Below are 72,089 nucleotides of genomic sequence, written 5' to 3'. Positions count from 1 at the left end.
CACAAAAAATAAAAGTCAAACAAAGTCCAAAATTCATAACCAACTTCACGCTATAATAAACAACAATTAGTCTCAGGTATCCTTCATTTCCAAAGTCCAACAGAGAGATACTATACAAGAATACCCAATTCCAAACTTCACCACAATAACAGTATTAGCAGCACCCTCCTCAGATAAAACATAGAATCTAACACTGTTCAGAATAAACTAACTTTTCATCAAGCACCAACAACACAGTGATAATAATAGAGAAAGAAATTACAGTGTTACTGGAGCTTGGAGTTTGGAGCCATCTAACTGAATTCGCGAGATTAGATTGCTGACCCTGTCATTCCATTGCAAAAATAGAAAACAGCAACTCGCATAAGCAACAATCAAACACAAACAATGCTGTAAACAAAATAGTTAGTTACTGCTTTCTCAGTTACCACGCGAAACCGAAGCCGAGAAAGCGCAGAAACGCTTCTGAAGAACGCCATTTGCACTAGCGCAACAACAACCTGTACCAGCTCTTCAGTGTTAGCAACGCATAAACACTAAAAAGCATTCATAAAAAATGGGATGAAGAAAAAGCTACAAGGTGAGGGATCGTGAATCGGAACAGTTGAAGACGTTGAATAGTGAAAGAAAAAGGAAATGGAAAAGAAGTAGTTAGGGTTTGAATCGGAAGAAGAGCGCACCGGTAAAAAGTCAAAGAGAAAGGGAAGAAAGATCGCAGATCCAGAAAATTTGCGAACAGAATTGGTCTTTATAAAGACATTAATGCAATGAAGGGTGGTTTCTGAATGTAATATAAAGTGGTGCTGCGCTTGGCTCTTCCAAATGTTTTGGTATTAGTCAATGGTGATCACGACCAAGGCCAACATTTGTTCTTTTTTTTAATCATTTAATATTTTTTATTTAAATCATTAACTAATATTTTTTTTTATCTACATAGGTAAGTAAAAAGAGAAAACAAGATATTATCAATTTAAATAACATCTAGTTTTTTAAATAGAATAATAAAAAGAGAAGTCTCTTCAATTTTCAAATTCTTTTAATCTCTTTAATTTATTTGTATTATTATAACAACTTGATGTTTTTATTATATGGTGACGTAGTGGTGATAGATGAAGTAATAAAACTACAGTAATCTATATGTAAAGAAATATTTTATTATAATAATTTTTTATATAATTTTTTTAATTTTATTCTTATTTAATATATCTTATTTTATTATTACAAGTATTCTTCATTCATATGAATTACTTAAAAAATAAAATTAATTTTTAATTTTTTAAATTAATATTAATATACAGTTTTTATATGCAAATTAATTCTCTCATTTTTTTTCTTAATTCCTTATTTTAAGGTAACAACAGGAAGAAAGAGATAATATAACATCAAGTAAATCATAACCTCAAAACTACCAATGAAAGAAGAGAAAAAGTTTGAAGAATAAGAGAGACTTAAACTAGAGAAGAAAAAAAAAAGGTTGTTTAATCAATTCATCATTTTTCTTTTACATGTTAATTTTTGCTTTTTAATTTCAACTATCATCATGAAAATTGAGTAAAAGAAGAAAATGTGAATACATCGACACTCTATGTAGCACAGACACTGACACAGACACTGACACAGACACTGATACGACACGGACACGGAGATACGTAAAATCTCTAAAATTAGGACACGGGGACATGGATCTATATATTATATAATTATGAATTATATAAATTAACAATAAACATTTATGTGCACAAGTATGTTTCAGATTATTTTTTGGAGCAGAAAAATGTTTTTTCATGACTGGTTCACAAAAATTTGTTTCTTATTTTTATAATCATAATAACAATTTATACAATAAAGTTTGAATTTTTAGAAAAGTAATGTAATTTTCTTTTCTAAAATTATGTTAAAACCGTACTAGAACTGTCAGAAATCAAACAAATACTTTGTAAATTGAACCTTCACGAATACGTGTTCTATAGGTGAGGAGTGTCCGAGCTTCATAGCCAACATTCTATGTTTCCACTAGTACATATATAATTTAGTTTTAGAAAACTTTATGTTTCAATTTATAATATACTTAAATTAAAATTTTATAATTGATTATTTTGGTACTTAGTTTTAAAAAGATATTAACTAGTGAAGGTAAAAACTAATTATATATTAAAAACTATTAATCATTTAAGTTTATATTTTGAAAAAACTTGTCAAAAAAATGTGGCTGCAGTTTGTTTCTAGTTCTTACTTAGACCTCAATTTTCCTATTGAATAACATTATTAAAATGTTGGTAGTTTTAGAATTTAGAATTTTATTACGATTTTATGTTTTGAAAACTATCTTAAAAAAATAATATTTTTTAAATTACTTTTAAAATCGATTCCTAAATTCTGGAAGACTAGCGTAACTGGATTTGTTTTCTCTTTCATGTACTTGTTACACTTTTGAAATTGACTAAGACATCTAATCTTTTAAATGTATGACATATATCAATTTATTTTTTAAAAGAATAAAAAAACTAATTTAGTTTTTAAATATATAAAAATTTAAATAAGTTCTTCATATTATAGCTTAATGACAAAATAGTATTTAGTTTACAGTCAATTTCGAACTAAAATAAATATTTTTTCCCTTTTGAAAACTAAATAAGTTTTTAATATTATACATAAATATTTAATTTTCTGTCAAATTAATATTTTAAAAAATAACTAAATAGTTTCACAAAACTTAATAGGAAAACATATTACATCAATTTTAAATTTGGCTAAAAAAAGAGCCAGTTGATCTTTGTTTTGCGTATCAATTTTTTTAAAATTATGTACATGAAATTTTGATGTAATAAATATTTATTTATATTTTATTACATTGTTAGATTGAATCTTTTAATTAATTATAAATTATTTTTAGATTTATCTTTTAATTTTTAAATTATTTTTGTGATATAATAACGAATGTGTTTTTTTTCATTACATAATGACATATTTACTATAAAACTAACAAACTAAAACCAAAATGTTTGAGGTATCTAATACGAAAAAATTATTAAATACTTTAGGTTAAATTTTCAATCATAAAGTTTTAATGTTACTATGGTTGTTTAAATATTATATTCTGTCGTTAAAAAGTGAGAACAAAATTTGGCCATTCTTTATTAGCAGCATCTGATTCGTTGGTATATTGGTTCTCAATTTCGCTTATTGTGGCTTTACACTTTGCCATTCTTTTTATGAAAATAAATAAAAAGTAAAATAAAAATTAACAAAAGGTTATTTTGATTATGAAAATATACAAAAGAGTGAAAAATTAGATATGTCAACTATGTCAATGTTAGATCTTAAAACTATAAAAGAAAATTTAAAAACCAACAAAAGAGTGAAAATTCAATCCGTCAACTATGTCAATGTACAATGTCACACTCGAGTAATTTATTAAATAATAAAGGAATTAAATTAATGTTAAATATTTGAATTCAAAAAATTAAATTAATTAATTGAACATTTTGGTAGACTAATTTAAATATTCTCTAATAATTTCGTATCAATGATTACACTATTTTCTATTTAAAGAGTATATTTAGATTTAACTCAATTACACAAAATTGAAAATCTCATTATCACACATATATTACTTGATAAACTAAATTATTGTCTATTTATAATAGTGATGTTTGCGAAAGGTTTTTAAATTTATTAAAATCACAGTTCAACCCTTTTTTTTTGTATTTTTGATGTTTTCACAATGCAATTTGGTGGTTGCAACTTATGTTGTTAGAATAAAGTTAGATATAACTTTATGATGTAAAATCTAAACTTAATTGTTAAATTGATTATTAGAGAAAGAGATGTGATGAATAACTTAATGATGCTTTGTAAGTCATATGGACATAAAGTTTTTTTTTTACTCTTTATTATTATTTATTTGTATTTGCATTTATCATTATTACTATTCAACATTATCATGTCTTTGAGGTTAAACTTCAGGTGAATGTTAGTATTTGTTGGATTTGTAATTTGCGAGGTTGGAAAGTCATGCATATATAAATTGTTCATTTGATAATATTCGAATGAGGGAAGATGTATAATAATGGCAATAAAGAACAAGGATTTTTTAAATTCAAAAGCAAAATAGAAATGAAAGCTTAATTATGTTTTAATTTAAGTTTCTTAATTTTTATTATTTATATTTTTTAAACAATTGATGGATTTCTTAATCTTTTGATTATTTATAATTTTTATTTTATTTATAAAATTTTGTTATGCATCACTACTAGATCTTAGCATTGTAACTATGCAGGCACCTCAAGGCTGAACCATTATATGTCATCACATGCAATACCATAAAAGAGAAAAATAAGATATAAAAAATATAGGGGACCAAATCAAACATATCAAACATAAAATAATATTCTCCAATGATACAACCTATCGAAATCTAAAGTCCTAAAAGATATACCTATCACACATCTATTTCCTTCTCTAGAGATATTAGAAACTTTGAATTCAAAGGTCTTGCACTCTTTAATGCATTTAATCCATCTTCCCTTAAGAGACCAATGAACAAGTTGAATGTTGGAGAAGACTTAACAAACTAAAGAAGAATCACACTTGAACCAAATGTGTATGAATCCATGAGCTAGAGAAATATCAGACCATGTAGTATCTTGCTGCCTTTGCTTCATCTTATAAGAAAAAAAGCTTAATCAGACAGTATGAACATAGTCTTTAAGCTAACATTCTTCTTAAATATCTTATAGGTTTATCTATGTTTGCAGAGAATGTCTTCATCTCACAAGAAGATCACAAAAGCTCGTATCAACATCATACATATCTTGAAGATGAATCTAAAGTTGCTTTGTGCCAACATGCTTTTTGACACTTCTTATGTCAATCCTAGAAGGCTATTTCGTACAATCTCTTACCTATGTCTACCTAGTCGCACTAGTTTTTCAGACATTGCTTAGCATTCAATGTTGTTGGAAACACATTTAATGTTTCTCATCATTTGAACGCAGACAAATGATAGAAGAAAGAATATTATCTTTGAACACCCTCACAACGACTATAAAAGATGTGCAATGGATTTTTCTCCTCTCAAGCTCTATATATAGAATATTATTTTGAAGAAGGAAGATTGACAACGATAATAACAACGATGAAAAGTCTTGCTACAAGAACATGCACAAGATCTTAAGCTTCCAAGTTTAATAGTTGTGTTCACTAGCAAGAATACTTAGTTTTACCTAAGAATGGTGGAGTTCAAAAGAATACTCGATTTTAGCAAAGAGTGGTTGAGTTTCAAATGATACTTAGAGTTCTTATCCAAGAGTGATTGTGGTCCAAACAATACTCAAGATTTTTAGCCATAAATGATAAAGTGTATAATAAAACTTGGGTTATTTAGCCAAGAGTGGCCGAGGATAAAATAATACTCATTTTTTTACTTTGTAGCATTAGTTTGCTTAATGAAACGTGACCAGTTTGTCAAAAACTAGATGTAATATGCGTTCTCAGACGAATTAGTGTAAAAACACTGTGTAAATCTTTCTTGTCCCTTATCTCTTTAGATGCATGTTATTTATCTACAACTAATTTTAGAAGGGGAGTCTTTGCAAAAGAATATTTTGGAAGACCTTTTAGACAATGAAATGTTAAATTTGAAGTGGCATTTGACACATTCCATTAGACACAATCTTTGTAAAAAACCATTAACAAATCACTTGTTATACAAAATTATCGTTTGACTATGTATTATCATATGATATTTACAAAAAGTTTCAAAAAAAAAAATTAAAAATACAATTCAACCCTTTGTTCTTGTGTTTTACCTATTTTTCACAGTTGGTATTAAAACTCAATCTCTAAAGGTTTTAGTGCCTCCACATGTCTAAAAGGAAGATCCAACGACATGGCAAGGATGAAAAAGCAATTAATTGCAAAGGGAACATCTCTCTCTAGGTCGTTAGTGTTTCTAGGAGAAGATGACCCATATTGGAAGGACAAGATGGAGGTGTACAACAATTCCATGAACTATTGGTTATGGTCCATCATAACCATATTAATTCATATCGATTTCTCACATACAAAATTATTAAGAGAGTCTCCTAAATATCGATTCCTCACATATTTATAAAGCTCCTTATCATTACGAATAAATGTTATAAAGCAATTAACATTTCAAATCTATTCCTAGCATTCAAATATGTTAAGTATTATCATGTAGGTTAGATTCTTAGAAATACTTTCCAGTCAAATCTAAGGATCAAAATCATGAATAATTCAAGTTTTGAGAATAAAATGATAATATCAATCATCAATCAAGAACAAAAATATTATAGATAAATATCACCTAAATACATAAGAGTTTGAACAAATAACTCTCAATCCCAAAGGGAAGAATTAGCCACTCATGTTGTCCATTACAAGGATGGAAAGCAAGAAAAGAATATCCAAAATGTTTCTCCTTGATGGCTACCTCCTCTAGGGTTTTCTATCTCTTTCTATTCTCCAAAAAAAATTCTAGGGTTCATATTTAACCTAGTTAGGTTTGGGATAAGTGACTTCGCACTTAGGTGAGTTATTACTTGCTTTGGCGAGTTTAACGAGAAAAAGTCCAACTTCTCTAGAGTGAACTCGTCTGGGCGAGTTTTGAATGTTTCAACTTTCCCTTTCCATCTTGTTTATTCTCTTTTAGCCCTTTCATCTCTATTTTCCCATAGAATCATGAAATTAACACAATTTTGGGAATAAATTGTTCTTATTTATATTAAAATCACAAAATATGTAAAAAAAGTTTAAATCCATAAATTAGGGGTTGAATTATAGTTATTTTATCAATAAACATCTATAAGCACTACAAAAAAAAGTGTATATTGTGACGGTTATTTTCGTATAAACTGGCGGTTATAACCGCCACAATATACGCTTGTGGCGGTTTCCCAAACCGTCATAGAACTGGCCGCCACAAAGTTTAATGTGGCGGTTTTACTCTACCCGCCGCAACACCCGTCACTTTAAACATAGTGTAAATAGTGACAGTTTTTATATGTAAGTAGTGTCAGTTATAACTGTCGCAATTTACATTCATTGAAGAAGATTCTGACACTATAATATACGTAAGTAGTGTTAGTTATGACTGTCGCAATTTACATTCATTAAATAAGATTCTGGCGTCATAATATACATAAGTAGTGACGTTTTTAACTGACGTAATTTTAATTCTGAATAAATAAAATTTAACCACCACATTTTTATAATTTTTTTATAAGCTGTTTTATACAATTATAAAATTTAACTACCACTTTTTCATAATAAAATAAAATATTGTATAAAGTTATAATCATCTATTCATTTCATTAAAATTAAAACACACATAATAATGTTCAAAAGTTTATATGTAATTGAAAATTAAAACACATAAAAAGTTCATACATCCCTAATTAAGTTTAAAATTAAAACACACATCCCTAATCAGTTTTGCTTCCAGCACTTGATCCTATTACATGATTAGGTGATGGAGCACCATCTTCATAATTGATACCTGAAATAAATAATTTTTAGTTAATGAATTTGTATGTTTATAATTATCAAATAAAAGACACCAATAAATATTTAAATATATTAATAGCTCATAGTATACAAATAGTCAAAACAATCCAGATTTACAATTCACCAATTTCAACTTACAAAGAAAAATCAAATAGCAATTTTAACATAATTGTAGATGGTAAGACAGTACCTAAATGAATAATGACATGCACACTTGTATATTCTTAACCTATAATTTTTATTAATGTGAAACAAAATTCATATTTTCACTTAAAATTTCAATTTACAAATAGGCACTAAATAGTAATTTATGTGCAATAAAAACGTGGACCCTACATGTATTATTTCAAGATTGAGTGTCGCATCAAATCATCATAGACTGAAATGGAATTGTTCTAAACCAAAAAAAAACAAATGGCCCCATAAGTATTAAATTTGGCAAATATATAGAGAAAAATGAAAACCAATTCGACGGTGGACTCACTCACACCAAGAAATAACCATGCAATAATTCTAAATCGTGAATAATTGACTTCAGTCACAATGCCAAGGAGATTATTCTTTAAATTATATTATAATAGAAATTACAAAAAAAAAAAGAGAAAAACAATGAAACATTAATCTTGTAACTTAAACCTTGAGTAACACAAAATCAATTTATAAAATAAAATTTTATAATATATTATTATTTTATCATATTTTAATTGACTTAAGATTTTTACACTTTATCCTACTGAAAATATAACCTCTATGTAAAAAAGAAAAATAAATGATAGAGTGATAAGATAAGTTTAAGAAAAGTTGTGATTACATCTTAAGGTATATAGTGTACCGTTTATTTCTTTTTGTTTGATTATTCATCTTCGTCTTTGTATGCTACTGCTAAAGCTGAAATATTGCATGCTAATGTACTTGAAAAGTAGAAATATTTTTTAATGCTTTTAACATCTTAAATATTAAGAAAATTATTAAAATTGTTCCAAGAGTTTAATTTTGTCCCTCTTTAACATTTTTTAGAGTTATAGTACAAGCCCTTCATTATAAAAAAGTAGATGAAATAAAATTAATGAAACTGCTCATACAAGCAGCAAGATAGAGAAAAGTAAGTAACTTGGCTTTGAAGTGTAGAAGCAGACTGCATGTATATATCATCAACATCATCCATTCCATAGCTAACGGTTCATCTCCAATTCCCTTTTCACCTCTCTCAAGTTCTTCCAATAAATCTCAAACTCCTAGAAACTGCGTGCATAGAGCAGAAATTTAAAAGAGGAGTAAAATTATAAATCTACATTCTAGAACAAAATATTTTTAATCAAAGATAAACACAATCAATGATTAGTAATAAATTACATTTACAAGTTGGAAAAACGGATAACGTGCAAATCAATTCAATAACATTAAGTTGCAATCCACAATTCTACAGTATATGTTTGTCACTTCTGAATATCTCAGTTCACACATCTATAATTGATAAAAGGAGAATGAGTGCAGCAAGATACAATTAATATAGAGAGAATATGCTCCGTCGAAGCCATGCCCACACCACTCTTTGTTGTGCCATAGGCAGCTCCCATACCTTCCTCTATCATTTCAAACAACTCTTAGTAAGATAAATCAGAGAATGAAGAGCTAACAAAAATTCTCACAATCCCTCTTTCTATGTTTAAATACACAACTATTCAAGCTCTTCTGCCAAGCAATTTCAAGAATCAAAACAGAGTGAAGAAATTTCAACAAACTAATTTTGTCCATCGAAACCCAAACAAAGCAATGAATAACCAAAAACTATCCAGTATCAACATCAACCTATATCTATGAGAAACTAAATCTACGATTTGAAGTTACGCAATTGAATCCAACAAAACAATTGAACCACATAAACTACAAAAAAACAACTGAATCAACCAATCATAACATATATTGTTTACCTTTTTTCTCTTTCATGCAAGGATCAAATTAAGCATAGAACAACAAAAGTTCCTAAAAAATTGAAACTCGAAAGACATCATGTAACTATTCCAAACACAAATCTAATTGAGAAGTTAGGGATTGAATTACAAGAGAAGATGAGTGCAACTGCGGCTCCAATAAATTTAAACCCTCTCTGCAGTCCCTCGACGACGCCGATCCTGATGACCTCCTCCGCTACTTCGACAAGCCTAACATCCCTCTCAACAAACAAAAGCGTCTCGCCAACATTATCGTCGACGCCGTCCTCGATAGCGTCCATCGCCACCACCCACCGCAAAACCCTCCAGAAGGTCCGATGCAGATCTCCACCTACATCAAAATCAACGCATTAGAAATGAGACAGTTTGAGCGGGCTTTGATCGTTGTCGACAACAGGAGCTTTGTGAAGTATTTGGAAGGGTTCATTGCTCCATCTTATGACCGGAACCAGCATCACGCAACGATGAAGGAGTTCTGCCCTCTATAAACTAGCGTTGGAATAGGGTTTCAAAGGGTTTTAGAAAATTTTAGAGGATAGAACGAGAATTTGGAAAATCAAAATTTTAAATAAGCGGGGGAAATGAAAATGGAGGGAAATAAAGTAAATAGGATGGAGGGAATAAAAATGAAAAATCAAAACATTGTATATTTTATAAAATGACAGTTTTAAATGTCATATTTTGAATATGAAATATGACGGTTATTTAAGTGTCGTATTATATTGATAATTATGACAGTTTTTAATAACCGTCATATTAAAACTGTCGTTATTTATATGATTTTTTGTAGTGAAGTGTCTGCCTTTTAATATAAAATATTACTGAAATATGAAACTTATCATCTTCCTCTAAACATTCATCTTTGTATCTCTTTTGGTTATGATGGACCACAACCAATAGTTCATGGACTTGTTGTACACTTCCATCTTGTCCTTCCAATAGGGGTCATCTTCTCCTATAAACACTAATGACCTAGAGAAAGATGTTCCTTTTGCAATTAATTGCTTTTTCATCCTTGCCATTTCGTTGGATCTTCCTTTTAGACGCACCGAGGCACTAAAACCTTTAGAGGTTGAGTTTTGATACCAATTGTGAAAAATAGGTAAAACACAAGAACATAGGGTTGAATTGTATTTTAAAAACTTTTTGAAACTTTTTTTAAATATAACTTGATAATACATAGTCAAACGATAACTTTGTATGACAAGTGATTTGTTAATGGTTTTTTTACAAAGATTGTGTCTAATGGAATGCGCCAAACGCCACTTCAAATTTAACAGTTCATTGTCTAAAAGCTCTTCCAAAATATTCTTTTACAAAGACTCCCCTTCTAAATTAGTTGCAGATAAATAACATGCATCTAAAGAGATAAGAAACAAGAAGGATTTACACAGTGTTTTTACACTAATTTGTCTGAGAACGCATATTACATTTAGTTTTTGACAAACTGGTCACGTTTCATTAAGCAAACTAATGTTGCGAAGTAAAAAAAATGAGTATTACTTTATCCTCAGCCACTCTTGGCTAAATAACCCAAGTATTATTTCACACTCTATCACTTATGGCTAAAAATCTTGAGTATTGTTTGGACCACAATCACTCTTGGATAAGAACTCTAAGTATTATTTGAAACCCAACCACTCTTTGCTAAAATCAAGTATTCTTTTGAACTCAACCATTCTTAGGTAAAACTAAGTATCCTTGCTAGTGAACACAACTATTAAACTTGGAAGCTTAAGATCTTGTGCGTGTTTTTGTAGCAAGACTTTTCGTCGTTGTTATTATCGTTGTCAATCTTCCTTCTTCAAAATGATATTCTATATATAGAGCTTGAGAGGAAAAAACTCATTGCACATCTTTTATAGTCGTTGTGAGGGTGTTCAGAGATAATATTCTTTCTTCTATCATTTGTCCACATTCAAATGATGAGAAGCATTAAATGTGTTTCCAACAACATTGAATGTTAAGCAACGTCTAAAAAACTAGTGCGACTAGGTAGACATAGGTAAGAGATCATACAAAATAGCCTTCTAGGGTTGACATAAGAAGTGTTAAAATGCATGTTGGCATGGAGCAACTTTAGATGCATCTTCAAGATATTTATAATGTTGATATGAGCTTTTGTGATCTTTTTGTGAGATGAAGACATTCTTTGCAAACATAGATAAACCTATAGGATTTTTAAGAAGAATGTTAGCTTAAAGACCACGTTCATACTGTCTGATTAAGCTTTTTTTCTTATCAGATGAAGCAAAGGCAACAAGTTACTACGTGGTCTAATAAATGAAGCACTTTCATCTTATATGATTTGATGCTTAACAAGAAGCTTGCCTATGGCCGTCGAAACATATCATGTTTTGAACTTTTTTATTCAAGCATTTAATCAAAATATTTGATTTTTACTCTGACATTATTCTTATTATTGATATTTCTCTAGCTCATGGATTCAGACACATTTGGTTAAAGTGTGATTCTTCCTTAGTTTGTTAAGTCGTCTCCAACATTCAACTTGTTCATTGGTTTCTTAAGGGAATATGGATTAAATGCATTAAAGAGTGCAAGACCTTTGAATTCAAAGTTTCTAATATCTCTCGAGAAGGAAATTGATGGTTGATATCTTTGGTAATTTAGGTATTCAAAATGGACTTGAATTCTTTTGGTTTGATGATTTACATCTTACTTTGAGGCTAAACATATTCCATGATAGGTGTATCTTACAGGACTTTAGATTTCGATAGGTTGTATCATTGGAGAATGTTATTTTATGTCTGACATGTGTTTGGTTTGGTCCCCTATATTTTTTGTATCTTATTTTTGGTATTGCATGTGATGACATATAATGGTTGAGACTTGGGGTGCTTGCATAGTTACAATGCTAAGATCTAATAGTGATGCCTAACATAATTTATAAACAAAATAAAAATTATAAATAATCAAAAGATTAAGAAATCCATCAATTGTTTAAAAAATATAAATAATAAAAATTAAGAAACTTAAATTAAAACATAATTAAACTTTCATTTCTATTTTGCTATTGAATTTAAAAAATCCTTGTTCTTTATTGCCACCATTATACGTCTTCCCTCATTCGAATATCATTGTACCAGTCAGTACTGGACGAGACAAGGATCGACGATCAAGGTAAAATAACAACATAAAGTGCACAATAAATAACTATTTTTACTAGTTGTTACCGCTAGCATTGAATAGGTAACGGTTGCCATTAGTAGCTATGAAGTGTCATTAGTAAGAATCATTAGCATTAAATGAGTCAAGGAGAATATCCCCAACAGCAACCGAGGAAGGACACACTTGTATAAAGGGGGAAAGTAAGTTTTCATATCCCACTATAACACACTTGAAATAGAACACTGACTTGAACTGCAATCGAAGTACCCCTAGTCGATCGAGCGTCAACAATAATAAAGAAAGGAGATTGAAGTAAGGATACAAACACATCAACCACTCACCAACAAGCATAAGTACTATCTGGGCCTCTCAGAGTACTCACAGGTGTTGGGAAAAACGGGTAATTTCCCCACTAAAACAGAACCCTAACAGAGCTACCCGACAAATAATATTGAATAAACAGAGCGGAATAATAAAAGAGATAAAGAGGAAAAAACACACCAGAAAATTGTTAACGGAGTTCGGCCAATTTATCCTAATCTCCGAGCACAGCAAAAACAGCTCACTTTTATTATTATGGGAGAAGATATTACAAATTGGGATATATAACAGTGAAGGAGGAGCGTTTAATTTATAACCCTCAAACCTCCTTCCCAAACAATGAACCCATCGATGTGGGACTTGGGATTACGCCAAAATCAACAAATCTCCACCTTGGCTTAATTTCAAGTCCCACCTAAAACAAATCTTCTCAAAATATAACAAAAACAAACTTTGCAGTGCTTCAAATTTGCGCCTCCGGGCACCAACTTTAAATGTGCAAGATATTAACCAAGTCTAAACAGTGTTCAAACTTGGTCCTTGTAACCACCTTGGTGAGCATATCTGCAGGATTCTCCGTAGTATGAATCTTCTGGAGAACAACCTCCTCTTCTTCGAGAATCTCACGCACAAAGTGATAAAGAACATCAATGTGCTTCGTCCGTGCATGAAAGACTTGATTCTTTGCTAAATGAATAGCACTCTGACAGTCAGAATATAACTCAAGTTGTTTCTGACCAACTCCCAAGTCTTTAAGCAACTCATGAAGCCAAATTGCTTCCTTCACAGCCTCTGTAATCGCCATATACTCTGCCTCTGTCGTAGACAAAGCCATCGTAGACTGCAAGGTAGACTTCCAACTGACTGGCGCTTTTGCTAAAGTGAACAAATAGTCAGTTGTAGACCGTCGCTTATCCAAATCACCTGCATAATTAGAATCACAATATCCAACTATGCATTGACCAAGTGATTCATCTTGCTCAAATGTCAATCCAACATCTAAGGTATTTTAGAGGTACCGTAGAATCCATCTCACAGCTTGCTAATGACCCTTGCCCGGATCATGCATGTACCTGCTAACAACACTCACAGCCTGTGAAATATCTGGTCTCGTACACACCATTGCATACATCAAGCTTCCAACTGCATTTGCATATGGGACTTTCGCCATGTATTCTCGTTCTTCATCAGTTGTCGGAGATAAACGACTACTCAATTTCAAATGAGGAGCAAGTGGGGTACTTACAGGTTTTGTATCTTCGTGTATACCAAAACGTTGTAGTACCTTCTGCAAATACTGCTTCTGTGACAGCCAAAGTTTTCCCCTCTCTCTGTCCCTGTTTATCTCCATGCCGAGAATCTTCTTGGCTTCCCCCAAATCCTTCATCTCGAACTCTTTACTCAACTGAGCCTTTAACCTGTCAATCTCAACTTGGCTCTTTGTTGCTATCAGCATATCATCAACATATAAGAGTAAGTAAATGTAGGAACCATCTTCAAGTTTGCGCAAATACACACAGTAACCATATTTGCTGCTCTTGTACTTCTGATCCTTCATGAACTTATCAAATCGTTTGTACCACTGTCTCGGAGATTGTTTCAGTCCGTACAACGATTTGCTAAGTTTACAAACCCAATCTTCTTGACCAACAACCTTGTATCATTCTGGTTGAGTCATATAGATTTCCTCCTTCAAATCACCGTGTAGGAACGCGCTCTTTACATCAAGTTGAGCTAGCTCCAAATTCAACTGTGCTACCAAGGCCAACAAAATTCGAATGGAGGAATGTTTAACAACTGGAGAAAATACCTCATTATAATCAATTCCCTCCCTCTGAGCAAAGCCTTTAGCAACCAACCTTGCCTTGTAGCGAACATCTTCTTTATTAGGAAATCCTTCTTTCTTTGCAAATACCCATTTGCACCCAATTGCCTTCTTACCTTTTGGTAATTGTGCCAGCTTCCACGTCTTGTTCTTCTTCAAAGACTGTATCTCCTCTTCCATCGCACCTGCCCAATTACCACTCTCTGAACTCAGAATGGCTTCTGGGTAAGTGGATGGAATGTCATCAACAACTGGAAGGGCATAGGCAACCATATCCATGAAACGAGCAGGCTTCTGAATATCTCGTCTCTGTCTTCTAACTGCAATTGGCGCTGATTGCTGTTGAGATTCTTAGGTAGGAACCTCTTCCTCATCTGACTCTTCTTCTGCCATAGGAGAGTCACTTGTGATATTTCGTGTTGGGATCACCACTGTCGGCTCAAACTCCACCTGCTTCTGGGCACACTCCACTTGTTGTGGAGTACTATCAGCTCCTTCTGGATTTACCTTCTTTAACATGGCAGATTCATCAAAGGTAACATCTCTGCTGATAATCGTCTTCTTTGCCTCAAGACACCACAAACGATATCCCTTCACTCCAGGACTAAAGCCCATGAAAAGAGCCTTCTTTGCCCGTGGATCCAACTTTGATTCAATTACATGATAATATGCAATAGAACCAAAAACATGCAAAGAATCATAATCAGTTGCAGGTTTTCCAGACCATACCTCTAACGGGGTTTTGCCATCTATAGCAGATGATGGCAAACGATTGACGAGATGTTGAGCGTATGTCACAGCCTCAGCCCAAAACTCTCTGTCTAACTCAGCATTAGACAACATACAACGAACTTTCTCCACAAGTGTCTTGTTCATACGCTCCGACACCCCATTCTGCTGTGGTGTTTTTCTAACAGTGAAGTGCCGAACTATGCCACAATCTTGACATACCTTTAGGAACGGATCACTTTTGTATTCTCCTCCATTGTCTGTTCGAAGAACCTTAATCTTCCTTCCTGTCTGGTTTTCAACTTGAACTTTCCACTTAAGGAAAATTTCAAGAACATCATTTTTGTTCTTCATAGTAAACACCCAAACTCTCCTGGAAAAATCATCCACAAAAGTGACAAAATAATGCCTACCTCCGATTGACGAAGTCTTGGCAGGTCCCCACACATCTGAATGCACATAATCCAGAATACCCTTGGTATTGTGAATTGCAGTGCCAAACTTCACTCTTCGTTGTTTTCCCATAACACAATGCTCACAAAATTCAAGTTTGCAAGCCTTCGTACCTTTCAACAATCCCTGCTTGGTAAGAATTTGCAAGGATTTCTCTCCAGCATGTCCCAACCTCATATGCCACAACTTTGTTGCCTCAGCATCCTTCTTAGAGCTAGAAGTTGTTGTCGCTACTGTCCCCACCACTGTACTACCTTGATAGTAATACATATTGTTCTTCCTCACACCTTTCAACATCACCAGTGCTCTTGAAGTTGCTTTAAGAATTTCATCTCGCATCGTCACAACTAAGCCTTTAGATTCTAAAGCCCCCAATGAGATGAGATTCTTCTTCAACTTTGGCACGTACCGTACATCCCGCAAAATTCGGGTGGATCCATCATGATTTCGCAGCTTGATTGAACCTATCTCAGCTGTCTTACATGGATTATCATTACCCATGTAAACAACCCCGCCATCAAGTTCTTGAAATTCAAAGAACCAATCCCGAATGGGACACATATGATAGGTACAACCTGAATCCAATATCCACTCATCTGGATACGATGATGCTGAAAGCGAGACAATTAAAGAGATATCTGATTCCACATCACTTTTGCATTCTGCAACATTTGCATCTTGTGGAGCCTTCCCTTTCTTCTGCAGTTTTGGACAGTCTTTCTTCCAGTGTCCTTTCTCATGACAGAAAGCACACTCATCTTTGGCAATGGCTCGACCTTTAGACTTAGACCTCCCTCTTCTCCCATTTGTTTGGCTTTGCTGACGACCTCTTGCCACCAATTCTTCTTCTGATGTCGTTGATTTGGTTTTCATCTTATCCTGCTTTCTCAATTCATGGCTATATAAAGCAGAACAAACAGCATCTAACGACACATTCTCCTTCCCGTGAAGGAGCGTAGTCTCCAAATGTTCAAATTCATCAGGAAGAGATGATAACAACATCAAAGCCAAATGCTCATCCTCAAACTTCACATCTAAATTCAACAGGTCTGCTACTAATTGATTAAACATAGTGATGTGTGCATTCATAATAGTACCTTGTTGGTAGTCAAATTGGAACAACCTTTTCTTCATCAGGAGCTTGTTCTGACCACTCTTCTTCAGAAACTTGTCCTCCAATGCCTTCCACAGTTTATGTGCAGAAGTCTCGTTTTTTACAGCATACTTCTGCTCTCTGGACAGGCAGGATCGAATAGTTCTGCATGCCAACCGGTTGATGATGCTCCAATCTTTCTCCTCTACCTCTTTTGGTTTCTCTCCTTCAATAGCAATATCAAGACCCTGCTGAAAAAGAGAGTCCAAGACCTCTCCTTGCCACATGCCAAAATGTCTAGTGCCATCAAATATTTCCACCGCCAATTTCAAAGTGGACACCGGGAACCTCGACCATGATGACGAGGAGCCCGACACTCTGGATACATCCTTCGCTACTTCTTCTTGATTTGCCATTACAAACTCAAAATATAATATTCAATATTACAAATAATTTCAAACAACCCAAGGCGAACCTTCGACTCTTGATATCACTTGTTGGAAAAAACGAATAATTTCCCCACTAAAACAGAACCCTAACAGAGCTATCCGACAAATAATATTGAATAAACAGAGCGGAATAATAAAAGAGATAAAGAAGAAAAAACACACCAGAAAATTGTTAACGGAGTTCGGCCAATTTAGCCTAATCTCCGAGCACAGCAAAAACAACTCACTTTTATTATTATGGGAGAAGATATTACAAATTGGGATATATAACAGTGAAGGAGAAGCGTTTAATTTATAACCCTCAAACCTCCTTCCCAAACAATGAACCCACCGATGTGGGACTTGAGATTACGCCAAAATCAACAACAGGTACATCAAGTACATATGTGTGATAATGAGATTTTCAATTTTATGTAATTGAGTTAAATCTAAATATTTTCTTTAAATAGAAAATAATGTAATCATTTATACAAAATTAGATTATATTTAAATTAGTCTACCAAAATGTTCAATTAATTAATTTAAATTTTTAAATTCAAATGTTTAACATAATTTAATTCCTTTATAATTTAATAAATTACTCGAGTGTGACATTGTACATTGACATAGTTGACGGATTGAATTTTCACTCTTTTGTTGGTTTTTAATTTTTTCTTTTATAGTTTTAAGATCTAGCATTGACATAGTTGACAGATCTAATTTTTCACTCTTTTGTATATTTTCATAATAAAAAATAACCTTTTATTAAATTTTATTTTACTTTTTATTTATTTTCATAAAAAGAAGGGCAAAGTGTAAATCCACAGTAAGCAAAATTGAGAACCAATATACAAACGAATCAGATGCTGCTGACAGCCTAATAAAGAATGACCAAATTGTGTTCTCACTTTTTAACGACCGAATATAATATTTAAACAACCATAGTAACATTAAAACTTTATGATTGAAAATTTAACCTAAAGTATTCAATACTTTTTTCGTATTAGATACCTCATACATTTTGGTTTTAGTTTGTTAGTTTTATCGTAAATATCTCATTACGTAATGAAAAAAACACATTCGTTATTATATCACAAAAATAATTTAAAAATTAAAAGAAAAATCTAAAAATAATTTATAATTAATTAAAAGATCCAATCTAGCAATGTATTTATTGCATCAAATTCTCATGTACATAATTTTAAAAAAATTGATACGCAAAACAAAGATCAACTGGCTCTTTTTTTAGCCAAATTTAAAATTGATGTATTATGTTTTCCTATTAAGTTTTATGAAACTATTTAGTTATTTTTTAAAGATTAATTCGACAGAAAATTAAATATTTATTTATAATATTAAAAACTTATTTAGTTTTCAAAAGAAAAAATAAATTATTTTAGTTCGAAATTGACTGTAAACTAAATATTATTTTGTCATTAAGCTATAATATGAAAAACTTATTTAAATTTTTATATATTTAAAAACTTAATTAGTTATTTTATTCTTTTAAAAAATAAATTGACATATGTCATACATTTAAAAGATTAGATGTCTTAATCAATTTCAAAAGTGTAACAAGTACATAGAAGAGAAAACAAACTCAGTTACGCTAGTCTTCCAGAATTTAGGAATCGATATTAAAAGTAATTTAAAAATTTATTTTTTTAAGATAGTTTTCAAAACATAAAATCGTAATAAAATTATAAACTCTAAAATTACCAACATTTTAATAATGTTATTCAATAGAATTGGGTTTAAAACAAAATAAAAAAAATTGTATTATTTTTTATTAATTTCAAGGCACGTGTCTTTGAGGAGCCAACCATTTTAGACAGGTCAAAAACAAAACCCTTGAACAGCTTCGTATGACCTAACTAACCTTCTTATATTACTTGCCATCTTTTTGGAACTTTCAGTAAAATTGAGGTCTAAGTAAGAACTAGAAACAAACTGCAGCCACATTTTTTTGACAAGTTTTTAAAAAATATAAACTTAAATAATTAATAGTTTTTAATATATAATTAGTTTTTATCTTGACTAATTAATATCTTTTCAAAACTAAGTACCAAATTAATCAATTATAAAATTTTAATTTAAGTATATTATAAATGGGTATTCGTAATTTTTTTTCTTTTACTCAACTTTTACGATGATAAAAATTTAACATACATACCAAAATAATTTTGGATGAGTCAAAATTAAAAAACAAAAATTAACATGTAAAAAGAAAATTGATAAATTGATTAAACAACCTCTTTTCTTCTTCTCTGATTTAAGTCTTTCTTCTTCTTCAAACAGAGTTAGGAGGTGAGAGTATGAAATGACAAAATATTTCAGTATATTAATAAAATGAGATATATTAAATAATAGTAAAATTAGAAATTTTTTTTATAAAAAACAATTATAATAAGAAATCACTTTATATTTATATATATATAAGTATAGATTAAGTAAGTTTTATTACTTCATCTATCACCACTACGTCACCATATAATAAAAACATCAAATTGTTATAATAGTACAAATAAATTAAGAGAATAAAAGAATTTGAAAATTGGAGAGACTTCTCTTTTTATTATTCTATTTAAAAAACTAGATGTTATTTAATTTGATAATATCTTGTTTTCTCTTTTTACTTACTTATGGAGATAAAAAAAATATTAGTTAATGATTTAAATAAAAAAATATTAAATGGTTAAAAAAAGAACAAATGTTGGCCTTGGTCGTGATCATCATTGACTAATACCAAAAAATTTGGAAGAGCCAATTTTCGCGCAGCACCACTTTATATTACATTCAGAAACCACGCTTCATTGCATAAATGTCTTTATAAAGACCAATTCTGTTCGCAAATTTTCTGGATCTGCGATCTTTCTTCCCTTTCTCTTTGACTTTTTACCGGTACGCTCTTCTTCCGATTCAAACCCTAACTACTTCTTTTCCATTTCCTTTTTCTTTCACTATTCAACGTCGCCAACTGTTCCGATTCACGATCCCTCACCTTGTAGCTTTTTCTTCATCCCATTTTTTATGAATGATTTTTAGTGTTTATGCGTTCCTAACACTGAAGAGCTGGTGCAGGTTGTTGTTGCGCTACTGCAAATGGCGTTCTTCAGAAGCGTTTCTGCGCTTTCTCGGCTTCGGTCTCGCGTGGTAACTGAGAAAGCAGTAACTGACTATTTTGTTTACTGCATTCTTTGTGTTTGATTGTTGCTTATGCGAGTTGCTGTTTTTTATTTTTGCAATGGAATGACAGGGTCAGCAATCTAATCTCGCGAATTCAGTTAGATGGCTTCAAACTCCAAGCTCCAGTAACACTGTAATTTCTTTCTCTATTATTATCACTGTGTTGTTGGTGCTTGATGAAAAGTTAGTTTATTCTGAGCAGTGTTAGATTCTGTGTTTTATCTGAGGAGGGTGCTGCTAATACTGTTATTGTGGTGAAGTTTGGAATTGGGTATTCTAGTATAGTATCTCTTTGTTGGACTTTGGAAATGAAGGATACCTGAGACTAATTGTTGTTTATTATAGCGTGAAGTTGGTTATGAATTTTGGACTTTGTTTGACTTTTCTTTTTTGTGGGTTATTTTTCTCTTTTGCAGGATCTTTATTCCGAGTTGAAAGAACTGGTTCCGGAGTATCAGGTTTGTCTGCAATTTTAAGCTTCCGTGGTGACACTGTCATATGTTGGATGCATTAGTTTGTAATCCATATTTCTCAGGGTTTATTGTTAATTTTCGGGTCTGCCTCTCATTCAAGTGTGTGTGTCTCTTGTCATTGAAGTGTGTGATAGTTTTGTCGTGTCGTGTCTATATTGTATTTTTGGTTGGTATATTGGTGGGTGAGAGATAATGTGAATTCATTTTTTGTTTGTGTTCAGCTTTCAATGCACAATTTTGTTGCAGTGATTTGTGCTTTGCATGTGCTTTCAATGCCTTACCTGTTTTGTAATTCTCAGTTGTTTGTAATTCTCAGTTGTGATTGATTTCATAAACTATGTTTCCTTCGTTTCATTGTTTCTTCATGTTAGCTTGTAACATGCAAAACATTAGTTAATTCTTATAAAAGAATGTTATTATCTCTTTCTACCTTTAATCTATACATCAAAACCTGGTTGCAGGAACGGGTTAAGAAACTGAAGAAAGATCATGGAAGTGTTGAGTTGGGAAAAATAACTGTTGATATGGTAATTGTATTATCCTTTTGGAGATATATATCTTTTATAGTTACTAGTGGCATTGAAAACTGTCCTTTCTTCTGTCAATAAGCTTGTGATTTAACTTATTTTTTTAGCACCATTTGTCACTATTTAAAGGTACTTGGTGGAATGAGAGGAATGACAGCTTTAGTATGGCTTGGGTCAGCTGTTGACCCAGATGAGGTATATATGTAAATTAAATCAGCCTTCACTCTTCAGATGTTTGTGAATTATTAAAGTGATAATCTCTTGCTTATGACTAATTTAATCAATTTGTAAAATGTTTGTAGCATTTTTTTGTTAATGTTTTACTGTTTATCAAAGGGTTCTCTGAGAGCAGCGTGTTATATCTTACAGGGTATTCGCTTTAGAGGCATGTCAATTCCCGAATGCCAGAAAAAGCTTCCAGGTGCTTTTCCTGGCGGGGAGCCTTTGCCCGAGGCTGTACTGTGGCTTCTATTGACGGGAAAGGTATGCAACAGTTTTAGAAAATCAAATTGAATTAATTATTTTGGATTTTGCTTAGCTGTGGCATAATATAGCACAATCCTTATATGAAGGTGTTTTAGTATCTGCACTCAGTTCGTATTTTGTTGTATAATCTTTGATTAATTCCCTTTGTCACAGATACCAAACAAAGAGCAAGTTGACTCATTATCCCAGGAATTGCGAAGTCGTGCAACTATCCCAGGTTCTGTTTCTTTTTGTTGTTATACCGTTGTTATAATTACCTTGAAGCTATGTGTTACTCATTGTGGTATAATGGTCTTTCTCGATTAGGTGAATTGACGGAACATAAATTGTACCTGATAATATGTTCAGGATCATAGATATGATTATAACTTGTAGTCTCTCATGGTAGCTTGTGTGTTGTTTAGAACCATGACTGCAAAGGAACCTTATGACTTGCTTGTCAATTGTCCCTTTTTTCATATGCATGGTTCTTGTTTGTGGAATTGTACATCTGTAACTGCTTGTTACTTAAAATATTTGGATATGCTTTGTTGCATTTTGTCTTGGTTGTGAACATTCAGTCTTTGTTCTTGCTCTTGTTCAAATGTCACTCACAGTGTGTCTAGAAGTTTTTAACATAAAATTTGCTAGCTTGTTTCTGTTGTTTATGAGTCTGTGTTCATTCTTGTACTTATTATTAGTTTTTATTGCAGATTATGCTTATAAGGCAATTGATGCATTACCTGTTTCTGCTCATCCAATGACTCAATTCACAACTGGTGTCATGGCACTTCAGGTTGAGCCACAGATTCTTTCATGATCTTTCTATTTATATAGTTTTCTCTCTGTTCTTTTTAGCTGTAACTTTTCTTCTGTAATTGGTTAATCAATCTGACTTATTTGCTAATACTTTAATAATATCAAGACTGAGTAAAGAATTTGAAAACTAAGATTCATTAGGAAGACAATGGATCAATTTTAGCTCAGAAAAGCATAAAATGGGATGGAAATCAGTTGATAACTGTAAGCAATATTTGACTGGAAATTCTTGATTAACACGTCTAACATGTGCTTATCCAAGGTTCAATCTGAGCTGCTATAATCTTCAATGAACCATATGTTGTTGCTTGCTCTTTCGTTCTTATCCCTCTTGTTGGAGATCTCATGTTAACTAAATATATGACCAAATTATAGTATATAAGTAAGTGCAAACCTTATCCTGTAAACCAATTTTGTAAGGTTAAGTTAGACCTAATCCACTTTCTAAGATAGTATTAGAGTCTATCTCAGTAAAGTTTGTTGGGGTCGTGTCACCCTTTATAGGACTGTTATCTAACGAACTACCAATATTTAGTCTTATGCTCAAGATGTTCAGTCATTAATGTAAAGATATATGTTGTGAGTTAGACCTGAATGCACTTTTGAAGACCTCTCATCTAAGCGGATATAATGTGGAGGAATGCTAGTGCTATATGTTTGTTTCGCAAAAGCATAAGTAATCGAAAGAGTATCATAAAATATTGGGTTGTGGTATGTCTTCAGAATATAATCAAATCATTTTTGGTTGATTTATGCAGCTAGTTTTTGTGCCATAGTTTCTTAATATTAGCATTTGTTGGTATTTTTTTGCAGAGTATTATATTATATCTATAATACAGTATAGATAGAGAATTAACTAGGCTACAAATGTACAAGAAGAAAATTTTAAATATGTTTTCTTTGTAAGAGAAATATATAGTTACCTAGTTTTACATTGTTTCCCCCTCTCTATTTCGATTTCCTATGATTACTATATTTTTTTTTCTACTTTTAGTGTGTTAGGATCAATGTTGTCAATGCTTGAGTATAGTTGTAAACTTGCATGTTGTTGTGTGTTTTGGTGACCAAGCGAGCAAACTCGGTGAGTGACATGGAGATTTTGCTAAATAAATTGGAGGATCGGGGGTCATGTCAATTCTGAATGTAGGCTTGGTTAAAAATTCAAGTCATGTTTGGGCTTTTCCGGGTTGGGTTCATTGACCCAGCCTAAAAGTTAAGAACACTCCATTTGCCCAAGGGTTCAGAAACATGAATGATAACCATTTTGCCATCTTTGCAATTATGACCCGTATGAGCTACATTGCTCTCCCATTGCCATTGTTGGCTGTTGTCGACCCTTTTATCACAGTCTCTAACCCTCCCATCCATATCACCATCATTGATACTTGCTTGACCATTGCCATCCCCAACCTTTGAGCTTGCATAGCAACATTGCTGGGTTTTGATAGTTGTTGGAAAGTGTTATGATTTGATATTTCCTTATGATGATTTGTTCTATTATTTTTTAATATCTTGTTATGCATTATGAATTTATTAGTTATTGTGAGTCATTCATGACTTATGAACATGTTTTGAGATGGTTATGTATTGGATCTTAGTATTCATGATTTATTATGAATTATTTTTCTTGCCTATATCATTTTTAATGACTTATATGACTAACAATATAATTTTCTTATGTGCTTATGAGTTGAGTTCCGATCCTTGAGTTACTATCTTTTATCCTCCTTTTGATCCTCCTGTTTGACAATATTGGTTAGGATTGCTTTTGAAAAAATAGATTATTTCAAAAATCAATTATAGATATAATTGACTACTGGCATGATCGACAGTATGAAACAAGTTTTATTTTTGGGTATATTGGGTGAAAAGTTGATTTAAGATGATCTAAATTTTGTTTTAACTGTGTTAGAAAATTTTATACTAAAATAAAAAAATGGGTATGAATTGTTGGCTTTGTATTTAAATTAATCAATTGTTATGAATACAATGGGAAAACAACAGTTAACTAAAAAATAAACTATTAGCATTAATCATAAGCTCCAAAACTGTGTATAAAGCTATTTCCTTTGTTGAGATTATTATCTAATATACCGAACACATTCGAATAGTAACACCAAAAACTTTTTCCGTCAATCAGATAGCAATCTTTGAAAGGATTTTAATTTAAAAATGTTCTCAAATATCCATCTAGATTTAGACTCTTCTCAAAATAAAAAGGAAGATGAAAACAGGTTTGGTTGACAATATGTTGTCTCTAAGGAAGGATCGTGGTGCTTGGGGATCTATTTACATTTGAACTTAACAAAATTCCAAACCACTATAATAAAGTGGTAACAGCAGTGTATGTTTCAATGTGCTGGAATAATGCCTACACTTAATGAGAAGAATTTCCGGATGTTGGGAAATCTGAATCAAGAAGCAGCCAGGCTTCGAGTCTGAAAGTGATTTACACCCCAGTTGTATGGAACCCATATTCCTTTCTTTGAAAGTGGTCTGCAACCTTTAACATCTAAGTCTATAACTACAATGCTCAATAAAATATTAATAATCAGACAATCAATACCTTGTTTCATCAATCCAGAAAGCATGGATCTGTTAAACTAGGGAATGCAAATCCTGTGTCTGGGACATTATGGGTTTTCCTGAGGACATTCCTCTTTGGTCACCGTGAGAGCTCTATCTGTTCGTTGCTAAGCTTATTACTCTCACACTTTACAAGTTTAAGAAGCTCCTAATCTCTTTTTTCTGATACTTGTTTCTCTTCACCTTTTCTTGTAAATAGAAACAAAGGATTCACAATCAATTCATTACATTTTTCAGGTGCAGAGTGAGTTTCAAAAGGCATATGGGAGTGGGATAGCTAAGGCAAGGTAAAATTCTAAACGGTGTTTGTTTTATTTCCAACATTATATGTTACTCTAGCTGTTTCACTGCTTGGATTTAGGTATTGGGAGCCAACTTATGAGGATACCATGAATTTGATTGCACGTTTGCCAGCCATTGCTGCTTATATTTATCGACGGTATGTAAAGCATATCCATCCTAATCAAAATTACACTTAATATTCTATGGGATGCTTATTATGTTATATACACACGCACACAAAAGAAGAACAATGAGAGATATCATTATATCATATATTATGACATTGATCAAAACTGATAGGTTTCTACTGGCGTCTGACATTTGAATTAACTTGTTATTCTATTTTAAAGGATATTCAAGGATGGTAAAATCATACCGATGGATGATTCTTTGGATTATGGTGCAAATTATGCCCATATGTTAGGGTTTGATGATCCAGAAATGCTGGAGTTTATGAGGCTTTATATTTCCATCCACAGGTAATTACAGCAACCCCAGTTATTGCTAATGATGTCACATACTTTGATCGTTACAAGTTGTATAATTCTCTTGTAATTATTGGAAACCCCAGTATCTAATGTTTGATTTATTTTTCCCAAAATTTTGTTTGCAGTGATCACGAGGGTGGAAATGTTAGCTCACACACAGCCCACCTAGTAAGTTACTTCCTTTAATCAAAAGCTCTTTCTATCCTGTACTAATTTTGCTTTATAAAATACTAATAAAATGTATTTTTAATATGCATCGTTTGTACTTTGGTAAATGCCTGTGTTTTTATTATATTTATTGTTTTAATGTACTGTACTGTGTTTACCCCTCAGGTTTCTAGTCCTCTATCAGATCCTTACCTTGCATTTGCGGCTGCTTTGAATGGTTTAGCTGGTCCCCTGCATGGTTTGGCCAATCAGGTTATTTTGTTATTTGGTTTTCCCTTTTTATCAGTTTTCTGTTTATCTGATATAAAAATTTCTATATTTCATCTTTCTGTTCAGCAATCATGTTTGGTTATAATTTTTGCTCGTAATAATACCTACATTTTTACCATTTTTTGTAACCCTTCTGCTTTACTACTATACTCTGTTCTGTTCACTTCAGTCAGATTTATGCAAATACGTATATGTATAGTTTTGTTTACTTCTATTATGATGCTACAGGAAGTTCTCCGATGGATCAGGTCAATAGTTGCAGAGTTTGGAACTCCCAACATAAGTACAGAGCAATTGGCTGACTACATAAATAAAACATTGAGTAAAGGCCAGGTAATGTCATAACTGAGAGGAATCTAGATGCTGAATTATGATTTTTTTTTACTTTTAACTTCAGTGTTTTGCTTAATTATGATTTTGTCTAAACTTTTTAAGTAATGAAAATTGTTATGGAAGAGCTGTGGATACGAATTACATTTCAAAAAATGAAAAGAAAATCAATTGGATAAAGCATGCCACTGTGTCCAATGCGTTATGTTCAAAATCTTTTCTTCCTGAGGAAAATGAAATGTTGGCTGGAGGGCATTATGGTTCTTCAGTTCCCTTTATGCATCTGGACATGCACACACCCAGCCACAATTTTTCTTTTTACAATGCAAGCCTTCCATAACGGGAAGTTTCTACTTGAAAATTTAACAGGTTTTTGTAGATTTTCAAAATAAAGAAATGATATATGTAATAAACATATTATGCTTTATTATAATGTAAGTTTTTTGTATGTGGTAATATGTATATCTTTGCACCAAATAATTTAGAGATAATACCACCATCTGCTTCTAGGATAATATGGTATAGGCTTTGGCTTTTGACTTTTGGATCTTCAGGTTGTGCCTGGATATGGGCATGGGGTTTTGCGCCAGACAGATCCAAGATACACGTGCCAGAGGGAGTTTGCTTTGAAGCATTTGCCTAATGATCCACTTTTCCAGTTGGTAATCACTTTTTTCCTAATTCCAGATTGTGTTGGCTTTGGAGTTCTTTTTTGCTACACAACGAACCCTCTATTCTTGTGATTTAATTTCTTTATGATCTAATGCGACTGTGACCCTTTCAGGTGTCTAAAATAAAAGAGGTTGTGCCTCCAATTCTGACAAAGTTAGGCAAGGTAATGTTTATGTTTTCATTTTTCAATATACGTTTTATGAAATTATTTATTCTCAACTTCATTTAGTCTTTGAATAGTTTCATTAGATGCAAGTATTGATTTTTTCCAGGGTATTCAGTTACTATTTTTTTACTCACAATCGCATGAATTTAAATCTGATCCTTTACATTCTATGTTGGATCTGTTTGCTTTATATTTTGTCACATGTTGTTTTCAATTAGAGTCCCACATTTAATTTGATACACGTTGAACTGATTAATAAATGTACTCATTACACTCTTTGCTATTAGTGGGAATTTATTGGTATGGTTGAACTTTTTCATTGGTGTAGGTTAAAAATCCATGGCCTAATGTTGATGCTCACAGTGGAGTGCTACTGAACTACTATGGTCTAACTGAGGAAAAGTATGGTCTTTTCGCCTTTTCGACTTGAAATAGTTTTCATTTTGAAATTAATTGATGAATGCTGAATCTAATGACCTGTGACATTGTTGTGGACAGCTATTATACTGTTCTATTTGGTGTATCGAGGAGCTTTGGAGTTGGCCCTCAGGTCTGTCGTCCCCCATTGTTTCCTGCTTTAACATTTATGTTTTTGTTACCTTGGGTTAAGGTTTCGCTTTTGGTGGATTTCAGTTGATATGGGACCGGGCTCTGGGAATGCCACTTGAAAGGCCAAAGAGTGTCACACTGGAGAAGCTCGAGCAATTGTGCGCCAAATCATCCTGAAATTTAAAGCACCGTTTCTCTGTTAATAATGGCTAAAACACACTGCGGTACACGTGTGTTGAGTTAAAAAGTTTGGTATGATTGTAATGAGCAATATTCATTGCCCTCCTCCATCGTTTCTATTTTAGAAGATTTTTGTATTTAGGGTTTAGGGTGGATTTCACCCTCAAAAGTTGTCTTTCCACATTTTTTAATGAACTGCAATAATTATTAGGTTTGAATGAGCATATATAAAGAATAAAGGCATTTTGTTAGGGTTATCCCGTTGTATTCTTTCTAAATTGGAACGACGCTTTTGACAAATGATCGACTGCACTTGTATACTTTGAGCCTTACCTATAGATGAGTGTAACTTTCTCGTATGAAAATAAAATAAAAATGTTAGCACTTTATCCTTTCAATACACTTTTTGATACTTTTATTGGCTGAAATTCATAAAAAGTCTTGTCGAAGGAGTTTTGTATTCTCAAATTAGCGGGATGCATTTGCTTATGAATTGTCCACTCATTCATGCTCATTAGGTTTATTGTATAGGAATTATGAGATTAGAATTATGTGAATTAGTTTGATGAGTGTTTTATAATATCAATGTCAACGATTAATTTTGTTAAATTATTAACTAATACACGTTTTTTACACATTATATTTTATGTGTATCCATTGTAAAGAAGTTGAATTTAAATAAATGCTGCCGATTATGATACTAGCGAACTGAAACTATGAGCATATATGGTTTAAAAAATTGAAAATAAAATATCTTTAAGATTTGACTTAGTATTATTTATGTAGAGTTTATAAATTTCATTTTCTTGTTCTTTCTACATTACCATATCAAATTAACATAAGACTAAGGATCCTAATTTTATTCATTCAAATATTACCGCGTGGTTTTATGCGTATAGTATGATGTTTTCTTCGTTTTATTAATTAACTAATACATTAACTTACTATTTTGTTATAAATCCACTATTATCCGTGTAATTGAGACTAGAGTTGCTAAAATGAGTTAGATGTTAATTTTTTGGTAGCAAATTCTTAATACAAGTATTTTAGAAGATATTCATATATATATATATATATATATTTCTGGATGAATGTCATAGTAATATGGATCCATGTGTGATCCTTATGTGTGATCCTTATGCATGTGTATACAGATTTTATGAAAAGGACTAAGGATTGTATGTGATTATGTGGTTCAATGTTAAATTACATAAACTTAGGATTGTGGTGTCTTATAGATAATTTTGGTAGCTTACTCTTCTGTTGGTGGTCGCTAGCAATGTGATAACATGTTATAAGTGTACACGATACACAAGTAGATTCTACAAACTCTAGAGTTGTGTCTATAGATAACTTTGGTAGCTTACTCTTGTGTTGGTCGTTAGCAATGTGATAACTTATTATAAGTGTACACGATACTCAAGTAGATTCTATAAACTCTAGAGTTCTGTCTAGAAAGACGTAAAAACAAGATTTGGATACCAATCTAGAATGCTACTCAAACTATCTTTTGAGTTGAACTTATAACATGTATATTTTAAAAATATTATAACATCATCCATTAATTAAATCTTTTAAATATTATAATTCTACCATTTTAATTTTTTACCCATCATCCATTAATTTTAGATGAGTGAATTTCAATTGATAGAAAGAATAAAATTGTTATTCATGATTACTATTACAGAGGAGGTGGGGTAGGTTGAATGAGTGACAATCAAACTTTTATTATTGAAGACAGTCAAATTTCTTTTAGATAGTTTTAATGTGAGAGAAAAAATTTTATTTTGATAAAAAGAATACAATTTCAAACAACTTATTTGAATACAAATTTATTTATTATCTTAAATAAATAATATATATATATATATAATATTTTGCATGATATAACAATTGTCTATGACAAAGATTAGATGGATAAAATTATAATTAAATTCTCATACTTATTATGCTATCAAAAAGAAAGATTTTATATAATAGAATATAAAATATTTTTACCTTTGCTATAAATAAAACTACTGTACATCATAGATTGTCATATAAAAAAAAGTAATAAATATATTCACTAAAAGATTACAAAAACTAAAAAAAGAAAGTCAATTACCTTTTTTTCTTACAATCTCTCCGTCGAAAATAATATTCTTTATATATACTATTTTTAACATCTAATAATTCAATTTTACTAATTTCTTATTTTTATAAACATAATTTTTTAATAGAAAAGATAATAACTTTTAAACTAAATAATTTTCTTAAAAATTTATACCAAATAGTTTCTACTATAAAAGATAAGTTTAAGTTAAAAAAAAGTTATCAATCAATTTCTTATATATAAAAATACTATTAATGTATTCAACTTAAAAAATCCTATTAAAACACTGATTAACTGCTAACTCAGAATTGAAACAGAAGATAAATGTGAGAATATTTATTGAAGAATTTGATGGTCCTTGTTTGTTTAGAGTGTTGAGTGTTTGTGAGAGTGAGAGAGTGAAATGGCGTATCTCAGATTCTTACACGCACCACTGCCACAGCCTCAGCTCACACTAGGGTTTCCTTCGCCACCTCAATTTCTCTCCATTGCTCCACCTCTCAATTTCTCTCTCTCCTCTTCTTCCTTCAGGTTCACACTTTTTCATCAATTTTTTATCTCTTCATTCTTAATTTTTACATCTCAGTTCTGTATTTTTCTGCACATTTTTCTTTGCATTTGCTCGGTTTCTGTTTTAAATTGCTCTCCGCTTTCTACTGATTGTGTTTTTCTTTTTTAAATTTCAATATTTATATGGCGGTGGAAACTATTGTTTGGTTTTGCAGTGTGCTCAACTAACAGAGTTGTTGGTTTTAATCGTTGTGATAAAATCTTGCTTGCTCTTTTTTTATTTTTCGTTTAAGTTTTTTAGAGAACTTAGATGCAGTTTTTTAGTCTGTTCTTTGGTCAGAAATGGAGTTTTATTTCGATGTCCTACGTTGATCATTAAGCAAACATTGTTATGAAGTTAGTGAGATAGAACTTCGACTTTGATAAGAGAACGTTACCGAAAGCCACTTTAGGAACTACATGTAAGTTTTGCCTGAATGTATTGTTTTTTTTTTTCAATTAAAATTAAAGTTTTACCTCGATAATTTACATTGATCTTTAATTTAAACCATTAATATATGCAACTTAACTAGAAGAAACTTCAATTTTGATTGGAGAACCATACCAAAAGCAGATATGCAATTGCATCAAAATTATGTTTAAAACTTTGTACTTTGGCTATGAAAAAATTTGGGGCTGTCACTAAATAAATAAGTGGAGGCTTGGATTCTTGATTCTTCAATTTTCATTGGACAAATTGTACCATCTTGGACTTTGCTTTGTTTAATGGTTCTTATTTTAATCCTTTTCTTCTTTTTTAATAAAATCTCCTGTTTGTTAAACAAAACAACTGAGTAGATACATATTTATAGTTGAAGAAGGAATTGGGCTAAACTGTTTTCGTACTAGTTGTAAGTTATTTTCAGAAACCATCCAGAGGGTTTAGTAAAATAAGCCAAAAAATTTCATAAGCACTTCCAAACCCGTGCCCGAGTTTTCATAAATAAATCTGAAAAAGTTAAGCTGTATGTAAGTATTTCCTACAGAGACCGTAGCTGCGTATGTTAGGATATGTTTGGATGAAGGAGTTTGGAGGGGGAGGGAGGAGGGGCTTAGTTTTGATTTCTAAATTCAGAGAATGATAAAAGTATTTATAAAAAAATGAACAAAGAATGATTTGAAGGTTACTTGTTAAAAAAAATGAAAAATTTACCAAAAATGAAACAACTCTCTCCTCTCCCATTATATCATGTTACTTGAATGAATGACAGTGCGTGTATTCTAACATTGTTGTAATAATTGCATCCTTTTTAATAAAAAATGTTTTTTCTTATTTGTGTAGTAATATATCCTCAGAGACTGTATTATTTTCTGGTTTTTATTGTATTCAGGTGCAAAGTTTTTAGGAGATTGAAAGTGAATCAAAGGGTGTTGACTGTTTTCGCAACAAACCCCAACTCTGTAGATGGGAAATCACCCAAAGAAGGATCAGAGGTAAATAAAACTAGCAATGCTGCTCAGGGACCTCCTCTCCTTACTATTTTGGCTGGACTTTTTGTCCTTTTCGTAGTTTGTTGGAGCATTTGGTCCATCATAGCGTGGCTGATAAGTTTGATAGTTACTGCTCCTGCTCCGAAATAAATTTGATTATAATGTTTGTGTTTGTATTTTAAGCCACTGCTTTAGTCCTTATGAATTTGTCTTTGTTTCTTTCTACTATTTTCCACTTAATAGAATTTGAGTGCTAAACATGCTAAAGTGAGCCAAGAGCTGGTAAAGGGAAGAAACAGAATTGGCAACTCCTAATGGTGTATTGTCAACCATCTTTTAGTTATGGATTCCATTGGGGCTGTGACTTCGGTATATATTTTGAAGAACTGTAGTTGCTTATTCTTTTGGTTACTTGTCTGCATATATTTTAGAAAACAGTAGATCTATTGGGTCAGATTCTGATATTTCTAATTCAGTCTTTTAAAAAAGTTTAGGGGCTCATATACTTGTTTTTTTTTTATTTCCTACTACTATTTTTTAATTGCAAAATTACCACTTTCCTTTTTAAAGATTTGTATAGAAAAATAGAGTAAACAAAAAAAAAATTACACAAATATTTGAAGACTGAAAATAAGTTGAAAACAATGTGACAACTTTATAATTAAGAAATAAAAACACACAGAAGTAAATATTCCCTTTGAAAACTAATGAACTAAACCAAAATCATATGCTTAGTTAGACATTGATGTTTCTGGTTTTTCTACAAAACACAATTTTTGAGTCTGATGTCATCATCTAAATTTGTATATTGTGTAGTGTTCAACCCCTATGATCCACATCTCTTTAGAGTAGCATAAGAAACCTGAAATGTTTAGATAGGAGTTGACAATATAAGGTCATTATTTCAGAATAAAAAAGACTTGTTTTCAATGCTTATAGCATCCTTCTTTAGGAAAATCAGAGAACACAAGTTGAAAATGAACATATTGATTGAACACAAGAGCTGAGATAAGAAGAGTCTTGTCTTGAAGACAACTCTACAAAACGGTGAAAACAATGAAGAAGAACTTGATGAACATATCGACTCAGAAAATTTGACTTTGCTTGTAAAAAAATTTGGATGGTTTCTGAAGAAAAAAAATGAGAAACTATCTTCAAAGAAAGTATATGAATAAAAAATTTGATTTTAATTCACCAAATTTTCTTGATTACTTGTGGAAAGCAAGGACACATCATGATTAAATGTTCAAATAATCAAAACAAGGATAAAATAATGTGAGAAAAATTAGAAAGGAGGCAAAGTCAGAAAAGTCTATATAACTTGACAAGATAATGATGAGTCTTCATAAAGTATTTTATCGAGATGAAGAAGTGAATATTTGTTTGATGGGAGGACATGATTTTTTAAGTAATGTAAATTCAATTAACTTTGAAAATGATGCTAGTTATGAAATGCATGAAGAAACAAATAGGTTGACTATGTTTCATATTGGAAGAAATGAATAATTGGCATCAAAATATTGAATGCTGCAAAAATTGATTTTGAGAGTCTTGAAATCATTTACAAAAATTCATCTTGTAATTGTGTCGAAACAACTTCCCGATCATTAGGAAATGTGAAAATTATAAGTCTTGCAAAATAAAATACCATATCTAATAAAGTAAAAAACTATTTTTTTTATCAAGTAAAAAACTTCAAAAGAAGTATAACTTTATTTTCACCAAGGCACTCATTTTTTTATAATAACATTTATTCTTTATGTCTCCATCCAAAATAAATCGCCATCTCGTTTTATCTTTTACCTTAACTCAGAATTTGTTACTTAACCCTATAAAAGAAAGTCTAGAAAGTAAGTGAAATTTTATTAGCTATGAAATCTACAACTTTTAATATTTTCTAACATACCCATCAGATAGATCCGAATATGATTCACGTGTTTTTTTTTTTCTGTTTTATAAAATTATTGACCACTCATTCATTTTGGAATATACATTTCTCGGTGTAAAAAATACACTTCAAAATGAAAAGGCTAAAGAGTTGGATTCTTATTGCTTCTCTTTTAATTATTCAATTCAATTTCAGAGGCATTGGAACCACTTCTAATAAAATTCGTCATCTTTGCCTCTATTGTCCCATCCATTTTTGTTCTTTCGTAATGAATTTGGAAAATTCAACCTCACAAAATATACAGATACGTGGTACAATCCCCTCAATCATTTTGCCTTCTTTCATTATTGTAAAAAATAATGAAATAAATATTTTACATTAAGCTGTCACCACTGATAACTTTACCAACACCAAAATTAGTGTCAACATTTTACTTCAAACACGCTCTTAAACTAACTTTAATAGGATAAACCACTTTCAAAATAAGTTTATTTTGAGAATAAAAATTAGAAAAATAATTAAAACATTATGATGATCAGTCATTACAATAATACAATTATTGCAAAAATAACATGGTACAATAGTTGAAGCAAGATACATGTATAAAACTTTGCAAAACTTAAGAAATGCATAAATCTATAACACTATCATAGCCATTATATATATAATTTATAAAACATAAGAAACATTATAAGATAAAATATGTATTCTCTTTCAATTTTTATAATTTGTAAGTAAGTTTTTCCTCCTTTTGTTTTTTCCTTTCATTGTATATGTCTTCATTTATATTTTTAAAAACAAATAACTCTGCCAAAGTGTGCAATCTGAAAGTCAAATGATTTTGGCATTATGCAATTTAAAATTTTATGTTAAAAAATTATTGCACAATTCAAAAATATCTTTTAAAGAGAAAGTGGAGATTTTTGTATTTATGAGTGCAGAAGAAAAATATGGAGGTTGAAACAATCCCCAGAAGAAAGAAAGAGATCTTAATAGCTTCTTGACACATAAACTTCAGTACTCCTAACTCTTAACCAAAAATGGTTATAACAGGAAAAGAAATAGGTTAAATGAAAAGAGAAGCAATGAATAGTCACAAAAATGAAGAGCTCCATGTATCACTGAATCTTTCCGGGAAGATGGTCTAAAATATAATGTCCAATACGGCCAGTACGGAAAAGATTAAGCAACTTCTCAGCTACCTTGTCATGAGCATCTTCACATTTAGCTGAAACATGGAAAACTTCCTGCAAGGCAGTAAACTGCCTATCAATGAGTGCAAGCATTTCATCTTCACAGTTTATATCGCCTTCGAAAGATGAAATTGTTTCATAAAGTGTCCGTCGAACATCCTGCACTATGCAGTCCTGGGAAACCAAAAGTTAAAATGCATGTAATGGTAAACTTTTTGAGAGAAATGACAGATCATATGACATTTTGTTTTAACCAGTCTTTATCAATCAAATGAACAATGGGAAACGAAGAAGATAAATTAACAAATGGAACTTTGTCATCCAAATCGAAATTTCAATTTCTGGTGTCAAACTTTAAATCCTCATGCTGATTATTCACTTGCTCCAGTAGCGTACAAGCCAACTTCCAAAGAAATGCAAAGCTTTTGGCTCCTTTATTAGTTCCCAAATTTTTGCATATTTAACTTGGAACAATTTGGGTTCAATTCTATGATGGATTTCCCTTTCATCATTCTTATGCTCGGCTGTTTATTTTTAAGGGATTACAACTTTCTATTGTTTTAATCATACAGTAGAAAACATTATATGAGCATTAAGATAATACACAATAAATTACAGATACCTGTGTGTGATCTGTCGGGATTTGGCTTTTCTGCTTCATATCGGAGCTAGTCAACTGTTCTGTTGTGCCTTTAAGGAATGATCTATCATCATCCTTTATAGATAGTTTTGCCCATTTCTTGTATTGGTCACTAGAGTTGTGTATAGCTAGAAAATATTGAGCAACTTCTTTTCTCCTGATTAAACAATCCGCAACTGCTCCTGGATAAAGATTGAAATGAAGGTATGAGCGAGAACAACAGGAGAATATCTAAAAGTTACAAAAGCTAACCTAACCATAAATAACAAATTTCCCTTAATTGAAATTCTTTTTGTTCTTAGTTCGCTTGGAAGTTATGATGTACTTATGAAATGAAAATTACTCTACACTAGTTTGGTATAACAAAAGATATGTAGGATGATGCAAAGTTGGGGGAGTGCATTGTGTAGAAACGGAAGAAAATATCAAGGCAAGAAACGGAGCAGAAAGAAAATCAATTAAACATACCTGTTAAAATTAATTTAGATAAAACAGCAACATTAGGAACCTTGGGAGATAAAATAGCTGGAGAGTCAAACACATAGATATTGGGATGGCTACCAATCTGAATGGAAAGCAGAAGTTTCAAAAGTGAGAAAAGCACAAAAGATGTACTAATTCATGTATGAGTGAACAAGAAGCAAAACAAGGAAGGAAGTATGGAGATCATACTAGCATAGATAGGCCAACAAAGTGCACAATATGGACATCAACCTTCTCTAAACATTTAAATACACGACTATTTTCTTCAACTAGAAATTTATCACTTCTAAACTGTTTTCTGAGGTGCAAGTCATCTTATTAACCATGCCAAAAAGCTTCTTCTTTTACTTTCTAAGTATATTCTTAAAAGTATACAGCAGTTGGCTATAAATAATTTACATGTTGGAATACGTAAGATGCATATATGGAGTAAGTCTGTACACCAAAAACCTATCAAGAGTTAAAATTAAGAGTTTTGGTATCCTTCAGCACGACACAGAAAAGTTATAAACTGATAGTCCACATTATGGAAAATTATATAATATATAAAGAAAACAAAGGGCTAACCTTAAAACTTCGAATGTCTTTAGTCTCTCCTGGCTCAGGACTCACAGTTGCATGCTTTAACTTTCCTTTTTCTATAAAATAAAACAGAAAATTTGTGAATAGATATATAAATATATCCACTGGTGTTTCTCACGAGTTGAGCATGTCATTTAGCCTGTTCTACTAGAATTGTAATAATAATTTGAATACCTGATGCACTGATTCTCCCCACTTGATGCAAGGCATTGATAAGTGCCGACTTACCAATATTTGGAATCCCAATTAACATTACTGTAGCAGTATAATCATTGTAACATTGATCATCTCTCCTCAATTCACTCACTTGGCGTTGTATAAGGCTTAGAAGCTACATAAAAGCAAAAATCCTTATTAGTAATTTAGTTCATGAACAATTATAAAATAAGTATTTATTACAAAATAATAATAAAAATAACAATAATAATAAATTAAAAAAAGAGTCTATATAACAATGCAGATAATTGTATTTGTATTCCGTTGCAGAGCATACATTTTTTGTCTCATTTTACCAGTTAAAACGTAGGAACTAGGAGCTCCAATACCAAATATAAAAACTCACTAAGTCAAAATAAAAAGTCCAAGAGGAATATCTAATAGATAGATTGTGCTTACTGCTTAAAAGAGAAGAAAGGTCAAGAGGAGCAGCAGCAATACAGTACAAACGTTTCAGAATCTCTAACTGATATGTTCTGCTTGCTTACTGCTTAAAGATTTAAACAATTTCTCAGTACTATTCATGTGTGCTAGAGACTAAACTACAGATGCATCTTACAGAAATTTATTCAAATCAATTTAAACATGATTGTACACAACAACAGTAAGATTCAAAATTAGAAACTTGGTTCCATGTGCTTTAACATTTTATAAACAACACCAAAACACCATAATAAATAAGACCATTCATTCATGAGGCTATTTGGAAGAATGCAGAAAAAGGGAACAAATACCTGTCTGATGTTCTCCTTGTTATGAGCATTGACTCCACAAGATACGCAGTTCCTTTCCCTAAAATATTCCATCCATGCCTATTCACAAAACATTTATTAAAAAAACAAAATCATTAATTAACAAATCTAAAAGGAATACAATTTCACTAATCCCTCCAAATGATTATTTGAGTGAGTTTGGTTAAACTCCACAAATCAAATTGTTAGAATAGTTTATCAATTTAATTACTAATTTGGTTAGCAAGTTAGCCTACATGGCGTTATTGATTACTCTAGTTACCTTAACTCCCTCGACAGCTTCTCTGTAGAAGCACATTCGCACACAACTTTTCTCATTTAATTTAATTTTCTTTTATCACAACTTTCAATTTTCTCTGCTACCATGTTTTGCAACGAAATACACTGAAAACCAATTCCAGAAGACGAATGCTGAGGTACTCTGACAGTCCTATCTTATTTAGATATTTATTCTTATAAATTAATGTTTCAATTTTAACCATACATGTTTTGCTTTAATTTCAACAGCATGTAACATAAATGTGAAAATTTAGAAATGTTGAACACATTAGACCAAAATGCAAAGACTAAAAACACATATTCCCTCAAACTTCCACGGTTACATACAGATGGAAAGACAGCGGAATTTCCACAAACCTTCAAAACAGTTAAAGAAAATAAAAAAGCTCGAAAAGAAGCCCTACCTTCACATTCGATGCCCCCGCAAGATCCATTTTGTTGAGCGCTATGATTTTTTTCTGCGAAAGTGGATAGTTTCTGAGTATCTCGCATTCGGAGGACAAGGGAATCTGAAAAACGAAAAGAATAGTAGAGCGTGTTAATGAGTTGAAGAAAACGAATAATGATTCGTTAAAATGCGTAACAAACAGACCCTTGCATCTCTGACTTCGACGACGAGATTCACCAACGGAATTCTCTCCGCGATTGCGCGAGAAGCAGCAGCCATAAAAGAATCTCGCCATGCTCCCTTGCTTCTCAGAACTTCCTTTACCGCTGTGCCAATTCGTGTGCCCAAACGCGTCGCTACCATGCTCGCAGAGTTTGTTTGGCGGAGAAGATGAACTGAAAATCCAGTTAATTTTAAAAAACAGTTGAAAAAGAGGGAATGTTTCTTCAAATTTCAAGAGAAAAATATTGTAAAAAATATGAAAGGGAGTGTTGCTAAAAAAATAAATATAAATATAAGTAATAAAAATGTAATATAATTTTTGTATTTGGTTTTTTTCCACATTTTAATATAATTAAATAATAAAATAAAAAATCTATCTACTTTTCTATTAAATACAAAATTTAAAATATTCTCTAAATTTTTTATTTATTTTATCCTTACTTCATATTTTATTTTATTAATTTATTTTGGTTATCTATATATATATAAAGGAGATTCTCCATTATAACTGTTTTTGTTTGTATAAATTTATTTTTCTATTTTATCTTTATATTAATATTTTATTTTGGTTATTTTATAATTACTTAAATTTAAAACTAAAAAAATAGTTAATATTAAATATTAAATTTGAAAAATATGTGTACTACATTTATTATTTTTAATTACTCTCCTTAAATTTATTTAATAAACAGTTTTTATAATTTTTCAGTATACATAAATCATTTATCTTTCTTCCCACTTCCCCCTTACTCTCCTTTCCTTCCCAACGTACCTACTTTCCACACCATTTTTACCATACTCCCATATTTTATGAAAAACTGAAATATTATAAAAAAAATATAATAAAATTAATAAGAGAAAATTGAGGAGAGGAATAAAAATTAAGAATAAATTGATAGTATCTTTTTCATGTTTTATTAATAGTTATAAATTTACAATTTTTATTGTGTTGTAATATGTGAGTTTTTAAAAACAAAAAATCAATAAAAAAGATAAAAAAATACAGTTAACTAAAATATTAAAAAATTATTTAATTTGATTAAAATTTATATTTAATCAAAATAAAACTAAATTGAATAATCGGTAAGTATTACTACTCTATTAGCTATGTTTTGCTAAAATTTATGTGTTTTACATGTGTTCGTATTTATTAAAATAAACTTAAATTTATATGTGTGAATAATAATATTATTTATTCAATTCTAATATTAAACATAATTATATATAAATAAATAAAATATATATATTCGCGAAAACGTCTGTGTTCCGTAGTATTAATAATATATATATATATATATATATTATATTATGTAGTTGATCCCTTAATTATTCATTTATATTAACCTTGATTATATACATTCTACTGTATAAAGATTTGCTTGGACAAAATATATTGATATTTTTACTTAAATAAAATACATATATACTTTCAAATAAAATAAGTATTACACGCTTCTGCATATTCATAATTTTACTAACAATTAATTGAAAAATATGAAAATAATACATTTAAATATATATATAATTCTTTAATAATAATTTTAAAAACTTAAGTGAGAGTTATTTTTAAGAAAGAAAAGTATTTAATTATTTAAAAATAAATAGAAATTATAATAAGGTATTTTTTTATTTATGAGGATTTAGGTTTCCTTTAACTACTTTTATTCTTACCATTTTTCTCTTTATTCTATTAAACTTAATTGAATATCTAAAAAAATATATACATCACCTACACAATAATAAAAATTACCTATAATAAAATTATAAAAAATATATTTTTTATAAAATAAATGATTTAATAATACTTTTGAATTAGATAAAGTATAGAGATAGAAAAGTAGAGAGAAGATATAATAAGATTTTGAATTAGATAAAATATAGAGATAGAAAAGTAGGGAGAAGATATAATAAGATTTTGAATTAGATAAAATATAGAGATAGAAAAGTAGAGAGAAGAGATAATAAGATTTTGAATTAGATAAAGTATAGAGAAGAGATAATAAGATTTTGAATTAGATAAAGTATAGAGATAGAAAAGTAGAGAGAAGAACAAAAATGAGAGTAGGGTGGGGTTGCACGGGATAGGGTTACATTCCAACAACAAAGACTTTCATCATCGAAAATTAGAAAAAGAGTAAAATATAATGTTTGGATCTTTTCTAGGGAATAACCGATGTGAAATCTTAACTATATTGATATTTCTACCATGAAATTTCTTTACTTAAAAGTATAAAATTTTAACTAACTTTATCTCATAAGAAAATTTTTCTTTTACTTACACTTAAACTATCCACAATTTTTCTATATTCTATAAATAGAAACATCTCATAAAAACTTATTCATAAACAAATTTCTAATATCACTTGTGTTATTCGAGTTAAGTTTAAAGAGTAAGAGATACATATAACCTTTATAATATTTTTAAATTCCACCTTTTTCTAATGATAAAAAATAGAAATTATTATTATAATAATAGTAATAATAATTAAAATGAAAAGTATTATTGAATAATTTATTTTATAAAAAATAATGAAAAATATATTTTTTATAATTTTATTATAGATAATTTTTATTATTGTGTAGGTGATGTATATTTTTTTTAGATATTTAATTAAGTTTAACAGAGGTAAGAATAAAGTAGTTAAAAGAAACCTAAATCCTAATAAATAAAAAATACCTTATTATAATTTCTATTTATTTTTAAATAATTAAATATTTATTTTTTCTTCAAAATAACTCTCACATAATTTTTTAAAATTATTATTAAAGAATTATATATATATTTAAATGTATTATTTTCATATTTTTCAATTAATTGTATTGTACAGGATGTTCTACGGACACTTTATGAAACCATTTCATCTTTGCGATATAAATTGTGAAGATGAGATGCTTGCAGTGTTTACTGCCTTGCAGGAAGTTTTCCATGTTTCAGTTAAATGTGAAGAAGATGCTCATGACAAGATAGCTGGGAAGTTGCTTAATCTTTTCCGTATTGGACATTATATTTTAGACCATCTTCCCGGAAAGATTCAGTGATACATGGAGTTCCATGAGGATCATGAAGTATTCGTATCACTGAATCTTTCCGGGAAGATGGTCTAAAATATAATGTCCAATACGGCCAGTACAGAAAAGATTAAGCAACTTCTCAGCTATACCTTGTCATGAGCATCTTCTTCACATTTAACTGAAACATGGACAACTTCCTGCAAGGCAGTAAACTGCCTATGAATGAGGACAAGCTTTTCATCTTCACAATTTATATCACCTTCGAAAGATGAAATTGTTTCATAAAATGTCCGTCGAACATCCTGTACAATACAATTAATTGAAAAATATGAAAATAATACATTTAAATATATATATATATATATATATATATAAAATTCTTTAATAATAATTTAAAAAATTATGTGAGAGTTATTTTTAAGAAAAAAAGTATTTAATTATTTAAAAATAAATAGAAATTATAATAAGGTATTTTTTTTATTAAGATTTAGGTTTCTTTTAACTACTTTATTCTTACCTCTGTTGAACTTAATTAAATATCTAAAAAAATATATACATCACCTACACATTACTAAAAATTACCTATAATAAAATTATAAAAAATATATTTTTCATTATTTTTTATAAAATAAATTATTCAATAATACTTTTCATTTTAATTATTATTACTATTATTATAATAATAATTTCTATTTTTTATCATAAGAAAAATGTGGAATTTGAAAATATTATAAAGGTTATATGGATCTTTTTCTCTTTAAACTTAACTCGAATATTAGAAATTTGTTTATGAAGAAGTTTTTATGAGATGTTTCTATTTATGTTAGAATATAGAAAAATTGTGGATAGTCTAAGTGCAAGTAAAAGAAATTTTTTCTTATGAGATAAAGTTAGTTAAAATTTTTTAAGTAAAGAAATTTCATGGTAGAAATATCAATATAGTCTAAGTATTGTAAGATTTCACAACTGTGATTCCACCTAGAAAATGGAAGAAAAGATACAAACATCATATTTTGCACTTTTTCTTGTTAAGCTAATTTTCGATGATGAAAGTCTTTGTTGTTGGGATGTAACCCTATCCCGTGCAACCCCACCCGTACTCTCATTTTTGTTCTTCTCTCTACTTTTCTATCTCTATACTTTATCTAATTCAAAATCTTATTATCTCTTCTCTCTACTTTTCTATCTCTATACTTATCTAATTCAAAATCTTATTATCTCTTCTCTCTACTTTATCTAATTCAAAAGTATTATTAAATCATTTATTTTATAAAAAATAATGAAAAATATATTTTTTATAATTTTATTATTGTGTAGGTGATGTATATTTTTTTTTAGATATTTCATTAAGTTTAACCGAGGTAAGAATAAAGTAGTTAAAAGAAACCTAAATCCTAATAAATAAAAAATACCTTATTATAATTTCTATTTATTTTTAAATAATTAAATACTTTTCTTTCTTGAAAATAACTCTCACATAATTTTTTAAAATTATTATTAGACAGACACTTTATGAAACAATTTCATCTTTCGAAGGTGATATAAATTGTGAAGATGAAATGCTTGCACTCATTGATAGGCAGTTTACTGCCTTGCAGGAAGTTTTCCATGTTTCAGTTAAATGTGAAGAAGATGTTCTTGACAAGGTAGCTGGGAAGTTGCTTAATCTTTTCCGTACTGGCCGTATTGGACATTATATTTTAGACCATCTCCCCGGAAAGATTCAGTGATACATGGAGCATTTCATCTTCACAATTTATATCGTCTTCGAAAGATGAAATTGTTTCATAAAATATCCGTCGAACATCCTGTACAATACAATTAATTGAAAAATATGAAAATAATACATTTAAATATATATATATATATATATATAATTCTTTAATAATAATTTAAAAAAATTATGTGAGAGTTATTTTTAAGAAAGAAAAGTATTTAATTATTTAAAAATAAATAGAAATTATAATAAGATATTTTTTATTTATTAGGATTTAGGTTTCTTTTAACTACTTTATTCTTACCTCTATTAAACTTAATTAAATATCTAAAAAAATATATACATCACCTACACAATAATAAAAATTACCTATAATAAAATTATAAAAAATATATTTTTCATTATTTTTTATAAAATAAATTATTCAGTAATACTTTTCATTTTAATTATTATTACTATTATTATAATAATAATTTCTATTTTTTATCATAAGAAAAAGGTGGAATTTGAAAATATTATAAAGGTTATATGGATCTCTTTCCCTTTAAACTTAACTCCAATAACACAAGTGATATTAGAAATTTGTTTATGAAGAAGTTTTTATGAGGTGTTTCTATTTATGTTAGAATATAGAAAAATTGTGGATAGTCTAAGTGCAAGTAAACAAAATTTTTCTTATGAGATAAAGTTAGTTAAAATTTTATATTTTTAAGTAAAGAAATTTCATGGTAGAAATATCAATATAGTCTAAGTATTGTAAGATTTCATTCCACCTAGAAAATGGAAGAAAAGATACAAACATCATATTTTACTCTTTTTCTTGGTAAGCTAATTTTCGATGATGAAAGTCTTTGTTGTTGGGATGTAACCCTATCCCGTGCAACCCCACCCCACCCGTACTCTCATTTTTGTTCTTCTCTCTCTTCTCTCTACTTTTCTATCTATATACTTTATCTAATTCAAAATTTTATGACACCCTACAATAGTCGATGAGTCATGGATCATTTCTACCCGATCAAATTTTCAAACAAAGTAAGTCCATATTTACCTCAAAGATTCTCTATTATCCTCATTTCCTTATGATTTTTTCATCAATTTCGGTGGGATTAGTTAAGAAAAGTGATAATCTCAACTTGGTTAACCTCATATTAAGGTCCACTTCAGGGCATGTGGGTCTCCTTCACTTGACTATTTAGGTTAGTTTATCCCACTACACAAGAAGCGTAGCGCTTGCTCATGTGGACCCCGTGGCAGCCCCGGGTCTTCCAATTGTCCTTCAACGAAGTGGATTGGGGAATTGCTGCGATTCTTCCTGAATAGCCTGGATTCTCCCGTCGAGAAATTTGGTTATGTTTAGATTTTAACCATCGAGAAATTTGGTTATGTTTAGATTTTAACCAGTTAAATTGCTTGAATTGGAATTTTCTTTGGAATAAGGAATTTCATGTAAATAAAACTAATTATGTTTTTGGTAGAATCTTAGCACAAATAATTTGGGTTAGAGAGTGATGTGGTTACATTTCTTGATGTTCTGTGTGAGGTTGTATGTTGTGAACATGTTTTTAATGTTTGAGTTTGAAATGAGATTTGTGTAGTTGAAATTTGTTGTGTGTTATCGTCTTTGCGTTAGATTATTGCATTTGATACTTGTATTTATTGAATTGGTTTTGGAAACAACTTTAAAATGAGATTGTGTGGTTGTAGAGGTTTATTTTATGATATTTTCAATTAAGTGAGCCAATTCTTGCTCAAGCGAAAATAGATTTGTCCTTAAACTTGTTTTTAGCTATGTTTTCACTCAAGCGAAAAGCAAAGAATTTCGCTCAAGTGAAAACAACACAAAAATATCAACTCTCTCGGTCAAATTTTTGCTCAAGCGAGTTCATTCTTGCTCTATCTAGGAAAATCTTCTTTCTTTCTTTACTTTTCTTTTTGTCTCTCCAATGAATTAGATTATGTGTGGATGTTTTTATAAATGTGAAGTCAATATTAGTTTGTATATTCAATTGGTTTGTGAAAATTTCAAATGATATGTATTGTACAAAAGAGATTAAATAATGGAATTCATATGAATTTGAGATCATACATTTGAAATATATGTGAGTCAGTCTATATTAAATATTGACACTTATGTTGTAACATAGATTATTTGTATCATTAATGATATAAGTTAAAATTTAACTGTATTAAAATCTAAGATATCAAGTGGTACACACTATAATATATGCAAATGCATAACCTACAACCTATATTGTATTACCATTATTCTTGAATGCAATTGTAAATATAAGTATTGAATTTGATGAAATGTTAAGTTTATAAAATGAGAGAATGGCAATTGTTTCCTTCACTTGCCATGATTCCAAACAACAAGAACAGAAAGATGATCAGAGCTCAGAATACACAACCCAACTACTTCCGGCGGCTGCCCTGACCCCCTTCTCCTTCATCTCCCTTCTCACCCTCTGCGCCTCCTCCATCCTCCCCACACTCGCATACATCTTCCCTAACAGCACAAAATTACCAGCATTCCCCGGCTCCACCTCCGCCAACGCCCGCGCCGCAACCTCCGCCAGCCGCAACTCCCCAAAATTCCTACAAGCCCCAAGCAGCGCCCCCCACGCCTTCGCCGTCACCTCCACCGGCATCCCCCGAATCACCGCATACGCCTCCTGCAACCTCCCCGCTCTTCCCAAAACATCCACCAAACACGAGTAATGATCACTCCCCGGCTCCACACCATACTCCCCCCGCATCCTCGCAAAAAACCGCAGCGCCTCATCCGCTAAGCCAGCATGACTGCACGCCTTCAAAACCCCGAGAAACGCAATACCGTCAGGCCGCACGCCGGCGGCCTTCATCTGCCGGAAAATCTCCAGCGCAGTCTCCGCCTGGCCGTGGAAAGCGCAGGTCGAAATCAAACTGCTCCACGCAACAACGTCCTTGTCCTCGTCCCTCATCGTCGAAAACATCAAACTGGAACAGCGAAGAGAACCGCATCTTCCGTAGGCTTCGACCATCGCGCTGCTGAATTGGTGGTGCGGGTGGATGGAGTTCCTGACAGCGTAACCGTGGATCTCTTTGATTAGGTTAAGCGCGGCGAGGTTGACGCAGGCGGGGAGGAGGGATAAAAGTGTAATTAGGCGCGGTTTGAGGTTGTGGAGGCGCATTTGGCGATAGAAGGAGATGGATTGGAGGGGGTGGGAGGGGGCGAGGGCGGAGATGATGGGGTTGAAGGTGGAGTCGGTGGGGGCAGTGTCGAGGGAGTGGAAGAGGCGGAGGGCGAGGGAGAGGTTGTTATTGTGGGCGTGGAGGGAGATGATGGAGTTCCAGACGACGACGTTTCGGTGTGGGTGGGGGGTTTGGAGGAAGAGGTGGTGGGCGAGTGGGAGGGAGAGGCGGGAGCCGTAGAGGTGGAGAAGGGCGGAGGCGACGAAGGGGTTGGAGAGGAAGGAGGACTTGGCGGCGTGGGCGTGGAGGGAGGTGGCGAGTAGGGGGAGGTTGAGGGCGGTGCAGGACTTGAGGGTGAGAGAGAGGAGGTGGGGGTCGAGTGGGAGGAAGAGGGCGGAGTGAAGGTGGTGGAAGAGAGAGATGGCGAGGTCGTGCCGGGAGTTGGACACGTGGGAGGACATGAGTTTGGTGTGGTGGAGTAAGAGGTGGTGGGTGCCGGAGCACGACACCATCTTTCACTGTCTATCACCACCTAAGGGCTTCGATTTCTCCTATGGGAGAAGAGACTCCACCTGGGTTGAGAATTTTTTTGATGGATGGTACAATTTTAACTTCATTTTATGCTACAAATTTATTCAATTCAAATTTTGTTAAATAATAAAGTTAGGATAAAAATTATTTCACCTTTACAGATAGAGAGAAGGGCACCAGTTCATCTAAACTAGTACAGTTGTTAGAACAATGACTGAGACTGTAATAACATTCATAGACATACAATATAACAAAACATTCATAGAGATACAGGATAACAAAACACTAGTCTGCATTCAAAAGCTTGAGCATACCTGAAGCCGAGAAAAGGAACTTTCCCCAGGAATGAGAAGAAAGGCAAGCAAGGGGGAATAGCGATAAGTGGTTCTCTTATAAGGGGAATCACCCACAGCCATCAAAGCAGCAGCAGCAGCATCAGAAAGGACAAGACAACCTCCATATGAGCATAAAAACTCCAAAAATGGCAGAGAATACAAGCAGTGAACGAATATTTAAGGATGTCATTGCTGAAAGTTAACAACAAAACAAACATCAGAAGAAGAACTAGTCAGCTTCAGAACCACAATTACCTCAATAAAGCATTACTACTCTGAATTCAATTTCTTCCATAATCTAGTCTTGTTTGTATTATAAATAAAAACTATAAATAAGAATACACTACTTAGATAGCAAGCTCTCTCACTCTCCCCACCACTCTCTCAAAATGACATTTTCAATATTATCTATAAATTAAATTTCATTACTTTGTTTAAAGAAAATGTCAATAAATAAAAATAACATTGCATTGCGCAGATTAAACTTCTAACAATAATGCAAAAAACTGCACTCAATTAAATCCAATTTGGAGCTATTCTGCAGCACAATAAAAAAAGAGCCCTAATAACCAAAATCACAATTCAACCCTAATTCCACACCTCCCAAGGCACCACCGGACCACCGTCGACCTGCAACCCGCGACCACCGCACGAACCGCAACCTGCAACCACCGCACGAACCGCCACCACCGCACACACGAAACTGGATTGCCGCACCACCTAGAAGAAGCTGCGCTAAAATGGATTTTGTCGTTCTTATCAGTAGCAGATTTTAAGGTTTATTTGAAGGGGTTTTAGCATCCATTAATATTTGTGTTGTCCGATTTGGAGGACGAACAGGACATACGAGGTTGTTCTTTTTTTCTTGTTTAAAGATGCCAACTTTGATTTCAACTAGGTTTCTTTTGCTTGTTGGGGAGTCACTCCACTTGAGAAGGGCTTTGGCCACTTCTAGGTCTGTTTTATTGCACACTAGTGTGAAGTGTATGAGCCAGGTGGAACCTAATCATGCTTCCCTCACCCTCTCTAGCATAGGTTTCCAAACTAAAACTGAAGCTGGGAATAGAAGCACATCTAATAAGGTTAAGCCATTTGGTTCACCCTCTGAGAATCTCAAGAGCAAAGGAAAGCCCTTTGGCATTAATGAGAAGAAGAAGAAAGTAGTTAGGGTTGTAGAAAAACAGCAAATAGAGTTTGCCCCTTTTGCTGCAAAGTCATTTCCAGAACTTGGCCTCCCACATGTGTTGATTGAGAGACTAGAGAAGGAGGGTTTTACTGTTCCGACTGAAGTTCAGTCTGCTGCAGTTCCCACCATTTTAAACAACCGCGATGTCATAATTCAGTCTTACACGGGTTCAGGGAAGACACTAGCTTATCTGCTTCCTATTCTCTCGGTTGTTGGACCGCTGAGGGGGAAAGGTGATGATGATGGTGATGAGAATGGGAAGAACTTGGGAATTGAAGCAGTGATTGTTGCTCCTTCTAGAGAGCTTGGAATGCAGATAGTGAGGGAGTTTGAGAAGGTGCTAGGAATGGATAAGAAGAGAGCGGTTCAGCAGCTTGTGGGGGGTGCCAACCGAACCAGGCAGGAAGAAGCTCTCAAGAAAAATAAACCTGCAATTGTTGTTGGCACACCTGGTAGGATAGCAGAGCTAAGTGCATCTGGGAAACTTCGCACTCATGGATGTCGATATTTGGTATTAGATGAAGTTGATGAACTCTTGTCGTTCAATTTCCGGGAAGACATGCACCGGATATTGGAGCATGTAGGGAGGAAATCAAGTGCAGACCCAAACTCAAATGCTGGAAAGAGTGAGCGTCAGTTAATCATGGTTTCTGCAACTGTGCCCTTTTCTGTTGTAAGGGCAGCTAGAAGCTGGGGTTGTGACCCTCTTCTTGTCCAAGCTAAGAAAATTGTCCCGCTTGAAACGGTCTCTCCTTCTGAACCTGTCAGTTTATCCCGGTCTTCTTTGCCCAATTCGGCTGTGCCATCTCAAGCAGCGGTAGAGAGTCTGCCTCCTGCGCTGAAACACTATTACTGTGTAACAAGGTTGCAGCACAAAGTTGATGTGTTGAGAAGGTGTATTCATGCACTGGATGCCAAATTTGTGATAGCTTTCATGAACCACACTAAACAGCTAAAGGATGTTGTCTTCAAGCTGGAGGCCCGTGGGATGAAAGCTGTGGAGTTACATGGGGATCTAGGGAAGCTTGCGAGGTCAACAACCCTGAAGAAATTCAAGAACGGTGAGGTGAGAGTTCTGGTGACAAATGAATTGTCAGCAAGGGGCTTGGATGTGGCAGAATGTGATCTTGTGGTTAATCTCGACTTACCAACAGATTCAATTCATTATGCGCACCGGGCTGGCCGAACTGGTCGGCTTGGTAGGAATGGTACAGTGCTAACCATATGTGAAGAGCCAGAAGTGTTTGTTGTGAAGAAGTTGAAGAAGCAGCTGGGAATACCAATTACATCCTGTGATTTTTCAGAGGGGAAACTACTTGTCACTGAAGAAGAGGAAACAGTTAGCACTTCTAGCAGTTGATGTGTTATATTTGACTACTTATTTAGTCTAGTCAACGATTCAGTTTCCATGTTCCATGTTTAATTCTTCATATTCTATTGTACTTAATGACAACTTATACATGAGTGCACATTAAAATCTTCCTGGTATTTTTACATTTGATGTTGAGTAGACTGATAAGTGATAAGGTTAGCTGATATTTGTTTCACATAACCACTTATTGATTCAATTAGTTACCACTCTACTGGATATTGAGTTTTTGCCTTAATTTTTATGAACAACTTAGACACGGATCACTTTGGAAAACATGATTTCTATGAAATCAGTTCTTTTTCTTTCCAGTTTTTATGAATGAAAAACATTTTCAGTCTCAGAATTACTCCTCTGGTGAGCAGAAGATAAGTGATGAGAATAGCAAGAACAAAAGAGGAGAATTATGGTGTATAATAAGGTGTCAGCAGTTATGCGATTTAGGCTCTTAGCTGAGCCAGCTTTTTTTTGCCAGTCCATTGGTAAACTTTAATTGGATTACTGTTCATCCGATTTAAGCATGTTTATATTTTTTATTTTTAATATTTATTAAAATAAAAATAACTTCGAAGGAATGGAACTGTAACCATAGAAAATAATATGAACTTTACCTATGCCAGTGTAAATTTTATTTTGTTTTGCCAGAAATTGAATTTGGAGCAGTGTAATTTTAAGGAATGTCTCATAGTAGATCAAATTCAACTGAGGTCAATTTAAGTCCATCTTTTATTTTTAATAGAAGAAGAAATGCTTAGGATATAGATCAGATATTGGATAAGCATGAGATAAATATTAATGGACATAATCATAATTAGAGGATTGAAAACTTTATATTTGTCTATTTTTAATTATTTAATTTTTATGACTCGAATAATTTAACTTCTATAATATTTGTACGAGTTTACGAGTCAAGTCTATGAAGCTCTCACGAGTTTACGTCGACTCTCGAGCTTGACAATCTTGGTTTTGTGCAATTCTCATTTGTTTTTCATCCTTGGTTGAAAGGTAGAACATTTACTTTTGGATCAATTTTCAATGGGTTCTTCTAAATGGGTTTGCTTCACTCTGCAGTTGCACTGTGAATGTGATTGTCCACAGTTTTCTGGTTTCTCTTTGGCTGAATTTCGCTCATCTCTGAAGAAACATGGCTGCCAATTTCTGGACATCATCTCATTAGTATGTTTTCTTTTTTTTATGTCTTTCTTCAATCTCTATCATACATGTATTTATTCCCCTTATGCCACAGCACTGTTTTGTTCTCTAACCTTTTGCTTCTGGCTATTGCTTATGATTATCATTCTTTTACTTGTTGATGTGGTGTCCAGTTCTGAATTTGTAGTTGCTGCTGTCATCCTTAGTTTTGTGTGCCAGGGATTGGTTTCAGACGGAATTTCTTATGATGCTTTTATGGATTTTTTTGGCATCCTCTTGTATATAAAATATTCTGAAAGATGAATAATTAGAGTTATCGTTATTGATATCCTTCCTTGACTATAGAGGTGTTTAATTTTTGTTATTTATCTGTGCTGAATTTCTTCTTTTTTCTTTCTTGCTTGACCAGATATTTTGAAATTGGCACAAGTAAAAGTGAGGCAGAGGTGTGAACTGTATTTCTTGAATATGCACAAGTCATCTCTTTTATGTTTATAACTGGTTACGTTTTAATGTGGTAAGGGTGGGAGGAGAAGTATAAAGTGAAAAGTATATTGTATTACCAGAGAAAGATTCGTATATTGGTTTGATCTTTCTGGCTTAAACATCTGTGCTTAGTCTGCAATGCATGAAGGGGAGAAAAAGGAATTGCCACACTTCTTGAGGCCAAAAGCCCCATGGACAAACAGAATATGAAGTATATGTATCGTGTTGATTCTTTTCCTAGTTTTGTTTAGTTTGCCTGCATTTTGATTCTCCAATAAGCAAGACACGACCTTCAAGATTGTATGAGATGGGATGTACAACAGTTTTGAATGCATAATTAACATAAGAAGTTCTAAAATAAACTGAAAATTAGGATAAGTCAGCCATTATGTCATTACTAAACCTCCCATCTTCTCTTTCTGATCAAGGTGATATATCTATAGATGTCTGGCTTGTTTGTGATGTAGGTTTATGCATGTACTTTATACACCCACTTTCTAGAGATTCTGCAGAACCATGACTTAGGAAATAGAAATCCATAACCACTCCTAATTCCTATGCTGCATATCTATAGTTAATTAATTTACTATGTCCTGGGTGGATTTCTTTTCTAATGTATCCGTTTAGTATGCATTTATTTATGTTTATTGAAAGTTACTTTTTTATGCAGAATTGGCATATATACGATATTTATCCATGGAATACATTTGTTTGATCAATTTTTGATGGAACAGACTAGACTTTTAGTGATGATCATTTACATTTGAAAAGGAAATATACCACCCATATTCCCATAAGTAATGAAGCTTGCTTGCCTTTTGCCATTCATAAGTATATATGAACATGTAGAAGAGCTCTATTAGAATTTAGGAGTCTACTCAACCAATGGTGATACCACTTTAGAATCACAATGGGAATGCAAATGAAATTATTTTGTGTTAAGTTCAAAACTTTAACAACTTTTGCCATTTATTTTGTGTTAAATTCCATAACCATTTCTAATATGTTGGTTGATCTTTCAGGGTTATGGCCGCAGCAGTTACATACATGAGGCGTGTTTATACCAAGTATGTGTTGTGAACTTGTAAACTTCAGTAGTGTATGGAAAAGTTTGTCCTGAAATGGTTGGAACTTCCTGTCTTTCTTTTAGATTGGGGATAGCTTGCATGTTATGTAGTATTTGTGATGCTTGGACTCAGTAATTTGAAGTTTACTGCAGTATATTTCATAAATTTTTTTCCTTTTGATGTCAGGATTTATCATAGATGCAGATTTTTTTTGGTTTTGATTAAATCTAATGTCCATATCAGTACTACTATTTAGATTAGTGTTATGCAATTATGTTAGAAAAACCAATAACCGTCTCATTCTGGGATCTGCTGGCTTCAACTGCCTCATCAATTGCGGTAAAATTTATGGTGAAGTTTCCAAGATATGCCACTAACTTTTGAATTTTCCAGAGCAACCGTGCACTTAATTTTTTTTTTTCCAAATGTAACTTATAAGCAGACAACTGCTATGTATGTCACTAAGTAGTAGTATGTGCTTAATACCCTCACTAAGTGTCAACTGTTGACAATCTTCAGTTTTTGTCATTTTAAGGAAGAGTATGGCAGAATATGATCCACGTTTGGTACTCCAACATGCTTGTACCTGGCATCAAAAGCAGAAGAAAACACAGTGCAAGCATGGCTTCTTGTATTTTACATAAAAAAATTGTGTAAGATGTTAACCTATTATTTTATTTTTCTTCATGTTGACTTCTGAACGTAAAGTGAGTAATTTGTTTTCAAAGTTGTCTTGATACTAGATTTCCTTTCTATGCTGAAACCGCAGATTTTTTATGCTGATGCTGATGAGAAGTATAGATATAAATCAAGGACATACTTGAAATGGAAATGAAGATTTTAGATGCTCTTAATTATTACCTGGTTGTATACCACCCATACCGTGAGTGTTTGATAATGATCTCTTTGTTCAATTTTTGTACACAGGAGTGTGGAAATTATGGAAAAAACAATTATTTTGTTCATACTTTTCTGGCCAGAAAGCTTGCAATTTTAAGGGTGTTGTCCACACAGCTTTCACTAATCTAATCACAGAAAAGAGAAACTGAAGACAGTATAAAAACTGAATCACCTAGTTTAGGAAACAAAATTGTTTAAAACAATTTATATGCATTCATTGTTCCTTCTGTTCTCAGTCTTCACATTTCCCTTCTGACAGAAAGTCAAACAAATACCCAATAATGAACATTTTGGCAAATTAAGTCCTGTCAAGTTAAAAATTGGTGACAGAAGAACTGGTCTGATATTCGTGTCATTTAGATTATATTCATTTATGATTTCTCATTGTCATTATATTGATAATTCTCCAGGTTGCAGGTTTGAGTGATCTGACTCAGCTAACTTGAATAAAAGTTAATTATAATACATAATTAGTTTTTTTTAAGGATAGCTAAGATATAAAAAAAATAAAAAAAGAGAAAGTTGAATTTTAGAGAAAAAAATATTAGAGTAGTGGTGATGAGGGTGAATGTAAGAAAGAGCACTCCTAATTGCTGAAACTGAAGCTGGAGATAGAAGCACGTCTAATAAGGTTAAGTATTACGAAATGGACTTTAAGCTTAACTCAATTCCATAAAACCAGTTTATGAGGTTAAGGTTTGCACCCACTTATATACAACGAAATATTTTTATCTCTAGTCGATGTGGGATCTCCAACATTAAGTCATTTGGTTCACCTCTGAGAATCTCAAGAGCAAAGGAAAGCCCTTTGGCATTCTTTTATATGATTTTTTTTTTTTTTTAACTCAGTGCATGTGTTAAAGAATCTAATTTTTTGTATTTTTCTTTTACAATTTTTATTAAAAAACTTCTTACAAATGTTTAAATTAATTAGCAAATTGGTATATATCTAAAACAATATATAATTAAAATTTATAAGCATATACAATAAAGTATTCTTTTTAATATATATAAAAATTATTTTTTATTTATTCTTAATTATATTTTAACATAGTAACCTATCTTTTTATGGTATGTAAAATAAAACACAATTTTTTTTCTAAATAACTAATCTTAATATCTTCAGTGACACAAAAATTATAGAGTAAAAAAATAAAATAAACTGAAAATGACCTTTCTTTCTAGAGTAGTTTAAATAAAACACAAATTTTCTGAATAACTAATCTTAATATCACAGACTTTAAAGTTATAGTGTAAACAAAAATTAAAATCAAATAATAAGGGTAAGTAATAAACACAATCTATTAAGCATATGTAGCAAACTTTTAGTTGGTATGTTTTTCCCTTAGTTGTTGGAGCTAACTGGGAATAACAATATAAACCTTTTTGTTGTCAATCTTTGATGTGGATATTTACCAATGTTAATGTGGTTTTAAGGTTATTTATTATTTATGTTAATTTATAATATGTAAATATTTAGGAAAAGTGATGATGAATTTCATATATATATATATATATATATACACACACACACGTCCCCAAACAAGTTTATAATATGATTATTGAACAAGCTTTTGGAAGATATGATACCTTCCCAAACAAGCTTCCAACTAAACCAATTGTTTTACTCTCTCTTCTTCTTCCTCCTAAGAGTGCAGTGACAATGACGACAACAGTGATAATGTCATTTATGTCTTAGTTCTAATTAAAAAAGAAAAATTAACTTGACCTTATGGTACGAGCAAAAATAGTGAAAACAGATAAAAAAAAAATAGTATTCACTGCCACGTGATTTCATAAAATCATATAATTTTTCCATGAAGAAAATTTGACTAAGCACATAGAAAAATAACTTCACTTGGTTATGCTTATGCTGGAAGAATTAGAGAAATCAGAATCTAAGTCAAGATTATGAGGATCAACTTCTCATGGGAAATTGCACCAAAGATCTATCATGTAACAAACAAAAATGGACTCCTCATGCTCAACACCTATCCCCTTGTAGAATGCCCCAAAACCCAAAATGTAAAAACTTCCTTTCTTCTATCTTTTCCCAATTTCAATATTTGACTGAAACGCCTATAAGAATATATTAAAACACTGGTTTTTAGTGCTTCGAACAATAGTCTGTACTTAAAGGCAAGAAAGTAGGAAGCTATTGAAACTTTTCGGCATCTGGTTGGAGGGTGTTTTCTCCAGTAGCTGCTGTGAAATTGCGTCTTTCCTCAGAGGTAGCAGTGATAACTGGCATCCACACATCAGCTGTATCACTCAAGAGTGACTGCACCTGTGGATCTGAAGCCATTGATGTTGATATCATCTCATCAAGATCATCTAATCTTGCTGATAATTTGTCCAACTCCTTGGCAATTTCAAACTATGTAGGTAAGGAATAAAACAAAAAATGAGAATGTTATTTCATTTTGGTTGAGATTATGTATTTCTCCTGTTCATAAAACTTGAAGTACTAACTAACCCTTATTTATACTAATCATAATCCAAACCAATTAAGAAATAAAACATCATAAGAAAAGAATTATGATAACTACAACGAGAAAATAAGAAAATTAATTAAGAGGATAATCTAAGATATGATAAAAAAAAATTCACATTCTAATCCATTTCAACAGGAATAAGAGAACTCTACATTGATTAATGGCTAAACTATAAAGTGAAAACCACCTCGTTAAGGTGCTGAGTTGACTTTGAAGGAACTTTTTTAACTTCTAATCCAAGGGTTTCAATTTTACAACGGAGCTCAACTTCTTCTTGATTCGTCAGTTCTTCCACCTACACAGTTTACCATAAAAAATGCATGAGTATATTATATAACCACCACTATTAAGATATATTGCATTGGAAGTTAAACTGTGGATGGAATCCAGAGAAGCAGCATGTATGTGTAATAATCTTCAATTTATGCACTATAATGACTAATAATAAGTGATTTAGAAGTTAGCAATTTGTAGAAGCAACGACCATAGATATTAAAATCACGAGTCATCAAGGTGGAAAAAGTAGACTGCTAATCTTTTTATGTTTACAAGAACATTGGAATCAAGTTAAATCTAATTATAAGAAACAGGGGATTGAGATCATAATTAAATGAAATATAGATCTCATAATACTATACTGATACTCTTCTCCACCAGAAAACACTATAATACAAGAAATTCAGTTCATTACACTGTAAATGTTTATGTGAAATTCACAGTACAGATTCTTAATGGAGAAATCCACAACTCCATAACAGAAAGGCCATATATATTTTCTTTTTGTGTACAGTATCCTCACTTGAGAGTCACAGGTAAATATCCTAGAAACGGCCTCTTCCATGCAAGGGAAAGGATGTGTATTGCTTACATCTGGCGCTCTCTAGGCCTCACTAGGTTGGAACCTCATGAATGTGGTTGCCCTTATAATTTTGATACAGTATCTCAAATTTGAACAGTTGAAAAGAGCATCAGAAGTGCCAGTTGAAAGTGTTGATCACATGGACAATAATCCACTAATTAGAGGCTCTCAAGTAGATCAAGAAAGACTTTAAGTGAAACCATTAAAAAAAATTAAATATACGATCTTAATGATTTTATTTTTGACAGAACACAATGGTGTTGTTTGATCCATGTGGGCAACCCTGTCCAACAGAACGAGGTTTTGGTAGTCATTGTACAATATCCTCACTAATGCTCCTTCACCTCCAAACTTTGAAAACAAACAATTACTTTTATCAATGATCAATCAATAACTTGGTCCAAACACAATATTAAAGGTAGATATGAATACATTTTTGTTTCCCTTGCATTACTATTATCCCAAAATCATTCATAATTGTAACATGGACAAATGAGATACAAGGCTGACATGATGGTAAAAGTGGACGGAAATGAGGGATAGGTCAGACAGTGGTTGCACGGTCAAATTTTTGGATGCTTGAGTCACGCAGCCATCACAGATACAATGAAAGCTAAGAAACACAAGAACTCATGCAGCTAGAAGAAGGATGATCAAAGAAACCATTCTCAAAAGGGCCAGGACGGTGTCTGATGAAAATTGATGTGCAACTTCATGCTTGTTATCCTTTTAACTCATAAATACCAATCCAATTTTTGTTTGATTTTTTAATAAGACTCTTTAAAGTTTTGATATGATGATATCTTACTACTTCTCACCAAGAACAATTGACTGACCAATTATTCATTAACACTCGCATTTATCATACAAATTCAGATCATGACATGTCATAATAACTGGAAAATTGCTTTTATCTCCCCAATTCACAGATTTTAAGCACAAAGAAACATATAAAATTACAAAGAATGAGTACTTTGGCTCTAGAACGATTCTGTCCCCCATCTTCAAGGAATTACACAGACCACAACAGATAAAAAGGATTAGTGATCTAGCCTACCACACTGTTGCAGTAACCCATTACTTTCCAAGAGAAACAACAATTTCTCACGAGTCACTAGGAGTAAGACTAAGCAAATATAGAGGAAAACCCACCGCTGATACAATTACATTCACGATAACAAGGATTAATCACAATTCCCGAACCTCAAAAGGCATGATGAAAAAACTTGTAAAAACAAAGGGAGCACAATCCAGAATGTAAAATTCAACTGAATTGAAGCATGAAACCAGAAAAAAAAAAATAGCAACAGAAACGCAATTGACGGATCTCAGAATCATAAGATTGTAAAAAGTGTTACCCAGATGGAAAAACTCCATAAAAATGTAAAATTGAAGGTTAATTCGAAATTGGAACAAGATATTGAGAAGCGAATAAGAAATTGAGAGGAAAAGATGAACCTGGTGGAGGAGATTGGCGAGAAGCTGAAAGAGCTGAGCGTCGGGTTTGCCTTCCTCTGCCATGGGATTTGTCTAAAACCGCTTTGATTAGTGTTGTTGCTGACGCCTTCAAACACGCTCTCTCGCTTTCTCTCTCTCTTTCTCTTGTTTTTAACAGAGAGAAAAAAAGAGAAAGAGAAAAAGAGAGAGAGAAAGGGAAAGAGACAAGAGACAGGAGAAAGGGGAGACTGTACCAAATACCGATTCAGCGGAAAGAACAGTCTCGTGCGACACAAAAATTCAATCTCTAAATTTGAAAAACCTGGATCAGATATTCACGGTTAATTAGTTTTTATTTTTTATAATTTTATTATACGCAATTTTAAATAATGCATGAATTGTGAGGTGATATAATGTTTAATAAATCAAAACTATTTAGCATGTTTATTCTTTCTCAGGTGTTGAGAACTAGAAAACGATTGTCTTGTTTCTCTTTTCAGTTAGTCGGGGTTACCCTTGGTTTCCCGCTTCGTCTTTCTCCTCTCAATCGTCTTGTCTCATAGATTGGGATGGTACCTGCAGAAGACACTCTAAAACTCAAGTCAGTTAGGATGTCGATACTCGATTGTCAGAGTACTGTAGATAATGACGTACATTCTTGAAATCTGTGCTATTTATATTATTTGGTGAGCCAGATTAGGAGGTTAATCCATGTTTAGGATTGTGTTAAACAGTTTTTAATTATGGATTAACCTTGCTAACTTGATCAACCGATGGCTCGTTGTCATGGGTCGATCGATTATGTGTCTTCACATGACCTTCTCCTCGTGGTTGAGTTCCTGTCCAACTCACCAGGTCGTTTGGTCGTGCCAATACAATTCTTAAATTCAACTCTTAAAATAAAATTCAACTACGATAATGAAGACATAAGGTTCTAATTTAATAGAACAATTAATGGGTGAGTTAATTTTTATTTGAACTGTGTGTATTAAGAAATAAATTAAATAAACAGTTCAAATTTACTAATTATATTAATCATGAACAAGCGAGAATCTTTTTATAGTTGGACTGGTGATTCAATTGATTAAAATACTAATTTGAGATTCGGTAGTTTAATTATAGTTGAATTGATATTAATAAAATAATTATAGTTAAAATATCACGTAACATGTTATTAAATTTTGTAATATTAATATCTAAAATAAGATATTATTTTCTCTTTGCATTATCTTAATATTTAAAATAAATACAAATCTAAATTAATTTTATTATAATATTTATGTTTAATTCATCTAAATGGGGTTTTTTTTACTGCAGTGGGGCTTTTTTTTGCTTTTTTACCAAAATGGGATCCATTTCAAAAAAATTACAAAAATAGAGCAAGTCGTGCCAACTTGGCATGACTTCATATGCAGAAGTCGTGTCAAATTGACACGACTTTAACATGTCAACCTGAATCTGTCACGTCAACTTGAAGTCGTGCCAATTTGACACGACTTTATCCACGTCATTTTTTTATATCGAGAGTAGTGAGTTATGTAATATTTAAAATTAATTTGTTACATAATTGATTAAGGGTGTTAGTTTTAAGTAATCAAAAAATTAGATAATCGTGTATGGATCATGATTGACGGTAACGTAATATATTTATTTGAGAAGTGTTATTGTATTTGAAAAATAAATAGAGAATTATTTTTGTGGATGATTCAATTCCAAATAAACTAAAAAGATGTTCATATTATAGAACTAAATGTCACAATAGAAACAATTGTCTGCACAGACAAGTTTAATAATAAAAATCAATTCCAAGTTTGATTACTAATTTCCTAATTTTCTTTACCTATATATTTATTCCTTCATAAAAAATTTATTTATCAATTTAATTTCAAGTATTACATAACTTATAATTAAATAATTATAATATATATTTATTTAAAAAAAATTAAAAAAATATGACGTGGACAAAGTCGTACCAAATTGGCACGACTTCAAGTTGACGTGTCAAAGTCGTGCCAATTTGGCACGACTTTTGCATATGAAGTCGTGTCATTTTTATAAATTTTTTTAAACGGATCCCATTTTAATAAAAAAGAAAAAAATAGCCCCACAATGATAAAAGGTCTAAATGGGTTGTTCTTTGTCTTTCAAACCATTATCATATGTGATGTGACTCTTTGTTTTTCTTTGTAAATTTATTAGGCCAAATAAGTGTTTAGTAGTTCTATACATGTTCTTGTGTTTGTGTACATGTTAAGATCAAACTTTTCTATCCATTCTTACAACATGTTATCGAATCTAGTTATGAAATGGGTATAAATTTGAGGTTTGATTGGTCTAGTTTTGAGTCTATAGCTTTGTTCTTATATTTTTTTAGAGTTTAAAAGTGTTAAAATCTTTTTAGAAATTTTCTTAGAAGGACATGTTTTAGGATTGATTCGAAACTATACAAACATTTGGATTCAAATGTTGTAATTCCTAAAATTTAGTTGATTTTCAATTAGACTTTGGTGGTTCAGGAGTTAAAATCCAAAAAACAACCAGTCAAGCACAATTAGAAACTAAATTGTCAAAGACCATACATGCCAAAAGGGAAAAAAGAAACAAAAAGTTTTTAAAAGTGTTAAAAACAATGGTGTTTCAATTTGCTTTGCTTGTCTTATAATCTTGTACACAAATTTCCAATTGAATATATCCTTAGGGATTGTCAAATTGAATCACCTCTTTCTTAGTGTATATTTTGTCTCTAAAATTTTATTTGTTTTGATTGATTTTCTTTATTATTTTAAAATGATTCTTTTGGTAATACTAGTTTAGTTTTACTCATTTTGTGTGTTTTCTTCTAGCTTCTTTTTTCTTTATTTTGAGTCATACATCTCATAATATCTCCTATTTGGTTTAGTTTTATTTTCTTTTTTCTAGTTTGTCTTTTCAATTAACTTTTGTCTTTTAGTTTAGTCTCTTTTAAAATTCTCATAAGTGCTTTTTAATTTAGTCTCTTTTAAAATTCTCATAAGTGTTTGGTGATTTGTTCCTATGTCACTTGACTATGTGTTGACATGATTTGATATCCTTGAAAAACTTATCATATTTTTTTTATACCTTTTAAGCGTTTGAGTGAACCCACCAACCTTGTGAATTTTGTGTTGTTTTGAGTGAAAAATCCTAAACAGTGAAAAATCTTAGGATAGTGGTGATGAATTTTTACTCTAACCCCATATATTTATATTTTCTTTCTTTATATTTTCTACATGATGAGCTTTTATAAGGTGGATGGATCTCAAAGAGGCGTTGGAGAAACAAAAACTCATGGAAGAAGATAGAATGCTTGCGACATTACCATGGTTCCAAGTAGAAAACAAGAACAATTTGTAAATGAAAAGAGAAAATTGATTAAGACCGTGAAAGGTTAAGAATGCACTACTTTTAAATGAATTTCATATGGACAAGTGCAATGAGGATTCATCACTTGAAGAAATTCTTCAAGATAAGAGTTTCACACCTCTAATACGCTCAAAGAAGCTTACAAATCAATTTTATTTCATTCATTCAAATGTAAGTTTTATAAAAGAGTTTAACCTTGTTTATCTTCATATATTTCCTATTTTTATAGTTTTGAATCACTACAAATTGATGTGTCTTAGATAAAACATAAATTGGACCCACCGAAAATAATATATAACACTATCTTATATTAGACTGTCTTTAACTCTTAGACCGTCTAATGCTTCTTCAGCTCTTTGACCATCTAACATTTTTTATCATCGAATTTGATGGTTCTAATCCTTCAAGCTTAGCTCTTTCCAATTTTCATGATCCAAATATTTTCATTAAATTTCCATAGGTTAAAGATCATCTTGCAAATATTCTTACAAAAATGATAGACAATTAATCAAACGAATTATGCAACATTTTAGCTTAAAAATACATTTTTTACACTAGATTTATTACAACTCTAATTTTTTTTATAAAAAATTCAAATCTATACTAAAAAAAAGCACATAATCGAATTAGAGAAAGTAAACGACAAGAACTAAATATTGAACCCTACAATATTTCATTTCATACCAATAACACCATGTTACTAAACAAATATGGAAACCCTATAAAAAAAATAATATAGAGATTGGAAAATGAATTGTGAAATAAGACTTGTCATCTAAAATTAAATAAGCACAACAGAAAAATTAAACCCAGTGAGAAATATTTTTTTTTATTCAAATCAAGATTTTATTCACAAGCTTGCTCAAAGAAGACTATAAAAAAGTTTTCGTCTCAATTTAGATTCTCTCTGTGAGGATGAATTGATTTTAGAATTAGTTTTAATTTTGTGTGTTTTACTTTTGAAATGAGAGAATTATATAAAATCCAATGTGACAATTTTAATGGATTAAAAAGTTAAAATCGAACCTTCGAAAAATCAATCAAAACTTTAATAGATTAAATTACGTTTTAATCTATTAATTTCACTTACTATAATAAAATTAATTTATTAACTCGTTATTTTAACATATTAAAAAAATATTCAATACATAAATTGAGGTTAAGTGATTTTAATTCATAAAAAAATTATTTTAACATATTAAAAGAAAAAGAAGTAAATTTCTTATAATTTTAAGTGATTCAAATATATTCAAATGATAATTTAATGAATTGAAATGTTTTCTACGTATTCAAGACCGTCCAAGAATATTTTAAAATATTAAAAATACATTTTAATCAATTAAAAATTATCTATCACTATAAAAAGTAATTGCAATGTAGAATCAAATAAAGTAAGAGAAAACATACATTAGTATCTTAAAACACTCAAATCAATCTAAATCACTTCTAAGTTTTGGATCATTGCAAATCTTCAGGGAATCCTTGAATTAACACTTGAACCATAATTCCAACAAATTTTTCTATTTGATATCATATAGTACAAGTTCCACCAATAAGTTTCTTAGAATATCAAATGATAAAGGTGTTCTTAGAATTTTTTTTAAAAACTTTATTATAAATTATGAAAGTTAGTGTTTTTATTGGTTTGTGTAAGGAAGCAAATAGTGGAATAATTTAGACACGAATAATAACAAAGACAAGAAAAATATTGAATATTTTTCATGTAAATGAAAAAGGAGAAGAATACTGGGGATAACATTTGGAAGTAAAAATCAAAACTCACATATTAAATAAATAATTTCAAGAAACGGTGAAAAATGTAATTATATATAGTTGTCAAAAAATATAATCACACGGATTTAAAAATATATATCTGATAGAATCTAATGATATATAAGTATATTGTCTTGTTATACTTTAAGTAAATATAAAAATAATTTTATAAGAAATTTTCAAAAGATTTTATTCTACTTTAAATAAATATCCCCCATATTACAAAATTATTTATCTTATAACTTTATAGATTTTACTTCAATTATGAATTCTTATTAAAAGTTTACACTTTTATAATTTTTATTTATATTTCAATTCCTTACAATTTAATCTTTTTATTAAAATATTATATTTTATTATTAAGGCTTAAGAATTTACATACGATATCATTTTTATTTTTGAGAACTTCAGTATATCAAATTTTGTATGGTCCAATAGCAATTTTTTTAGAATACTTAGTGTTGGAGATCCCATATGGAGAGGAAAATTCATTGTATATAAATGAGTGTAAATTTCAACTTTATGAAGCGATTTTAAAAGGTTGAGTTAAACTTAAAGTTCACTTTATAATATGATATCAGAATTATTTTTAACCTATCGTAACGAGTATTTGTTGAATTTATGGGAGATATGAGGAGCAACATCTCCTTTTTGTTTGTGGATTCTATAAAACATACCTCTGCGGGCTCACACCAGAAAAGGGTGATGATGATGTAGAATTCTGGGAAAATGTAGAACAAAAAAAGTATGGTTAATGTGCAAGTGTATCACAGTACTGACACACTAAAGTCCTACATATAATATCTAATTTAATTAATATATAATTAATTATTTTTAGTTTAAAATTAATTTTTATTTAATAATTTTTTTATAATTTATTTATTTGTCTATATTAAGGAAATAATAATTATAAAATTATATGCAATTATTGTATGCAATATTTGACGATATTGTACCAATTATATGCAATTAATTTAATAATTATAGAATCTCATGATTAGTATCCTACCTAATTAGATTGTAATTTGGGAGAGAGAAACTCCCTATATATTTCCTATACATGACTGATGTAATATACACATAAGAGAATAAGAAACATCTTTTCTTCTTACCATTTTTTTATCATTTTCTTATATGGTATCAGAGCACCGATCTTGGTGCCCTGACAGCCTCTCCATTTTTATCCCCTAAATAAAAAATCATGTCTGGCAAAGAAGGCATCAGTAACGAGTCCGATAGAAACCTCGTACAACACTTCAGTGCCGAACAAATTCAACAATTGGCAAGGGCTATTTACTCGCTCAACAATAACGGTAGAAGTGACACGTTTGTTAGCTCTGCAGGTCTGCTTGCCCATAACTCCTCTTCTAATTCTGCTTTTACGAAACCATGGATTTTGGATAGCGGAGCAACCCATCACATTGCATCTGATTCACAATTTTTCACACACACTTCATCATCATTTATTTCAAATGTTAATCTGCCCACAGGCTCAACTGCGCCCATCTCATCTACAGGCACAATTAAATTCAATGACAAAATCACTCTCAAAGATGTTCTTTGTGTTCCTTCTTTTAATTTAAATCTCATGTCCATTAGTAAGATAACCAGTTCACTAAATTGTTGTGTCGTTTTTACTCCACATGGTTGCGTTTTACAGGACTTGGCTACAGGGAGGATGATTGGCTCGGGTAAACAACACGCAGGCTTATACTACATGTCCCCTCTTCCAAACCAAGCCCACGCATCTCAAATATCGACCGATCCTGATTTATGGCATAAGCGCCTTGGACATCCTTCTCCAGCGTGTCTACAACTTGTATCTTCCCTACTACCTATCCCTATCAGTAAAAATCTCATTCTCATTCATAATCATTGTAGTATTTGTCCCAAAGCTAAACAGACAAGGCTACCCTTTCCTTTAAGCACAATAAAATCTCATTCTCCATTTAATCTATTGCATTGTGACATTTGGGGTCCTCATAAAACCCCAACTCATTTTGGAAAACGTTTTTTTCTCACTATAGTCGATGACTATACTAGATGTACTTGGCTATTTCTTATGAATCACAAATCTGAAACCCAACATCTCTTAGAGTCATTCATTACATTTGCACAAAATCAATTTCAGGCATCTATTAAAACCATCCGCGTTGACAACGGACTGGAATTTATTTCAATGTATGATTTTTTTCTCAAAAAAGGTATTGAATGTCAACGCACTTGCGTTTACACTCCTCAACAAAATGGGGTAGTAGAACGCAAACATAGACATGTTTTAAACACAGCACGAGCCCTCCTATTTCAGTCCAATTTACCATTAGAATTTTGGGGAGAATGCGTTTTAACCGCCACATATATCATTAATCGCTTGCCATCACCTTTACTAAAAAATAAATCACCTTTTGAGCTACTATATAATCAACCACCTTCACTTTCTCACCTAAAAACTTTTGGTTGCCTTTGTTACGCAACTGTTGTTTCACCTAAGCAAAAATTTGATCCGCGTGCCCGACAATGCATCTTCATTGGTTATCCTCACAGTCAAAAAGCATACAAATTATTTGATATAGATGCAGGCACTTTTTTTACAAGTCGGGATGTCATCTTCCATGAAAGTGTTTTCCCATTCTGCCAACAGTCACAGACACAATCCTCACCTCCATTACAAGGTATTTTGCCCACTATTGACATTGACTTACCCACTCCTGTCCAACATTCACTCGATCAACCTTCTTCTCTTACTCATCACAATGCACCTGAACCTCCATCAAACCAACCTTTTTCTCCTACTCGTCACAATACACCTGAACCTCCATCAAACCAACCCTCTTCTCCTACTCGTCACAATGCACCTGAACCTCCATCAAACCAACCTTCTTCTCCTACTCGTCATAATACACCTGAACCTCCAGTAGACCAACCTTCTTCTCCCATGCCAAGAAGTTTAACACCCATTACCAAACCTTCTCCAACCGACCTTCCTGTTCGACGATCCAGTCGCACATCAACCCAACCTTCCTGGCTTCAAGACTACGTAACGGGATCCCAAGCCAATCATTCGACCACTGCCCAAGACCGACAGAATGGAACCAGGTATCCTATGCATCATTTTCTTTCTAATTCACGATTTTCTTCTACACATAGTGCATATCTTGCTAACATCACAGCCACCAAAGAACCTCACACTTATGCTCAAGCTATCCTTGATCCAAATTGGCAAAAAGCAATGGACGAAGAGCTTTCCGCCTTGCAGCTAAATCAAACGTGGACCTTGACATCGTTACCCGCTGGACAGAAACCCATCGGATGCAAATGGGTTTATAAAATAAAGTACAACTCAGATGGTAGCGTCGACAGATATAAGGCGCGCCTTGTCGCAAAGGGGTACACTCAGATTGAAGGTGTCGACTATTCTGAAACTTTTTCACCAACAGCAAAATTAACAACTTTGAGGTGTCTCCTCACCATTGCAGCAGCCAGAAATTGGTTTACTCACCAGCTAGATGTGCAAAATGCCTTCTTACATGGCACATTACATGAAATTATTTACATGGACTTGCCACCCGGACATCATCGACAGGGGGAGAACATTGTATGTCGACTCAACAAATCCCTTTATGGTCTCAAACAAGCATCTCGAACATGGTTTTCAACATTTTCTCATGTGATTAAATCTGTAGGATTTCAACAGTCCAAGACAGATTACTCTCTATTCACAAGACAAAATAACTCATCATTTACTGCCCTTTTGATTTATGTGGATGATATTCTTCTGACAGGAAATGATTTGACAGAAATTCAGCGTGTTAAAGATTGTTTATTACAACAATTTCGCATTAAAGATCTTGGAGACCTAAAATATTTTCTAGGGATTGAATTTTCCCGTTCCAAAGCTGGTATTTACATGTCCCAAAGAAAATATGCGCTTGATATTTTGCAGGATACGGGACTCACAGGTGCTCGTCCAGACAAATTTCCAATGGAACAATACCTAAAACTCACACCAGACGATGGAGAGTTATTAAAGGATCCAGTCAAATACAGGCGACTCGTGGGACGATTGATATACCTCACGGTTACTCGGCCTGACATAGCATTTTCGGTTCGGACCCTAAGTCAATATATACAGGATCCACGGAAACCTCATTGGGATGCCGCAATTCGAGTCCTAAAGTACATCAAAGGATCACCAGGACAAGGATTGTTATTGCCATCCGAAAACAATCTGACATTGACAGCTTATTGCGACTCAGACTAGGGAGGTTGTCAGACAACTCGGAGATCAGTATCTGGATATTGCATTTTTCTTGGTTCATCTATTATCTCATGGAAGTCAAAAAAACAGACAAACGTATCAAGATCATTAGCGGAAGCAGAATACCGCGCAATGGCCAATACTTGTTTGGAGATAGTTTGGTTGCGATATCTGTTGCAGGATTTAAAGGTGTCATGTAACTTGCCAGTTCAACTTTTCTGTGACAATCAAGCGGCATTACATATAGCAGCAAACCCAGTATTTCATGAACGCACAAAACACATTGAGATAGACTGCCACATTGTGCGAGAAAAATTACAAGCTGGGATAATCAGTCCTTCATATGTACCGACACAGTATCAGCTCGCAGATATTTTTACGAAGGCATTGGGCAAGGAACGATTTTTGACGCTACGACACAAGTTGGGGGTTCTTGATCTTCACCTACCAACTTGAGGGGGAGTATTAAGGAAATAATAATTATAAAATTATATGCAATTATTGTATGCAATATTTGACGATATTGTACCAATTATATGCAATTAATTTAATAATTATAGAATCTCATGATTAGTATCCTACCTAATTAGATTGTAATTTGGGAGAGAGAAACTCCCTATATATTTCCTATACATGACTGATGTAATATACACATAAGAGAATAAGAAACATCTTTTCTTCTTACCATTTTTTTATCATTTTCTTATAGTCTAACTCATTATTCAAATATAGTTTATGTGGAGTGTGGACAATTTTTTTTTTTTTTTAAATTAGGAGTCAAATGATTTACAATATCTAAAATCTGTTATTATACACTTCCACATCAACCATCTTTATTCTTCTACATTTTTTCCGAGAATTTTATATCATGATCACCCTTTTCCACAGAGGTATATTATACATTGCTAGAATCTGGAAAGAAAAAGAAGATGCCACTGCTAGTGCTGCTTCTGCTGACATCTCCAATGAAAAAACATATTCCTTTAAATACTTACCATTGATTAATATTCAATATTGAGATGATATTTGTACCCACTTATATACTATGCACCGAGAGTAACAGCTCGTACGTGGGACAACATATTATGAATGACTCGAAATGGTTAACAAATACTCGCTAAGATTGGTTCGAAATGGCTTTGATACCATGTTAGGAAGTGAACTTTAAGCCTAATTCAATCCCATAAAACCGGCTCAATGAGACGAGGTTTGCACTCACTTATATATCATAAAAGATTTTAATCTCTAGTTGATGTGTGGGATTTACAACACAATGTGTCATTTGATATATGTTTTAAATCCGTGATTATCTTTTTTGACAACTATAAATGCAGCTCCATTGTCTTCGAATTTTGTGTGCCTCTTGAGAAGAAAGCAAATATGGCATACTCTCAAGTTCAGAAAGTGGAAGCTAATGTGCATATCATGGCTTCTGCTGAAGAGTTCCATGATGTTTTATGCAGCAAGACGCATCATATTACCAACATGTCACCTCAAAAAATAAAATCTGTTGAAATTCTCAAAGGTGAATGGGGCACTGAGGGATCCATCATCTCCTGGAGCTATGTTCTTGGTATGGCAATTTTTATTTTTATTTTGACTTTAAAGTTTTATCCTCAAGATTCTTCACGTTTTTCATTTACACAAAAATATTCAGTAATTTTTTTGTCTTTATTATGAAGTTCATTGGAAATTTTGGGATATTTGAGTGAATGTTTGGGGACAATTTTCTAGAAATTTGTTTTGGATTCCAAAACATCAAACTTGAACTTATGAAAAGACAGTGAAACTGTGTATTGCCAAACAAACACTCCATTAATGTGCTTGTAACTTCGCCCTCCATATTTCTTATTTGCTTAAATCAGACTACTCTCAAAGTGTTCTCATAAGTGTTGGACAAGTTTATGACTATACTATCACTACAAGAAAATCATGAAATAGAAATCAATTTTTAGAGACTAAAATAATTAGTTGCAATAGTAACTAAATTAGAGACCATTTTAGAAACTAAACAAAAAAATTGGTTTCTAAATTAGTTTCTATTATTGTTGAATAGTTTCTAAATTGGTATCTAATTAGCAACCAAAGTTTTAGAAACCAAATTTAGAAACTAAATAATTGGTATGAGATAAAATAAACATCTCTGTATTTTTTTTTTTTTTTTTTGGATTACAGATGGGAAAGCTAGTGTGTCTAATAACGTGGTTGAAGGCATAGACAAGGAAAACCATAAAGTAAACTTCAAGGTTATAGATGGTGACATATTGAAGCATTACAAGAGCTGCAAGTTTATAGTGCAAGCTACTCCAATGGAAAAGGGAAGTGTTGTGAATTGGGTTGCAGAATATGAGAAACAAAATGCCAACACTCCTAACCCTCACAACTTATTGGAATTGGCAACTGAGATGACCAAAGAAATTGGTGCTTACCTTACTCAACACACCATATAAATGAATGCCAATAATATCTGTCTTATGCTATTTGCTATTAAGAAATAAAAATTTGATGTCTTATGCGTGGCTTAACATAATGCCATCAATTACAAAGCTTAAAAGCTTAATAAGTTGCATCAACCATGACTATAGGGGAGAGTTGGGTACCTACTTATGGTCAAGTTGTGTGGTGTGTATGATTGTGTCTTTGTAACCTATGGTTTTAAATTGTTGATTATGAAATTATGTTTCATATTTTTCTTTCTTTTATGGATGACTATTTTTATGTAAGTCCAAGATTCTCTAGTGACCAAGATTGTCACAATACAACCAACAATTAAAAATCTATGTAAAATAAATTATTTCACATACTAATAAAAATTAACTTTCTATAGTTAATAAAAAAACTCATATATTAAATAAAATAAACTATTTTACATACTAAAAAAACTTTGTACAACCAATGAAAAATACATCTTGACTTAAAACTTAATTTACCATACTCTTTGATTAATATTTTAATTCAAATTTTCTTACCTATTTTAAATCCTAATAACAAGTGTTATTATTGAGAGTCAATTTCCAAAAATTATTACTCATATACTATAAGAAAATTATTAAATAACAACCAAATTTAAAGACAAAACATAATTAGTCATATATTTAGAGACTAAAAATTATTCGTATCTAAAGTGGTTTCTATTATTAATGAAAAATTACAAGATGGTTTCTAAATTGATATCTAAATTAGCTACCAAAGTTTTAACTACTAAATTTCATATTCTAAATTAGTCTCTAAAATACTAATAGAGATTAATTTAAAGTATAAAGTAGTAAGAAGTTAAAACCTTGATAGTTAATGGTTAGATACTAATTTATAAACTATTTTTATTAATAATAAAAAATATATTGAATATCAATAATTTTTTTAGTTTATAAACAAGTTTTTAATTTAGTTAAATAGTAACTAATTATTTTGATCTTTAAAATTAATTTTTATTTAATAGTTTTTTTTTAATGATAAGTTGATTAAACCACAATTTAATAGTGAAATTGGTAAAGAAAATTAACTACCATCACGTTTAAAGTAATATTTAGAAGTATAAGAATTTGCATTCTCTCTTTCACATGTACTAAAAAACTGAATTATTTACAAAAAAACACTACACTGACTTTTATATTTATTTAATTG

The 72,089-nt window shown here is 31.7% G+C and overlaps 6 protein-coding genes and 2 long non-coding RNA genes across 9 annotated transcripts in view; 4 read left to right on the top strand and 4 right to left on the bottom strand.

Annotated features, from left to right (window-relative positions):
• LOC137834925 (uncharacterized) overlaps nt 1-859 on the bottom strand; it is a 1,244-nt gene extending 385 nt beyond the window's left edge. The window contains exons 1-3 of the long non-coding RNA XR_011084982.1: nt 681-859; nt 429-500; nt 263-325 (exon numbers count right to left, since the gene is read on the bottom strand). This is a non-coding gene — a long non-coding RNA (uncharacterized lncRNA). The remainder of the gene's footprint in view (nt 1-262; nt 326-428; nt 501-680) is intronic.
• Nucleotides 860-20,175: 19,316 nt separating this feature from the next.
• Nucleotides 20,176-28,878, top strand: LOC137834923 (citrate synthase, mitochondrial). Its single transcript, XM_068643167.1, has 20 exons — nt 20,176-20,361; nt 20,542-20,613; nt 20,717-20,779; nt 21,063-21,104; nt 21,581-21,646; nt 21,776-21,841; nt 22,016-22,129; nt 22,286-22,349; nt 22,825-22,907; nt 25,754-25,803; nt 25,878-25,955; nt 26,149-26,277; nt 26,412-26,454; nt 26,620-26,706; nt 26,953-27,057; nt 27,609-27,716; nt 27,839-27,889; nt 28,221-28,294; nt 28,391-28,442; nt 28,526-28,878. The coding sequence occupies exons 2-20, from the start codon at nt 20,563-20,565 to the stop codon at nt 28,616-28,618; spliced, it is 1,419 nt and encodes a 472-aa protein (XP_068499268.1). The 5' UTR covers nt 20,176-20,361; nt 20,542-20,562; the 3' UTR covers nt 28,619-28,878.
• A 6,601-nt stretch (nt 28,879-35,479) lies between these two features.
• On the bottom strand, nt 35,480-48,221 carry LOC137834919 (DAR GTPase 2, mitochondrial). 2 transcript variants are annotated; one of them, XM_068643159.1, is made up of 9 exons: nt 48,082-48,221; nt 39,319-39,509; nt 39,131-39,235; nt 38,430-38,507; nt 37,654-37,810; nt 37,465-37,535; nt 36,883-36,979; nt 36,397-36,596; nt 35,480-35,948 (listed from the first exon to the last, which is right to left on the bottom strand). In XM_068643159.1, exons 2-9 carry the CDS (start codon nt 39,475-39,477, stop codon nt 35,700-35,702), a joined length of 1,116 nt encoding a protein of 371 aa, XP_068499260.1. In that variant the 5' UTR covers nt 39,478-39,509; nt 48,082-48,221; the 3' UTR covers nt 35,480-35,699. The 2 variants fall into 2 exon arrangements, with proteins under 2 accessions (XP_068499260.1, XP_068499261.1); XM_068643160.1 differs by having other exon boundaries at nt 39,131-39,184.
• LOC137834918 (putative pentatricopeptide repeat-containing protein At1g03510) lies at nt 46,364-47,748 on the bottom strand. Its single transcript, XM_068643158.1, has one exon. The coding sequence runs from the start codon at nt 47,746-47,748 to the stop codon at nt 46,453-46,455; it is 1,296 nt and encodes a 431-aa protein (XP_068499259.1). The 3' UTR covers nt 46,364-46,452.
• A 756-nt stretch (nt 48,222-48,977) lies between the features above and the next one.
• On the top strand, nt 48,978-50,766 carry LOC137834917 (DEAD-box ATP-dependent RNA helicase 47B-like). Its single transcript, XM_068643157.1, has one exon. The coding sequence runs from the start codon at nt 48,978-48,980 to the stop codon at nt 50,646-50,648; it is 1,671 nt and encodes a 556-aa protein (XP_068499258.1). The 3' UTR covers nt 50,649-50,766.
• Nucleotides 50,767-51,533: 767 nt separating this feature from the next.
• LOC137834916 (uncharacterized) lies at nt 51,534-54,344 on the top strand. The gene is made up of 5 exons (XR_011084981.1): nt 51,534-51,662; nt 51,729-51,833; nt 53,318-53,362; nt 53,898-54,015; nt 54,132-54,344. It is a non-coding gene; the product is annotated as an uncharacterized lncRNA (long non-coding RNA).
• A 1,817-nt stretch (nt 54,345-56,161) lies between these two features.
• LOC137834915 (uncharacterized) lies at nt 56,162-59,546 on the bottom strand. Its single transcript, XM_068643156.1, has 3 exons — nt 59,075-59,546; nt 56,945-57,052; nt 56,162-56,639 (listed from the first exon to the last, which is right to left on the bottom strand). The coding sequence occupies exons 1-3, from the start codon at nt 59,135-59,137 to the stop codon at nt 56,418-56,420; spliced, it is 393 nt and encodes a 130-aa protein (XP_068499257.1). The 5' UTR covers nt 59,138-59,546; the 3' UTR covers nt 56,162-56,417.
• A 10,291-nt stretch (nt 59,547-69,837) lies between these two features.
• Nucleotides 69,838-71,165, top strand: LOC137834914 (MLP-like protein 43). Its single transcript, XM_068643155.1, has 2 exons — nt 69,838-70,038; nt 70,641-71,165. Exons 1-2 carry the CDS (start codon nt 69,846-69,848, stop codon nt 70,913-70,915), a joined length of 468 nt encoding a protein of 155 aa, XP_068499256.1. The 5' UTR covers nt 69,838-69,845; the 3' UTR covers nt 70,916-71,165.
• The last annotated feature ends 924 nt before the right edge of the window (nt 71,166-72,089 follow it).

Source organism: Phaseolus vulgaris, chromosome 5 (assembly GCF_000499845.2).
Source record: "Phaseolus vulgaris cultivar G19833 chromosome 5, P. vulgaris v2.0, whole genome shotgun sequence".
Classification (NCBI taxonomy): Eukaryota; Viridiplantae; Streptophyta; class Magnoliopsida; order Fabales; family Fabaceae; genus Phaseolus; species Phaseolus vulgaris.
This window is presented reverse-complemented; position numbering and strand designations above follow the sequence as displayed.

Coding starts and splice junctions, on each gene's coding strand:
- LOC137834919 (XM_068643159.1), bottom strand. CDS start 39,477: ATGGTAGCGACGCGTTTGGGCACACGAATTGGCACAGCGGTAAAGGAA. Junction 39,236..39,318: donor TCGAAGTCAGAGATGCAAGG/GTCTGTTTGTTA, acceptor TTCGTTTTTCAG/ATTCCCTTGTCCTCCGAATG. Junction 36,597..36,882: donor ATCTAAATTAATTTTAACAG/GTATGTTTAATT, acceptor ATCTTTATCCAG/GAGCAGTTGCGGATTGTTTA.
- LOC137834918 (XM_068643158.1), bottom strand. CDS start 47,748: ATGGTGTCGTGCTCCGGCACCCACCACCTCTTACTCCACCACACCAAA.
- LOC137834923 (XM_068643167.1), top strand. CDS start 20,563: ATGGCGTTCTTCAGAAGCGTTTCTGCGCTTTCTCGGCTTCGGTCTCGC. Junction 22,130..22,285: donor GGCTTCTATTGACGGGAAAG/GTATGCAACAGT, acceptor CCTTTGTCACAG/ATACCAAACAAAGAGCAAGT. Junction 27,058..27,608: donor AAACATTGAGTAAAGGCCAG/GTAATGTCATAA, acceptor TTGGATCTTCAG/GTTGTGCCTGGATATGGGCA.
- LOC137834914 (XM_068643155.1), top strand. CDS start 69,846: ATGGCATACTCTCAAGTTCAGAAAGTGGAAGCTAATGTGCATATCATG. Junction 70,039..70,640: donor CTCCTGGAGCTATGTTCTTG/GTATGGCAATTT, acceptor TTTGGATTACAG/ATGGGAAAGCTAGTGTGTCT.
- LOC137834915 (XM_068643156.1), bottom strand. CDS start 59,137: ATGGCAGAGGAAGGCAAACCCGACGCTCAGCTCTTTCAGCTTCTCGCC. Junction 57,053..59,074: donor TCGCCAATCTCCTCCACCAG/GTTCATCTTTTC, acceptor TAAACTGTGTAG/GTGGAAGAACTGACGAATCA. Junction 56,640..56,944: donor CAACTCAGCACCTTAACGAG/GTGGTTTTCACT, acceptor TTACCTACATAG/TTTGAAATTGCCAAGGAGTT.
- LOC137834917 (XM_068643157.1), top strand. CDS start 48,978: ATGCCAACTTTGATTTCAACTAGGTTTCTTTTGCTTGTTGGGGAGTCA.